This window comes from Mustela erminea, chromosome 17 (assembly GCF_009829155.1).
Source record: "Mustela erminea isolate mMusErm1 chromosome 17, mMusErm1.Pri, whole genome shotgun sequence".
Lineage (NCBI taxonomy): Eukaryota > Metazoa > Chordata > Mammalia > Carnivora > Mustelidae > Mustela > Mustela erminea.
This window is the reverse complement of record NC_045630.1, coordinates 47945704-48017792: the sequence shown is the minus strand read 5'-3', so window position 1 is coordinate 48017792 and position 72089 is coordinate 47945704. Positions and strand designations below refer to the sequence as shown.

Here is a 72089-nt window from a genome sequence, read left to right as displayed (position 1 = left end):
TAGACTTTCCACAGTCTTTAGATTAAGTGTTATGTTTAACAACTCCAATATACACAATACAAAAAGAGAAATTACAGAACATTCAAACAGATATCTCCATTTAAGGGAAAAAAAGGCAAGGTTTTCACAAAGATGACACCAAGTGTGAAGCAGGAAACTCCTGGCAGTCCTGAAGCTGAAGCTAAAGCAAAGAATTTGAAGACCAAGAAAGTAGTATTTAGAGCCAGACTAAGAAGGAAAAGGAGGGAAAGAAGGAGAAGAAGACAAGGAGAGGAAGAAGATGAAGAAGAAGAAGGAGGAGGAGGAGAAGGAGGAGGAGGAAGGGTTAGGTCAGGAGAAGGTAGGGGAAAGAAGATGCACACATCACCCACTTTCTAGAAGCCCAAGACACTACTACTCCAATGGCAGCCCAAATATCCTGGGAAGAGCATCCCTCAGGAAAAGCAAGCTTGACCACTATGCCATTGTCAAGTTCTTTCTGACCTCTGAGTCACTCTGAAGAAGATAGAAGACAACACCTTTGTGTTGTCCACATACTGTGGATGTCAACACCAAGAAGCACTAATTCCAGCAAGCTGTGAAGATACTCTATGGCATTGTTGTGGCCAAAGTCAGCACCCTGATCAGTCCGATGCTTTGAGGAAGGCATATGTTCCACTAGCTCCTGAATACGATGTTTTTGATGTCACCAACAAAGCTGTGAAATGTGTAAGCCTGATGATTCACAGGCCTGTACCCCTGGGGCAAATAATATATGTTAATTTTAAAAAAATTGAGATCATCTAAACTGAGCCTAGCTGATTAATTCTAAATATAAACTTGTGCATCATTTAAAAAAAAAAGAAAAAGAAAAATACAGAGTGGTCAAAACTTCAGAGCATATACCACATTGTGCTAGAGTAAAATACAAGGGTCTTCCAGCTATGAAGTAATGTTGGTGAGTTCACCAATAATTTATCTACACTTTTCATTCTTTCTGAGTGAGTACTTTCTGTCATGCCCCTGTTCCATGTTTTCTAAAAGGAGTATACAAGAGAACTTTATTTCAGCTCTATGGTATTAAGAATGAGCCCCCCCCCACACACTCCGCCCCCCACTAACAAGAACTGGGTTGTATTTAGAGATGGAGAAATTTTAGATTCTTGTTTGCTAGTCCTCTTTGTCAATATTTTATTTAAATCTTACTAGCTACATAGAATTAATTTCAAATAATTCAAAACTAGTAACTTCAATGATAATAATTGTCTAATCTATTTTGAATATAGGTTTTTTCCTTTCAATTATCAACAGACATGCTCTTTCCACAGTGAATAAAGAGTAAATTAGTTTTGTTTCCCTAACTGAGTCTGAGAATGGAAACGTAACATTTTAAGATGAGGGCTATGTTGTAGTAAAATGAACAGAGTGTCAGTTTAACATACACGAATACGGGAATTCTCATTGTCCTATGCCCACTTTGATGCAGTCCATTCATGACTTTATGGTTTGCCATTTATGATGACACATTCTGAAATTCAATTTCTATATGATTAAGGACTTGGGCATTGAGCATATTATAAAAACTACTGCCATTAATAGAATGGATATCTAGGTAACAGAATGTGATGGTAACGTCTATTCAGGTATGGCTAGATCCAGGAGCTTGAGTAAATTCATTAGAGCCCTACTTCCTTATTTTAAAGTTGTCTTTGACATGTCTTGCATTAGATGTGATTATAGACTTTTTCCAATTGTAGAAAAAGATATGCTATCAGCTTTACATTCCTCTACATATAGAACTTTTGATCTAAAATAGAAACTGGGGCACCTGGGTGGCACAGCTGGTTAAGTGTCTGACTTTTGGTGTAGGTTCAGGTCATAGTCTTGCAATTGTGAGATCAGCCCCACACTGGGGTCTGCTTCATGTGGGGTCTGCTTCAGATTCTCTCTCACTTGTCCTCTGCTGCTGTTTCTCCCTGCTTGTACAAGTGTGTACATGTGTGCACACTCTCTCTCTCTTTAAAATGATAAATAAATTCTTTAAAAAAGGAATTCTCTTTCACAATGTCTGTAAATTAATTCCAAGGAAGATTTGGGTGATCTTTGCTTGTGTACCATGTTTACTTCTGTAGAAAGGATTGGAAGTAACATAAATTTATGATCTGTCCAAGCTGCAGATTTTTGCCTATAGGAAAACCTTGGAAAAGGGAAGGGACAACTAACTAACTTCCTTCCTTCCTTCCTTCCTTCCTTTTTTTTTTTTTTTTTTTTTTGTATTTCAGCTTTATTTAGGGATAAAATTGGCATATAAAATTGTAAGATATTTTAAGTATACATTGTGGTATATGATATACATTGTGGTATACACTGTGAAAAAGATGCCCTCCATCTAGTTAATTACATCTACTACCTCACATGTTTATCTTTTTTGAGTGTGTGTATAAAAACGTTTAAGTAACAAGAAATAAATCAAGCAATCACTGCAACAAGGGAGAATACCAAAGTCTTCAGTCTATAAAACTAGGGGTCAAAGTCTGAAAGTCAAGGACAGTGGAAACAGACTTAAAAAGACTGAGCATGATCAGAACTTTAAAAATCAAAGATCCTGCTGTCTATCTGTAGAGAGCATAGTTGCCTGAATAAGTTTGTTGCCAAGAGCTCTTTATTTAGCTAAGTAAGTATGTCACACTGAGTATGACCTCTATTTTTTGAAATCTGAAGACACCTGTTAACAGTATCTTTGTTACACGTTGGTTTCACTATTTTAACTATTTTTCTTTCTTTTTAACTTTTACCGGTTTTGCTATGATACTAGTTGTCTATGTATATTAGTTTCCTACAGTGGGTTTAACAAATTACCACAAATCTTGTGACTGAAATCAATAAAAATTTATTCTTACAATTCTTGGGGTCATAAGTCTGAAAGGAGTCTAATGGAGCTGAAATCAAGGTGTTGATGGCGCTGTGCTCCTTCTGGAAGATCTAAGGGAGCGTCTGTTTCCTTGATTACCAATTTATAGAGATCATCAGCATTCCTTGGGTTTCTGGCTCTTTTTTCTCTTTTCAAAAGACTCATTCCAGATCTATTTCTATTGTCATGTCTCCTTTTTCTGATTCTGACCTTCATATCTTCCTCTTATAAGAACCCTTATAATTATATTGGACCCTTCTGGATAATGCAGGATAATTTTCACATCTCAAAATTTATTAATCCAAGCACTTCTGCAAAGTCTCTCTTGTCAAATAAGTTGACATAGTTGTAGATTCTGGAGATTAGAATGTGAAAATATTTAGTGGGTATGAGTCAACCTACCACACCTACCATATGGATGTTTAAATCAGTGTTTTAAACAAATCTGGAAATTGTTAACCATTATTTTCAGCAAGGGTTCTATGTCTTTTTATCTCCCCTTTTGCAATCGTAATTTCACAAGTGTTGGAATATTTGATATGTTTTAACAGATTTGTGAGATTTAGTTCATTTTCTTTCAATCTTTATGTCTTTTTTTCTCCAGACTAGATACTTGCTCTACAGAAAAGTGTCCTGTTGCTTTCTTCTGCAATCTCAGATTTCCTGTTGATTTTTCCTGGTGAAGTTTTCACTTCCATCACCATATTTTTATCTCTAGAATTTCTATATGGCTGTTTCTCATAGTTTCCATTTTATGTTAACTTTCTCTAGTTGCTGACTTGATGATAGTATAATTTCCTCTCCTTCTTTGGACAACTTTATATTTTTCTTGAGGATTCTTCTCTGCTAAATCAATTGTCTGATCCCACTCAGAAGCAATCTCCGCTCCCTGTTTTTATTACTCAGTATGGTTTCCAATTCCTGTGTATCCACATGCCTATTTTTTTGAGTTAAAACTGGCATTACAAATAAACTGTTGTTTGGCTTGGGTTATAATTTGCTCTTCTGAGGGTTATTAGTATTTATCTCAGTAGGTAATTGTTTTGTCCTTGTTGAAATGAGCAGCTATTGGTACCTCTTCTCAGATTTTGTTCCTGCTTATCCTCACAACCTGGGAACTAGGATTCTGAAGTATTGATATGCCTTAAGATGAATTAAAACAACCAAATATTAGTTGATCGGATTTTTTTCATCTGAGAGGGAATATTCCTTCATGACACCAGAGATTAAAATGTTAATAATCACACAATCTGCAGTTATCAGGACCATAGATTGAAGACAGCAAAATATATAGGCAAAATCAAGACTGGATGATAATCATAATAATTTGTGTTATTTTCTCATGAATTTGATTTCCTCTTGTTCTTTGTCATGCTTCTTTGCAGGCATAATACAATTTCCTAAACTATTGAATTGGAACTCCTGGACATTTGACATGCTTTGATTAATGAGTTATAAAAGGATTTGACAATTGTTTTGTCTGAGCAAAAATACTTAACATATTTTGTTGAATTGTGTACTCCTGCATTTCACCATAAAAATATGACCCACATAATCACTATTCCTTTAAACCGAGTTCCACAATAAGAAGACATGTACAGGTGAGTCTAACCAAGCCCAGAGAAGCCAGGAGAGACCAGAAGAAGAGCCCTAGTTGACCCACATCTCTTATGTAATATGGACAAAGGAAAAAATTGCTGTTGTAATCCACTGAGCTGTCAGTGATTTCTGTGACTATAGCAGAAAAATGACTAAAATAGCAATCTCTTGTGTCTTCTTAAGTGTTTGAAAAGAGTATATACTGCTTCCTACCTTAAGAGGTAAACAATAAGAATACTGTGAAATTAAATGTGTAAGTAAGAATTTGGATTAATGAAATGTTTTTTTGTTTGTTTGGGGTTTTTTTGTTTGTTTTTGAGTAATGGAATGTTTGAATGTTGATAAATCATCACAAAATTGAGGTAAAATTTAATTGAAGATTTTTTTTTAAGATTTTATTTATTTATTTGTCAGAGAGAGAGCGAGTGAGAACGAGCACAGGCAGACAGAGTGGAAGGCAGAGTCAGAGGGAGAAGCAGGTTCCCCGCGGAGCAAGGAGCCTGATATGGGACTCGATCCCAGGACGCCGGGATCATGACCTGAGCCGAAGGCAGCTGCTTAACCAACTGAGCCACCCAGGCGTCCCTAATTGAAGATTTTTATGTTATTATTGGTTTATAATTACATAATTTGGAGGAGAAGTATAATGGTTATCTACATATTTATTAAATTTTTATCACAGCTAACGATAGAGCTGGGTATTTGTAAAATAAATCTAATAAACCTATGAGAATTATCAGTCACCTGCTCTTGGTAACAATAACTTATACTCAAGATGTTTCTTAGATAGTGGAGTAGAACAAATAGTAAATTAGAAATAAGAATGGAGAGGTCGCTCCTGGGTGGCTCCGTCATTTGAGTGTCTCCCTTCAGCTCAGGTCATGATCCTGCAGTCCAGGGATTGAGTCCCATGGTGGGCTTCCTGTCCAGCGAAGAGCCTGCTCTCCCTTTCCCTCTGCCCCTCCCCTGCTTGTGCTCTCTCTCTCACTTACTCTATCTTAAATAAATAAAATAAAATCTTTAAAAAAGAAATAGAAGTGGGGTGCCTGGGTGGCTCATTGGGTTAAGCCTCTGCCTTCAGCTCAGGTCATGATTTTAGGGTCCTGGGATCAAGTCCCGCATCAGGCTCTCTGCTCAGTAGGGAGCCTGCCTCCCCCTCGCCCTCTGCCTGCCTTTCTGCCTACTTGTGATTTCTCTCTCTTTCTCTCTCTATCAAATAAATAAATAAAATCTTAAAAAAAAAAGAAGAAAAAAGAGAATCAGGAATGATGACATCTGAAGTAAAATGTTTAACTTAGGGCATTTCAAGCTAATCATTACTCAAGCAGTATTTTTTTCAACAACTTTTTTTGTTGTCGTTCAATACTTATGATACGGAGAAGTTCTGTGGCAGGCACAAACAATTGCATTATTTAAGGACGGAAACAAAAAGTGTACAGTACACAAAATGGATTCCCAGAGAAAACTCAGGACAAATAATTTCTAATCATGAATCACTGGCAAGTTCACCTATCTGATTATGGACATGTCTATTTCCCCCCAAATATTTTCTTTCAAAATATTATAAATCAGCAGAAATGGTGAAATGTAAATAATCACAACAAAAAATTATATATACCCTTCAACTTGATTCTGTAATTGTTAATTAAACATTAGTTGAGTTACACAATTAAAATTTGTGACAAAATTTGAATCACTGAACAAAGTGGTTATTATATATCATATAAAATTAAAAAGTACGTTTTTCTGGCATTTGTATAATAAAAAAGCCTATCTTATCTGATTCTCCCTGGGTATTTTCCACACTAATAGAGGAAAAAATGTCTTATGATCTATTTGTATGCAGTTCCACAGAAGATTTAATGTCAAATTCTCAAACACTGTGTACTTGGGGTGTTTTTCAGAGAGTCTCATTCTTTGAGGGGCTGTATCTGAAGTAATTTTACTTACGCTGTATTATCTCTATAAATGAAGAGAAAGCAAGTAGCAACAAGTATTGTACTTCCCTCTGTGGGGAGGCGAATAGAATAGTAAGAAAATAAATTGCTTTTGCTGTGCTATCTTTTGATGTACTGCTTAGCAGTAGGTGGTCCTCCTCTGATCATTGGTTGACTGCCTTTAGGAAAAGTTCATGGCAGTTCAGAGACACACTCCTAGGAATTTTATAATTGGAGCAGAATACACGGACTCTACAAAGAGTGATACCCTAAGGACAATCTGAGAAATAAAGACTATTTATTACAGGCTGAAAAAACAGAACAAAAAAAAACCTGAGATAACTTAAAGTGATCATCTTCTAATATATTTTTCCCTTGTACATTATATCATTGTGGGTAAATAAACTTAGATAGCAGTGTTTTGTGTTCAAGTTATTATGGTCTTCATCATATAACTGAATTATTATATATGGAAAGCTACAAAAACGTTTATTCATGGTTCCTGAATACCCATTAGGTACTGTTAAATAATATTATAATCTTTCTTTACTTTTACTCTAGGAGAATTAATCAGAAAATGATAAACACACACACACACACGTGTATATATATATATATATACATACACATACACATATACATACATACATATATATGTGTGTGTGTATAAAATATATGATAAACATTTTCACTCCTACATAATAAAATATTTATATGATATTTTTTTTTGCCAGACTCCTGCTAGGAATTTTAAATTCCTAGGCTATGTTATTTTTCTCACTTTAAAGCTCCTTTTCTAGTATGAGAAAATCAGAGCAGAAAGTATGGCTGACCAGCTAGAAATTTCCAAAGTCTGGTTTTAAACCTTATTAAGTCTGACTATAGGGACACTTGAGTGGCTCAGTCGATTAATCATCTGCCTTTCACACAGGTCATGATCCCAGGGTTTTCAGATCTAGTCTTGCATAGGCTTCTTGCTCAGCAGGAAGCCTGCTTCTCCCTCTGCCTGCGGCTCCCCCTGCTTGTACTCGCTCTGTCTTTTTCTCTCTCTCTCTGACAAATAAAAATATAAAATCTTAAAAAAAAAAAATCTGACTGTAAGACTCATATCATTGTTGTATTAACCCAATCATTAACAGGATATAATATTTTAATATGCATCATTAAACTGGGAATAGACACAAACACACACATATATTTGTAAATTATATTGTACTTCAAGTAAAAATAACTTCAAATTTTCATATTTTAAAAGAGTTTTGAATTGTTGATAATATAGTAAATATTAATAAATATCATATATATTATAGACAAAAAAATCTGTATTAACTGATTGTACTGCTCCTTGCTTTGTCTGAGAGGAAGCTCAGACCCACAATTATGACCTTATCCAACAACTGGAAAGTGAATTATGGTGTGTTCCTTGTGTGGTGTTGTTTGGCATAGGATTTAAACAAATAAACATATATTTTTAAAATTTTCATTAACTGTATTTCCCTTCTTATATACCATGTCTGTGTGACATCAGTTTATTTTTTTTTAATCTCATTTAAAAAAAAATACATAGTAGTACCTTTGGGACCTAGTGGTAGACATAGAGTTATTAAAATTGACACCAAAAGTATAATCTATAAAAGGAAAAACTGATACATTATACTTTCAAACATCTGCTCTGCAAAAGGACAGGATAAGAGAATGGAAAGAAAAACAGACTGAAAAAAAATATGTACAAACTACATGTCCAACAAAAGACTAGTGTCAGGAGTAAACAAGAAGTTGTCAAAAATCAAGAATAAAACAATCTAATTAACAAATGGGTAGAGAATAAGGGCTCTTTCCCCAAAGTTGGTATACTAATGGCAAATAAGCACATGAAAGATTATTAACATCATTAACCAGTAGGAACATGCAAATTAAAAATGAGTTATCACTAACACACCTATCACAATGGCTTAAAAAAATAGTGACAACACCAAACATTGATAAGAATGGATGGAAACTAGATTACTCATACGTTCTGGGTAGCAATGTAAAACTCATTCCTCTGAAAAACAGTTTAGGAGTTTTTAAAGAACAATTCAGCATGCAACTACCATGTAATCAGTCACTGTGCTCTTGGGCATTTATCCTAGAGAGATAAAAATATATGTCTATGGAAAAAATTGAATAGAAATGTTAATAGCTTTATTCATAAGAGTAAAAAACTGAAAACAACCCAGTAGTAGTATAGTAGATGAATAGTTAAACACACACTCCTAAAAGAGATGGCATTGAGATCATGGCAGCGGAAGGCATCCCTCTTTGTGCTCTCCCTCCCTACCCCTACCTTAACAACTAAAATTTGGCACCCATCCAGAAACAAAAGTGCTTCTGTGGGAGTTGTGGGATCCAGTACCATACACCAAAGGACCCAAGAGGATTCTTATCTACCTGTGCTTTGGGTAATAAGCAGACATATCTCCGTATGAGCTGTGAAACCAGCAAGACCATGCAAGGCAGCCTCAGCCTCTCTTGGCTGAAGTCAGGAAACATTGAGAGAGCATTGACTTGGGCAGACATCCACAAATGAGAGAGCTTTTGAAGAAGACCAAGTTTCCTGAGGAGAGATTCCAGCACTCTACTGAGGGTGGGGGGACACAAGTTTGTATGTACCGGAGAGAGTAAGAGAAACCTTGCCAGCACCACCCCTTCCTTAAGCAATCGATCATATATAGGATTATAGGTTAATATGCAAAATATTTATAGAACTCATACTATGAAACAACAAGGAAAAAATAATCTGACTTGAAAATAGGCAGAAGAGGGGCGCCTGGGTGGCTCAGTGGGTTAAACCTCTGCTTTCGGCTCAGATTGTGATTCCAGGATCCTGGGACAAAGCCCCATATTGGGCTCTCTGCTCAGCAGGGAGCCTGCTTCCCCCTCTCTCTGCCTTCTTGTGATCTCTTCTGTCAAATAAATAAATAAAATCTAAAAAAAAAAAAAAAAGAAAGAAAGAAAAGAAAAATAAAGAAGGAAAGAAAGAAAATAGGCCGAAGAACTAAATAGGCTTTTTTTTTTTCCCCAAAGAAAACCTCCAAATGGCCAACAGGTAGATGAAAAGATATTCAACATCACTAATCATCTGGGAAATGCAAATCAAAACCACTGTGAGATACCACCTCACATCTGTTAGAAGGTTCACCATCAAGAAGATGCACTGTTGGGAATCTAAAATGGTAAAGCCACTATAGAAAACAGTATAAAGCGTTCTTGAAAAATAAAAATTAGAACTACAATGTGATCCAGAATCCAGATCATTTAGAGACTAGATCTTAACTTTTACCACAAAAATGAAATTATGATTGTTTGAGGTGATAGAGGTATTAGCTAATGTTATGGTGGTAATTGTATTATAATCTATAAACCTGTCAAATCAACATGCTGTACAGCTTAAACACACATGTCAATTATATCTCAAAGGAAAACAAAAGGAGTATAAAGCACAAAACAATGTAGTATAGAAGGTCTGGAGTCTAACTACTTGAGTGTTCTTTGATAATCATTAGTTGTATCACCTGTAAAATAGGTTAACGATGGTACTTACTTCATAGGAGTTGCTGTAAGTATTATTACATATGCATATGAAATTCTTAGCATAAAAAGTAATCATAATATGGACCTAGTGAGTATTAGTTATTATGATTTACTTGTATCATTTTAGTTACTGAAATACATAAAATAACAAAGGAATAATAACAAACACATTTATTTACTGATGAAAATGGAATATATTTTACAAATACCATGTAATTGCCTAGGGACTATGATACTGAAGTGTTTATAGTGAGAGAAAGTTAAAAAGACTTAATTATCCACAGAAATGAATTGGGAACCAAGTCTTGAAAGAGATTATTTATATAAATTGAAAAAAAAGAGAGAATTATGAAACAATAAAAAAGGAAAAATCCGATCCTACAGCGATAGTGTACTACTACACACTAAGCACTAAAAGGTACAAACTATGGTCATATGCAACAACCTAGATGAAACTCTAGAGAATTTTGCTGAGTAAGAAATTCAATCCCCAAAAGTCACATCCTGTATTATTCCTTAAGTAACATTTTGAAATAAGAAAATTATAGAAACAGACATATTAGTGGTTGGCAGGGTTTAAAGAGGATAGCGGTCAGGTAAAAAGTCGGAAAATATTAAAATGCAATATGAAGGATCCTTGTGGTGATGGAAATGTTCTGTATTTTAACCACGTCAATGTCAGTATCTTGCTTGTGATATTGTTATATAGTTTTGCAAGAACTTATCATTGGGGGAAACTGAATAAAGAGTACATAGGATCTCTGTGTTATTTCTTACAATTAGCTATAAATCTACAGTTATCTCAAAGTTTTTTAAAAAGTAATTAATCAAAACTATATGAGCAAATCAAATTGAAAATAATTAAGCTATTACTTTAGCATCGTACAAAGCATAAGAGTTCCTAGTAATTATGAGTCCATGCATTATCTGTATATTATACCACACATTATATACCCTGCAAGAAGTAATATTGAGTTGTTCTCATTTATATGAACATTGAATTTTCATCAGTGAATATTTTCTCTACCCCCTGCCTAAACATGTTTATTACTTTTGAAATGATGGGATAAAGGGCTTGAAAAGGGTACATTGGAGAATATGAGTGAGCAGCCATACAACATAATTGATTACCTTGTTTTATATTTATATATCTACCTCTTTTAGTGATAGAAAACAAAGGAACTAGATGGCCACAGCAATGGTAGAATTAAGAATAAAATTGCAGGTGTCATGCTTTCTCTAAATTTAACAAACATATAGTCAAGCACAGTATTTAATGCAAATAAAGTAAAAGCACCTCAAAATGAGAGCTGGACAAAAAACAATCATTATTGTAAATACGAATTTATGATCTATAAATGGAAACATTTAGGAGAATGTATCTTTGGAAAATAACTTTCATGACTCGATTTATAGTTAAGTCCATGAATTGCTACTAAAAAATGTCAAATATTATATTCATAAACCATTTCTGTGATCTTAAAAAACACAATATTAATTTGTGGCTTAAATCAATCTTTGTATAGTCTTTCAAAAGTGGTTGTTTCAGGTAGGGAAATGATTTTATATTCTATCATACTGCATCATTTTTATATGTTTTCAGAGTTTTAAGATAGTTTTGCTTTAAAAATATACCTACAAGAATACTTATTTAGCGCTTTGATTCTCAGTTTAAAAACCAAGTAGCAAAAGAAAAGTAGAATTTCCTTTATTCATAGAGAAAATGCTATCTTATGTACAAAACAAAAGTATAAAACAAGATCATCTTGGAACTTTAGGTTTCCTGTTCTACACGTAAGGAGGTAGTAAGTCACCACTCCATACTAACAAGTAAAATGTCCAATGAACAGACTGAAAAAAAAAAAAAAAGAATTTTTCTAGGATTCATACGTAAGAGTGGTAAGGACACAAAACAAACTGCAGCATCCAAGATCGGAGAGACAGACAGAAGAATGCAGGGAGCTGGCTTACCAGAGCAGAGACTCAGGAGCAGATAGGAATCACCTCCAGAACCAAAGCCAGGAAAACCCATGCTGTAACTGAGGAAGTTTGGAGGCTCAATGTGGACAACTCTCTCTGAGATAAAAAACCTCCAGAGACCCGGTCACTAGAGGCCTGCCAAATCTGTGGGATTTATGCACAGGAGGTCCACTAGGTTCTCCCAGTTATATCTAGGAGAAGTCCCCTCAAGAATACCAGCAGGAGGAGGAAAAGGGGACCATTTTGGAAATATGTCAAACCACATTGTTCTTACTTAACCAGAGACTAGCTGGCCTGAGGTTTATCAGAACCTAACTGACTTGAGGAAAGTGTGGTAACCAACTGCAGCTCACTCAAGCCTTTTACCTGGGAAAAGGAAAATACCCAGTTCTAGTCAGCTCTATACATCCTGTCCCACCTATGGAAAAGAAAAATAAAACAAGAAACACTTGTGAAATTCACCATCTGAAGACAGAGACTCATTAAAAGCCTGAGAGTTAATCATAGGACTATTAAAAGCTTCCCCTCTCCCCATACCTCACCACTACATTACTTAAGGACCTATCTACATTGGTTCCTTTTACATGATGGTCTGTTATCACAGGAAAATGACAAGGTGCACCAAAAGAAAAAAAATACATTATGAAGAGACAGAGCAAGCATCAGAACCAGACATGGCAGGGATGTTGGAATTATTAGACCAAAACTTTAAAACAGATGTTACTAATATTCACAGGACTCTAATGAATAAAGTAGACAACATGCAAGAGCAGATAGTAATATAAGCAGAAAGATGGAAAGCCTAAGAAGAAATGAAAATCTCTGTCCTTTTTTTATCAAAAAAGTGAACCAAAACCTAAAATTTTATATATATGTATCTATATCGATATGTATATATATGTATATTGATATGTATATATATGTATATATCGATATAGATATATATGTATATATCTATATACATATATATTTATATATATTTATATATACATATATAAATATATGTATATATCGGTATAGATTATATATAGATAAAATAGAAGATATAGATAAAATAGAAGATAGATAAAAAGATAGGTTAAAAAGACAGTTACCTGCTAAAATTGGGGAGAGGGGGAAGAGGTAATCTCCAAGTTCCCTTCTGTTGTGAATATGTTAAGATTATTTTAGAAGCCTGGCATATATATAAGAAAATAATAAGATTTAAATTTTAAGAATTAAGTGGTATAAACAATGAAAACCTTTTGGGATGCTATGACACTGATTACTTATATTTCATAAAGTTATAATATATCCATAAAAAATTTAGTATTTTTCTGCTAGTGAAGATCCATCTAAATTTATATTACATATAAATATGATTTAATAAGTATTTAATGATTAATTATTTAATGATTTAAAAATAATTTAATGATTACTTTCTGCAGAATTATGATGTCTTATATATCACATAAATATATTTTTCTGATAGTGTTAATATTTAATTTAGAAACATTTGAATTTGAAAAGAATTTAATGTATCAATTTATGATAAAATATTATTCTTAATAGATAATAAACACTTTGTTAAGTATTTGGAATGCCACTTTTTAAAAATATTTTATTTATTTATTTGTGAGAGGGAGAGTGAGAGAATACGAGCAGGGGGAGGTGCAAAGGGAGAAGCAGACTCCCTACAGAGGGTGGGGGGAGCCCAATGCAGGGCTTGATCACTGGACTCCGAGATGCTGTCTTGAGCCTAAGGCAGGCACTTAACAGACTGAGTCACCCAGGTGTCCCTAGAATATCATATTAATTTTATCTAATAACATTAAACAGACAAATTAATGAAGGAAATAGACACATTGAAAACAACTATTATAAAATCAGATGTGGATAATATAATAAAAAAAGACACCTGATTCCACATCTGTGAATCATAGGAAGAGACACTTTTAAGGTGTTAGGAAGGATGAGTAGAATTTTAGCAAAAAACCAGGAGGAGACAACTTAGGCAAAGTAAATATTTAAGCAGAGACACTGAAGGGTCATTACATGTGTAAGTAGTAATCTAAGTTTTTCGTACAACCAGAGAATATGTCCTCTTGATTTAGTAATGGAACTAAAACAGCTGTCTACATTTTATATTCTGAGATGTCCAAAATGGCTTCCATGTCCATAAGAGGGTACTCCAGAAGATCCATTATGCCTAGAGGAGAAAACTTGTATTTATTTTTATTCACAAATAAAATAAATACTACTGATAAGTAATTAAAACAACATGTGAAGTTGTCTTGTATAAATACAATATTCCAAGGGAAACTGGGTATTCCACAATATCCAAAGGACTGGAAAGTTAATCCTCTCTTCATTTGTTAACTTCTCACACATTTCCTCAGTCTGCCTGTACTGAATTAAGTGGGTTTATATTTTAAATAATTTTTAGTAAAAGTAAATCTCCCTTCATTTTGGAGAAAATTGTAAAGCTTTCTTTAAAGAAATTATAGAAATCCTATGTAATTGTTTATAGATTAGAATGCTTGATATAATTGAAATATTGATTTTCTCATGTTTATATATATCCAATGATTTTCAATTAAATAAATTATTTTGGGTTATTTTGTCACAAACAAGTTTTTTTTTTTTTTTTTTTTTTTTATAACATTTCTTCTTCTTTTTTTTTTTTTAAAGATTTTATTTATTTATTTGACAGAGAGAGATCACAAGTAGGCAGAGAGGCAGGCAGAGAGAGAGAGAGGGAAGCAGGCTCTCTGCTGAGCAGGGAGCCCGATGCGGGACTCGATCCCAGGACCCTGAGATCATGACCTGAGCCGAAGGCAGCGGCTTAACCCACTGAGCCACCCAGGCGCCCACAAACAAGTTTTAATTATAATAAAATCAAAGACTCAAACTAGCCAAATTGATAATTCAAAAGAACAAAGGTAAGTGAAAGATTGTGCCTTATCAGATTTGAAAAATATAATGAAATCATACTCATTAAAATAGTTACATATTTTGGTAAATATTAAAAAAATAATAGAACAGAATATGAAACAGAGATTTGGATCTACACTTCAGTGAAAAGTTTTTTTTTATGATAAAGATTCCATTGCCAAGAAATGTGGAAAAGATGAACATTTCAAAAGATTTGTTTGAACAGATAAAGAAAAATATATTTTTCCATATAAAGAAAAAGTGAACCTTGATAATAGATAAAGAAAAAGTGAACCTTGATCAAACAGAATCCATAAAACATAATTTTAGGAGAGAATATAGGAAAGTATGAGTTCAAGATAGGAGAGTATTTCTTAAATGTCACATAAAGCATGAATATAATAAAGAAATACTTGACTTTATAAGGTACACTATAAATAATAGTTCACAATGATCAAAGACATGTAGAAGCAGGCAACAAATTTGGAGATACCATTTAGAGCACCAATGAAAAGAAAAAAGTTAAATATAAACTATATATATATAACTATATATTTATACATAATATAAACTATAAATAAACTATATATTTATCTATGTAAATATAAACTATATATACACTATATATAAACACACACACATTTGTTCCTGTATATATCTATTCTTCTGAATTAGTAAGAAAATATAAATAATCTACTAGAAAATAAGAGAAAAAGAACAAGAATTTCATATTATCTATCTATTTGTTTATTTATTTTGGTAATAACCAGGATTTTTAAAAAATGAAGCAAAGGCATTAGTTCAGGAAAACATCTTATTAATCATTAAGGAAATGCAAAGAAAAATTATTATGATGTGTTAATTACTATTTCACAAAAATATTGATATCTGATAATACTAAGTAGAACAAAGAGAACCCTCATATTTTTCTGGTGGTAATATAAACAACTGGAGCCCATTTGGACACAGTATTATTATCAAAACACTCATAACCCATAAATATTTTTCTGTTGGTCCACATTTGTACAGCCTAGAAAGTTGCTGATGGCTGGTTTCCATTTGATAAAACACTGCCCATGACATTAGGGTACACAAATACATTTAATACTATCCCTGCCCAAACTAAATCTACTACACTGAAAGTCTGTTCTCAGGTGAATATTTGATAAAGTCTTGCACTTGTTTAAGGCTGTGGGCTGTTATATCAAAAACACCATAGTCTGGACAGCTAATAAACAACAGAAATTTCTTTCTCACACTTTTGGAGACTTGCAGTCCAATATCAGGATGCCAACAGAGTCAGGTTCTGGTGAGTTCCTTTTGCTTTTGGGGTCACAGACAATATCTTCTAGTTGTAAATTCACATGGTAGAAATAAGGAGAAGATTCTTTCAGGACTGTTGTATGAGGTCACCAATGCCATTCATGAAGACTCCCCCACCATGACCCAATCCCATCCCAAAGATTCTACTTCCTAATACCACTACCTTGGAGGTTAGTATTTCAACATATGAAGTTTAAGGAAAACAACTATTCAGACTATAGCAAGTAGACATGTCCAAACCTAAACTGTAGTTTTATTTCTCTTTAATAGAAAATATATGAAACAAAAGGGTTATCTAGGAAAGGAAAGAAAATTAAATTATTATATATTTCTATATTGTAATAATGTTCAAAAGAAACAAGTCACAGAGACATATAAATACTATGATATTTATATAAATGATTATAGCACAGAACATGGCTTGATTCATTTATCATTTGTTATGAGTGATACTGTCATCCTTGATATTATCTTTTTTGCTCAGCTGCAACAACTTTTGTTAAAGATCTAAATCAGAGTACACGCTGATTTCAATATGCATTCCTGGAAAACTCAGTAAATATTAAGCTGAGTAAAAAAAAAAAAAAAGAAAAAAGAAAAGAAAAAAAGTGTATTTTCATGAGTTAAATGAAGTTAGGATTTAGGACAAGATCATTATATACAAACTTTTCACCTATGTGGAATCTATATTTATATGACTGTGCTGAACACTTCAGGGACTTTAGAATTCCTGGCCCCTACAAACACATTGTCAATAACGACTTCCTAATCATGGTAATGACAAAAGGTATCCTAACTCTTCCAGCATGATCTCAAGTGGTGTTAGCATCCTCATGGAGAGCCTCTGATCTAGTTACCAAACAAAATCTAGGTGATTTGGGTTTTTTAATGAACAGCATATGGCAACTAGTGAGGAGACTACAAAGAAATATAAATAGACAAGAAGAGACCTACGGACATTCTAAACATTAGAGATCTTTCCTCAGGGAATTCTTATTTTGGGGTTGCCATGGAAATAAGACTGAAGAAGATATTTTAAGGTTTGCAAGAAATGTGTGTAAATTTTCCTCTCTGAGACTAATTTGTTCTGGGCATTGCTTGATATCCATAGTTTGGTAGCTGAAATTTAGGCAGTAATATATTCTGAGACTCAGCCAGATCATGCCTGTCTACCCTATACTACCTTTGAGCCCTTCTGGAGCCAGGGTTAATGACAAGATGAGTGATACTTCTGGAAATACCTGGGTTTTCCAACCTCTAGGATCCAATAACACTGATGAATGTTTTCTAGGAAATTGCATCTACTTTAAATAACAGTGTCAAAAACTAAAAAAAAAAAATAACCATGAAAATTATAAAAATGAAGACTAAAACAAACAAACAAACATAAAGAACCCATTGCACCCTGAGGATGGCAGAATGGTAAGCTGGCAGGAACCAAAGCATTGGATGACTTATGCTTGACGAGCCTTGGATAGGTGACTTCTGAATTTTTAATTGAAAGTCTTGAACCTCTTCACTTTAAACTTTTATTATTTGACTTACTTTCTCACTCACAGCCAAACCTAATCCTAATTAATACAGAATTCCATATCTGGACATAGGATATTATAAATGACTATATTCTACATACAAAATGCTGCACTTAACTGAAAATCCATGGTATTCACTTTGTAGGTAAAAGGGACTTAAATATTGTAAACTGATGAATTGATCATTTTTATTGGATTGTAGAATAATATTTGATCAAACTTTTAGTTGTCCATACTGAGGTGCTATGGTCTGAATGTTGGCGGCCTCTACTCTATTTTTGTAAAATCCTAGAACAGTCAGTTTGTAAACAGAGATGAAAGGAACATATCTGCTCAGGGTGATCTCTGGTCTATGATCTGATCGTTGGTGTTTTAAAACCATCCATATTCCAGTTAGAAACAATAATAACCAGTAGCTCATAGTGGTATCATTAACAAAAAAAGGTGCCTTAGAAATTTTTTGAGACCTTTCCTAAGAGTTCTGTACTAGAAAGCTGGGGCCAGCAGAGCAGCAAAGATCATTTTAAGAGTACTTTTTGCTTTAGATGACCTCAAAAGAGCTACCTGTCCGGTGATGGTGACAGTAGGCATAACATGACCTCAGTAAGTAAAAGACCAACTCTTCAGTCTTTATGTCTGTACAATTATTTGTCTTGGCTGCTTATTTATAAAACTGCCTAAAAGAAAAAAAAAATTGAAGCCTGTTAATTTAGGGGGAATTTATTGCCACAGAGACAATAAATGGAACCTGAAATATTCTGTGATTGTTCAATCCCTGAAGAAACTCTTGAAATCTTGAAAATATACCAGCAGGATATAAGCTGTAAAGGCTTTGCAGCTATAAAGTCAGGCATACTGCTCAAAGCTCACCTCAAATACAGTCATGGACTTTCAGAGCCCTAGAGACCATCCCATAAAGCAGAGTCATGGTCCCTGGAAGACGTCCACTGAGGGATTTCTTCCCAGAAAAGAAGCAGGCTGTGCTAGATGGGCTAAACAAGGAATTTCTTCTGCTGACATAGAAAGGGAACTTTACTACTTCAGCTCAATAGGATCTGATAAAGTGTACAGACCGGTAACTGCTTTGTGTTTCTTAGATTCCTCTTTTCCAAACAGATCTTGCAAACATGGTTATTCTTTTACTCTGTGTTAGGGACAAATAATATGTCCTTTATTACACAGATCACAAGACCATAGGGTATTATACTTGATGACAGAGAAAGCTGAATATAATCCTGAGATCATGAACTTTAAGCTGAATGTGGTAATTAAAAGGAACTTTTCTTTGGGAAAGTGAGAGGTGGGATTTTTTGAGTGTCTAAATGGACTGTGGCAGAGAGAGCTAATGGTTCCACAATCTCTACTGTCTTCTAAAATCTAAGAATTCTATCTGAGCATGTTTCTTCCCCAAATTAAAGTCCACACCTTGGCTTTTTTAGCAGCTGGATATAGTCATGTGACAAAGTTCTGGCCAAGCAGATGTTACATCCATTTCTAGAAAGCATGTATTAAAAGGAGGGGAGATGCCCTACTCTTTTCTTTCTGCCTTCCTGAGGACTGGAATGTGGGCATGAAAACTGGAGCTGCCATCGTCATTTGAAGCAGGACAATCACTGCCATTGCTTAGTTATGACAGAGCAGAAAGGTCGACAGTTCTTGGTTCTTTGACATCTTGTGTATCCGCCATAACTGGCCACAGAAAAGTAATCTCTGGACATGAGAAAATTAAAATTTTAGAAAGAAAAAAAGAAAGAAAGAAAGAAAAAAGTTGATTTTCTGCAATATCCAACCAAACAGTGGAGTATATTTCTTCTGGTTTCTCATGATTCAAAAAGGCTCTGGGGGGAAAAAAAAAAAACAAAAAACAAAAACCCTAGAAATAATCAGCAGGAGACAGATACTTAAGCAATCTGACATCAGTTGATATTTATATATTTCAGTGCCATTTCCTTAGAGCATTTATTCAGGATCTATAAATGAGGTGTGACAGAACCCCTGTGGCTATTATTGATAAACAGTTTTGAAAGCTCATATTTTTATTTTCTTGTACTAAATTACCAAAAACAGTGACTATCACTAAAGTAATGTGTCATCCAAAATGGAAGCGTAGTATTGAGCTTAAGAGGATTTGTGTGTGTACTTATATTTTTTCTCACTTAAAAAAAAAAAAGTGTAGGGTGTCTTATCTATTAATTTTATATGATGAGTTCCCAAAACAGTCAGACTAGAAATATATACTAAGCGATGGTGTTTTCATTAAAATATTTATCTTCTTTCATGGGTAAATAAATAAAGCATAGAATAGTCTTTACTTTCCCTCTCTACTTTCAACTCTACCATATTTCTTCTTTTAGCCTGCCTGTGTATTTATTGTTTACTTTTTATTTTTTATTTTCCTAGTCATAGATTCTAACTCTAGCTTCAGGATGATAATGAATCTATGGCTCTATGAATAGTTCAAAAGGAACTGCCAATAGCAGTTATTATATTTAAAACCACCAGATGCAGTAAAATATGAAGTTTCATAAAAACCTCAAATGCTTCTCAACTTTTGATTTAGATAGCTCAACTTCAAGTATGATAGGGCAGAGCAGTTTAATGAGCAGCCTTTGGAACAAATATACTATATAATTCACTCTTTTGCTCACCCAGAAAATTCGTACTGCTGGTATTAAAAGTTCTTCTGGTTTCCAAATTAAATTATTTCTGAAAGTTCAAGTAAGTCTTTTCACAACTCAGAGGGTTTAAAATAATGATGAGAGGATGAAGAGCAGGACAAGAAAAATATAGGTGTACCACAGACTGGTCTTACTTCATTTATATCTGCATATATTGATCAGGTACATATTCCTAGTTTATTAAAAACGGTCCTTCCCTGGAAATTTTAGGTTGTCAAAAATGGATGTGATTTGTGATTTTTGAGATTTTCCTTGATGTCATTTGTAAGGATTATAGTCACGGGGTATAGAAGAAATTATGAAATATAATTTTTAATTCAGATACACTTAATATTAAAACTGAAGTCAGGGGCGCCTGGGTGGCTCAGGGGGTTAAAGCCTCTGCCTTTGGCTCAGATCATGATCTCAGGGTCCTGGGATCGAGTCCTGCATCAGGCTCTCTGCTCAGCAGGGAGCCTGCTTCCTCCTCTCTCTCCCCGCTTACCTCTTTGCCTACTTGTGATCTCTGTCAAATAAATAAATAAAATCTTAAAAAAAAATAACCTGAAGCCAAAAGTCACATAATTTTCAGTAGCAAATTCCTTGAAAGAATGGTGACCTTAACATTTTTAACACAAGTGATTTGATACATATAAATAAGCTACAGAATAATTTGCCTTAGAGTTACTCAGATATGAACATTAGCCACGGAAGGATAAAAATACCTCCTTGTTAGACTAATCATAATTTTTTTGTATCTTTACACCAGATTATTCAGCCTTGGTTAATTTTGTTAGTAATAAGTTCTTCTCCAAGTCTCTATGTGGATTTCGAAGTTGGTTTTGTTGCTGTTATGCAACATTTGTTTTTGAAACCATGATGCTTGTTATGTTATATATATTCCTTGTAGGAACTTATATTTATCAATTGTTTTAAATGGGAAATTTAATTTGAATTTACTCATTAACCTTATAATTTTTAACCCCGATAACTCTCGGAGCTTATAATAACTAAATTAACCAATAAAGTATTGTTCAGATTATCTTAGTGTTGGTAGAAATGCCTATGGCTCTTCCATCTAGTATCAATTTCAGTGAACATTTTTTAAGATTATCGTGATAGGAAATACATTTAAAAAATACCATACACAGGGCTCCTGGGTGGCTCAGTGGGTTAAAGCCTCTGCCTTCGGCTCAGGTCATGATCCCAGGATCCTGGGAACGAGCCCCACATCGGGCTCTCTGCTCCATGGGGAGCCTGCTTCCTTCTCTCTCTCTCTCTGCCTGCCTCTCTGCCTACTTGTGATCTCTGTCTGTCAAATAAATAAAAAATAAAATAAAATCTTAAAAAAAAAATACCATACAGACCTTCCATTTTTGCTTGAGAAAGAGAGGGATGGAATTCTGTGGAATTGCAGGCTCTCCTTGAAGGCATAGAGAAGAATCTCTTAAACTTTAGATCAACTCAGGGAGCAAAGCAAAATGAAGATTTCAGGCAGCAACCATACAAACTGATTTATTCCATGGGACTGAAATCTGTATTTGTCCAAACTCTCAGGTTCATCATCAGGTCCAATGAATTTGATGAATAATCTTTAAAATGCAAAATCATCTTTGGTTGTTGCTTCTCCCACCCCTTATCATTTTATCCTCTGTGGGCCAATACCACTCACGCTCTATAATCTCTAGGAGAAGAAAGATCACTCCACATACTTCACTACTCAAAGGTTATGTATGTATGCACTTGTGTTTGTTTTTCCTATTCTTTATTCCTTTCCTTCTACCTAATTATGCCTTTATTAACAAATACCCCCAGAATTGGATCTAACTTGATTGTGGCTAGAGAAAATCTCACTCTAATTTAAGGGCAAGAGTAGACCCCCAAAGGAAAGGTTTATTTGGAAGGGAAACTTTGTAAATATATATAGTATTTCATATCTTACTTAACTATTCCTACTCTGTTACTTGTACATGAAATCATCAAATTTATTTTTATAAAATAAACTGCCACAAGTTGGCATAAAACTCTTAAACCCATGTATTTTAATATGAATTCTTCAATACTGATATTTCATGTTTATCTGATGTTAAGTTCTTTAACTTTAGACCTTTGAATTAATTTTAAATCTCATGTTGACATTCTTATTTTTTTAAATCAAACTTTAATCCCTATCAAAAGAAAACCAATGCTTTTATAATAAATGTATTTAATTTTTTTTTAAGATTTTATTTATTTATTTGACAGAGAAAGATCACAGGTAGGCAGAGAGAGTGAGGGAAGCAGGCTCCCCGCTGAGCAGAGATCCCAATGTGGGACCCAATCCCAGGACCCTGAGATCATGACCTGAGCCGAAGGCAGCGGCTTAACACACTGAGCCACCCAGGTGCCCCAATGTATTTAATTTTTAAAGATATTTTTCTTTCTTCTTTTTTTCTATAATTTTGTCAACTTCTAATTCTCCATTTATAGTTTAAAAAGCAATTTCCCATCTCTTATTTTTTCCTTTTATTTGTATACATAGATTTTCTTTGTTCTTATTTTGCATTTTGGCTTTGGTTTTTAACAAAAGATGACAAGACACAAAACCAGAGTAGTGGTGGCGAGGGAAGTGGCTGACATCATGAACTGGAAAGTCTTTATTCGCTCAGGTTCCTCTTTTGCTTTTTCTTAGTTGTTTTCCAAGAAAATAATACATTTTTTTAAAAAAATCACTATGACTCTAGAGGCTCACTATTCATCTCAGCCAATGATATTTCTTCTTGGAATAGAACATACTATTTATTAATAAAGTTATTTTTTCAGATGTTTCTATCTGTCTAATCATTACAACTAGAGGAGTCAAACTCCATTCTCTTCAATAAGTACAGTGAAAGATTACAAAAGCTGACAAAATAGCTCCAAAAATGTTTTACATGTGAAGTATTTTAAAAACAATTCTTTTTGTTTTAAGATTTTATTTATTTATTTGACAAAGAGAGAGATCACAAGTAGGCAGAGAGGCAGGCAGAGGTGGGGGGAAGCAGGCTCCCCACTGAGCAGAGAGCCCAATGTGGGGCACGATCCCAGGACCCTGAAATCATGATCTGAGCCGAAGGCAGAGGCTTAACCCACTGAGCTACCAGGTGCCCTTTGAAAAACAATTCTACCAAACAAGCATATTGCTTGATATGATATTGATATGTAATCAAGCATATTGCTGATGTTATTTAAATTATTAGACATTTTGAGTGGGAAGAGAGACAATCGCGATAATTTCGGTGGTTCATTTTTTGTCCCTCTTTAGTAGCTTAGCAGAGAAATGGTTCAGTAGGTTTGAGTTGAATCAAGAGGTCAGGCTGATTCCCGGTGCTGAGACTAGAAGAATGCTCCTTGGATCAAGGACTTCCTTTGCTATGATTCTAAATGTTTCTCCTCCCACCAGTGTATACATGAAGATTATTCTGCAGAGTCTCTCTCAGCTGCGGTACTGGTCATGGTCCCTACAGATCATCTGTAGGGTAATGACAGTTTGGGAGTTTGTGTGTTCTACTGATTTATGGCTAGTAACATTTTCTGCAATAAAACCCATTTATATGAGTACTGGGTAGTGCTAGTGGATGTATGTATGCTCTGACACATATGTAAAAAAAGAAATAAGCAGGAGAACTTTTCTGAGACTGATCTGCTAAACACACCTCTCAAAGCACAAGTTATTACCCTCTCTCATGAGATGAGTCAGGATCTGAAATCAAAAGACATTAATTGCCAATCATTTTGATAGAATATGAGGTGGTAAAGCAGGTTTGGAGACTGAGGAACTAACATGCCATAGAGTGGCAACCCCTAGGCAAGGACCCCAACCCCTGATATATTAAAGAAGCAACTGGAGTTGCCTCAATCAAGGAGACTGAAAACCTGAGAGCCTGAGGTAGAATGCCATGTGTTCCTCAGAACCTAATAGCATATCTACTACTGCTCCTGACCCTATAAGACTTGCCCAATAAAAGCCGCGTGTGGAATATGTGCCGCATGATAATTCACCATGGTGTGCTTGACAAGATAGCTAAAAATTTATGGACTGACATGTTAGTTTAATCAGAGTTTGCAGCTGCTAAAAACTGAAATGGATGTCTGACAAGAAAAAGCTAATACAATAAAAAAATGATGCATTCATTCACAAAAATCCTATGAAACCAACAAACTAATGTTAATGACACATACTATATTTTAAGTATAATCACATTCTACAGATAAGAAAGTATTAGATGGAAGACTAGTATGTATTTTATGAGTCTATATAGGGAAGTGATTACATAAGGTTATGTACCAAAATATTAACACATGGCTACAGGCAGATTTCCATTTAATCTGTATTTTCTAACATTTTGCAATAAAAGATAGAATACTAGCAGAAATTGGTAGTGTACATCCTTAATAATAATTTCACTAATATTTGCTTTTTAGGGCATTCGCCTTCCTGGCTTGCCTAAGATCATTCCAATTTTAGCACTGAACGTCTCTAGAAACCACATCAGTGCCAAGCAAACCAGGTGGTTCATTACACTATGTATATAGGACAGTTAATAAACATCCCAGGTACTAGAAGCCACTTAATAAATATTTGCTGAGTGACTTATTGCTAAATTACTGCATTAGTCATCTCTGGAAACTAAGGTAACAAAACTGGAAGCGGAGCCGATAAACTCTAAGATAGAAATTACTGTAATATGTAACCCAGAATGCTATGTGCTCACAAGACCTCTTTCCTCCTTCTTTTCCCAGACACATAACCACATTATGTTTGCAAGGCTACTTTGTTGAGCTTGGGGTGATAAAATATGAATGTAAGTTATGTGCTCCATGCCAGGGCCTGATGCATAAAAAACCTTTGGTAAGCTCTGTCATGTTTAATTGCCTTATCTTTTGGCCAGATGCTGAGTATCTAGCCTTAGCAGAGGGCTCTGAAATTCTAGGTGTCAACAAAGCCCAAGTTGGAGAGGCTATGAGTCCCTGAATGACTGTGTAAAATGCCATAAGCAAATCAAGAACAACAGATTAGACTTTGCATGAGGGGAAAATGAACTTTAATTGATCTTAGTAGCACTGACATTTAAGGCTTGGTTAGTTCGGAATCTAAAGTTATATATATATACTTATAGAATCATTGGAACTTGTCATATTAAGAACAAATGAGTGTTCCTAATGATGACAGATAATCTATTTTTAATTGAAATATTTATGATTATGTGACCTATGAGAATAGTTTAAAAGTAGGCAGAGACAATATTTCCCTTTTCTGGTTTTGCTTCTCAAAAAGTACCAAAAATAATTGGTCCAATATTTTTATTTCTATGTGTCTGAGAAAGTGACCCTTGTAAACATATTCTTACTTAACAATGGGAAAATTAATTCAGCTCTATCGTCAAAGATACACTGTCCACAAGATATGAGTAGAACTGTTTATACCTGATCTATCCAATTAGATCAAAGTAGACAGACTGGACAATTTACACAATTTTTATCTAATAACAAATAGAAATTCATGGACTCTCAGCTCTTGAAATGTTTATAACATGGCCCATTTGAGAAGAGCAGCAACAGTATTAAGGTCATGACAAATTAAGTGAGACAATTTTAAATGTTTTAAGTGACCCACCTTGTTATATAACCTCTTCTAGGTGTGAATGACTCCTCTTTTTCTGTGTTGTTTGAATTTAATTTTAAGATTTGATTTCCATAAAGCCTAGCCATTTTGCCCTTTGTCAAGCTCTCTAGCCAAAAGGTTGTCTGCTTCATTTCCATTAATAAAAAGAACGTGTTTTTAAACTTTAACTAGATTACCTTAACGGCAAAAAATGAATATAACTGTGATCTGTTTTTCAAGTAGCTAGATTTCCAACTCAGAATGATTGATTGCTCAACAAATAAAAGCATTTTTAGGTGATTTCCATTTTTGTTAATTTTTCATTGTTTTTAATTATTGAAATTAAGGAAAATGTGTAAGTAGTGATTTTCAAATTTGGGTTCCAGTCAAATAATTTAATGAATCAAAATCTAACATAATGATAATATGAGTAATTTTACAAGTATAGTTATTTTTATAATTGTTATGTGAACACACATATTTTGTATTTGCCAGGAACAACTGAGTTGAGTTGTACTCTGTAAGGATAAGAAAAGCTTAAAAATTCAAGGTCAGGACTTTTCATGCAGGAAAACTTGATAAAATATATGCGTTCTTAACTATTTCCTCATTACAAATAGATTTAATCTTATACCACTTCCCTATTTGTAGGTACACATTATAAATATTTATTTTTAAATGATCTGCAAGTATATCATCAATATTGGTTCTCTTGGTGTTTCCAATGCACTTCTTTAACTTACCATACTTCATACGGGATCTCAGTTGAGGTAAATAATCTTTATAGTTGGATATGAGCATTTCTATCAGGTTGGTAGAGTGAGGATCGAGTCAGTACAATCAGGAGTTAGTTGAGCTGGGTTCATACTGCGTTGTGATTATCCTTACCTTCAGTGCAGCACGTGTTCCAGTGTCCTCCAATGGCTAACTGTGCTTCCTTGTGCTTAGGGTGGAGTCTGGGGTCCTCATGGTTTTCTCTCCATTTTGCTGCTTCCCCACTTGTGTTTCAGCAGTTCCTGCTCACCCGTACCCCCGATAGTCTGTCTCTTCATGCAGTTGGCCCACAAGGGGTAGATAATTGTCTTTATTATTTGATGGAGAGCTTGTGGTAAGGGCAGGGGCATTCCCTGTTATCATGGTACAGCTACAATCTTGAGGCTAAATTCTTCCCTGACATTATTTTTTTCCCCTTCCCCTTTGTTCAGCCCATGATAGGCAAACCCTTTATTGCAGTTCTGTTTGAAATCTAGAGATTCCTGCTCCTCCTACAGGAGCGGAAGACCCCTGCTTGGTTTAGGTATAGGACGTTTCACTTAAGATCCTTTGGGTCCCATCCCCAAAATAGGCATTTTATTTTCTTTCTTCCTCTGAAGTTTCAAAAGAAATTTAATTTTAGCCTGAGTGCCCCAGAATTGCCTATCTGTCCTACAGAAGTTGACCAGTTTTGTTTCTACTCATTTTATAGAAACAATGGATTTTTTTTTTTTCCCTCTCTCCTGGGTTCTGAAAGGCAATTTGCAGCTTCTTCCACCACAGCTTTAGAATTTTACTTCTTAGGAGAAAAGGTCATAGGTATATGAACAGGGTTTTGTGCTCCTTCCCTCACAACCACCAAGACCGGCTGAACATTTATGTCACGTAGGAAGGCTCTCTGTGGACTCCTGCACTAACCACCATTTTTTCCATGAGCACTTAGTAGAAACCCCTACTAAAGAAACTTGTGACAGTTTGGAATTCTCATCTTGTATTTCCTACTCCAGTTTTTGCCAACTCTCATGAAAACTCAACCTTGGCTTGAACATGGTCTTTAATATTTTGCTGATTTCCTCTAATTTGCTTTTAAGACAGCTGCCACTTTTTCCCTTGCTCTGGCAAAACTGAAATGTCCCTGCTGCTATTTCAAAAACTTCTCCCCCATTGCAAGTCAGGGTGTGGATCATCCTTTGAAGTCAGCTGTCAGCTCTCTGATGTGTTCAAGATAAATATATATAATTTGTTTTCTAATTTGTTTTCTTCCTTATGGTTGAGTTAGAAGCAACATTATTTACGATGTTCCATGCTCTTAATTTCTGGTTGCCTTTTGTTTTTTCCTATAATTTTAGTAACTTGATTATGATGTGTCTTCATGTGGGTTTGTTCATATTCCTTCTGCTTGAGGTAAGTTAAACTTATTGAAACTACAGGTGTCACAGTCAGAATAATGGGCTCCCAAGACATCCAAGTCCAAATCCAGAGAAACTGTTAACATGTTATGTTACATGGAAAAGGGGAATTAAGGTTGCAGATGGGACAAAGTTTGTTAATAATCTAACCTTAAAATAGGGAGATTATCATAGATAATCCAGGAGGGGCCAATATAATGTTAAATTAACTGTGAAATGGAGATTGGATTTGAGAATTCCCGAGCAGACAAAGCTATTTAAGCGCAAAAGGAAATCTTGCTTATTTCATGAACAGAAGCTTATTTTATGAAACTTTACTTACATTATTTCTTGTAAATGCCTCTGATAATCATAAAGAAAACTTGTCATTTTGATAAAAATGGCATAAAATAATCACTTTTAACCAATTCTCTGTCATATGGAAATCCCCACTGGAATAACCATCCATTGTAAAGATTACACAACTTCTTCATTTTCACTTTATAAGACATTCTGTAAACTCACGTCTCTAACCTTCATCAGTTTTTATCTTTTGAAAGCTCTTATTTTGAGAACTGTTCTTATATGCACAATAAACTCTTACTAGATATTATTTATTGATTTTTGTGGTTTAAAGTTTGTTATCTCCAAATTTTTTACAGTAATTACAAGGACTTTTTAAAGTGGCAGCTGAAAACAGGAGTCAGTGTCAGGGTGAGGCAGTGTGAAAAAGATTGGGCTGGCCACAGCTGGCATTGAAGATGGAATGGTACCAGCCAAGGAATGCAGGCAGACTCTCGAAGCTAGAAGAGGCAAGCAAAGTGATTTTCCCCTACAGCCTCCAGAAGGGAATGTGATACTTCCAACACTTTGATATTAGCCCAGACCCACTTCAGAATTCAGACCTCTAGAAATTTTAGATAACAAATTTGTGTCATTTTAAGCCACTAGGTTTGTGATAATTGCTACATTAGCAATGTGAACTTAATACTTTAATATTCATATTTAATATTCTAATCAAAAATATATTCATTTTTCTTCAAATAATGTATTTATTATTAACTCAAATATATTTTCCTCTCTCTCCACTCTCTCTTCTTGTTGGATTCCAGTTATGTGATGCCAGATCAATTGATGTTAACACACAGTTCATTAGTGTTCTACTCACTCTGTCCTTTTATTTTTTGTAGCTCATTACATCTGTGTGATTTATTTGGCTAGGTTCTTTTGCAGTCTCCTATAAGTAATCTTTTCTTCTGTGGTGTTTAATCTGCTGTTATCCCCATTTAGTATATTTTTCATTTCAGATACTGTATTCTGCAATACAAGTTTTATTATATTTTATTATCTTTTTAAATTTTTTTCCTTCTCATCACATTCATGTTTGCTTCTACTTTCTGTTTTCTTTTTTTAAGATTATTTATTTATTGGAGGAGAGGAGCAGAGGAGAGAGAGAGTCTTTTAAGCAGACTCTGCACACTGTGGGGCTCGATCTCACCACCTGGAGATCGCAACCTGAGCTGAAACCAAGAGTCAGACGCTTAACCGACTGGGCCACCCAGGTGCCCCCTTCTACTTTCTTAAACATATGAGCTATATTTATAATAGGTTTATTAATAGCTGTATCTGTCTTTTCTACTGTGTGGGTTTTTTTCTATGCCAGTTTCTGTTCATTGATTTTTATCCTGTTTATGAGTCTATTCTGTTGCTTCTTTGGATACCTGGTTATTTTTTATTGAATGCCACACATTGTGGATTTTACTCTGGTTGGTGCTGAATTTCTCTGGTTGGTGCTATATTTTTTTTTAAATGTCACTGGACTTTTTAAGGTATAGTTAGCTTATTTTTGATCTATTTGGTTCTTTAAAGATCAGTTTTAAGCTTTGTTAGAGCAGGTCCAGAGCAGCCTTTAGCTGAAGCCTAATTTTACACCAGTAGTAAAAAACAAACAAACAAACAAACAAAACAAACAAAAAAAACCACTCTGAACATTTGATAAGGTATCCCTTGTTTTAGGTTTTTCATTCTGGTTGACTGGAGCATGAACCAGTCACCAGTTTGTGTGAGCTCCAAGGATTATCCTGTTTATACACTTTCTGTGGTCTCTTCCCTGGCTGAGCTTAAATTCTTCTCACCCATGCATAATTCAGAACTCTGCTCAAGACTCAAGAGGACAATTACACAGATCTCCTGAGCTTCCTCTCTTTCTGTAGGATCCTCCTCTCCACTATTGTGGCTTCTAAATTCTAAGCTCCTAAGCATCTCATCAAAGAAGAAGCTCCCATCTAAGCTTCAATGAACTCCAATTCCTCAACTCAGAAAGTTTACTAAGCTCTGTTAGGAACCCCCTCTGTTTTATAACATGGAAATTCTCTCCAGTCAATAAGTTCGACCAAGGGAAAACTCACCTACTTCATTTCGCTTCTTTCATGGATCAATTTCCTGTTCTTCCTAATTTCTAACATTTGAAATGTTAATCATATATTTTATTGATTGTCTATTTAAAGGAGAAGAGATATGCCAGCCCAATTACCATGTGGTGGCCAGAAGCACAAATCCTCAACTGCAGAATGGTTTAATTTTCTTTCTTTATAGAGGAAAAAAAAGATAAAAGAATTATTTCCCTCTGTTTATCTAGGGAATATAAAGAATCTCAAATAGCCTAAATAGAATGAAATTAAGATAACAAATCTCTAAATGTTATAAGAAATCTTAATATGTTCCAAAACCACATAATGATTCCATGTATTTTTATAAAAGTCAAGATTAGAAACTGGAGAAATGCGCTATTCTAGTGTAACAGATATATGCTAATTTACTTTACAGAATACATTATATTAATAACCCCTGAGAGTATGTCTCTTTCTCAAGAACAGAAATGATGCACAGTGACACTAAAAAAAAGTATTGAATTATGAATGTCAAAAAGTTCACCTACTTTTCTAATAATTTAAGCCATGTATATGTAAATTGAGAAATCTTATTAATATTGATCATCATCTAAAAATACTATCTAAATCTAGTGAGATCTATCACCAAAGATATCACACAGTTTTAATAGCCATAACATGTGAGATAAAGCTATTATATCATAATATCTTTTATTACATTATAATAATAGCCAGAATGAGTAAAATAAACACCAGTCATAAAAACACTGTGTTCAAAAATATTCTCATTTATAATGTCATTTCTCTTAGTAGAAAATGGGACAAAACAACTATTTAAATAGTATCATTGATAAAGTTAATGATTACTAAGATAAAAAACTGAATTTTTGTTTTCCTAAGTTGTATTAGACACTTATTACAGAACAGTGACATAGGTAATAATTTTACTAAAACAATGTTACAGAAATGACACATTAGTTTTGTAAAGGTAACTTCTGCTTTTATCTGACTTGAATAATCAAAAGGTTTATTAAAAATTTCCTAAACTCAAAAAGAAAAAAATTCCTAAACTCAGAAATCAGCAGCATAGACAGAGAATATAATTGTCTATGAGACCTTCTTCTAGACTATTCATAAATAGTGTATAGGGGAAAAATCCTTAATTTATTTGAAACTTCATGAACCTACCAATTTCATTATGACTATAAATGAACCAAAATGCAAAGAAAATTAAATTAAGCCATTGAAATTTTAAAAGTCATACTACTTTCTAGTCATTGGACCTCAAGTATAGCTATCTAACACTTTTGTCATTAAAGGAATATAAAGCCATGATATCTAAAGGTAATAGCCAACAACTTGAATACTTTTCTCTCTCAGTGAAGGCTTCCAGTGCTTTAGCGGTGTCTAAACCTTTGTCAAATATCTACTGGTGCTATAAATGCAAACACTTATCTGAATAAGAAAAGGAAAAATATTATTCTTACCCTGGATCCTAATGATGAGCATGTTTTTTCTTCTCTTTTCTCTTCTCTTTCTCTTTTCATGAAAATCTGAATTTTCTAGTGACTTCTGAGCATATTCACTGAAGGCAAATTTTGTGTTTTCAGACTGCTTGAAATGAAGTTAGTAAAAGTATTTTGGAAATCCTGAGGGAGAAGATGTTGGGAAGTGAGGAGAAATTAATCCAAATGATAGATAATGTTCTCAAGCCCAAATATTCTTTCTTTTCTTTTTTAAAGGTTTTATTTATTTATTTGACAGAGATCACAAGTAGGCAGAGAGACAGAGAGTGAAAGAGGGAAGCCAGATCCTCGCTGAGCAGAGAGCCCAATGCAGGGCTCGATTGCAGGACCCTGAGACCATGACCTGAGCTGAGGCAGATGCTTAACCCACTGAGCCACCCAGGCGCCCCTCAAGCCCAAATATTCTTTCAAGGGTCAGATTTGTCAATTCTTTGCCAAGATATAATTTGTGAGAAATTCCTTTATGAATACTTTCCCTTCAGGAAAATGTTATCTTCCACTCTGGATAAAATTTGCATTTTTATGACATCATTTGAGAGAAGTTGGTAAAGAATTCAAAATAAAATATATCATTCTTGGTGGATCTTCATGGTGAGAACTTGAAATCTCCAGCTGACACCAGAAAGGATGTAAGCCCTGCAGGAAACCACATCAGGGAGCTTACAAGCAGATCATTCCAGCTCAGCTGAGTCCCCAGATGACTACAGTTAGCTAATAGACAGATTTCTACCTCGTAAGAGACTCTGAACCACAGTCAGCTAAACTGAACTTCAGAAACTGTGAGACTCTAAATGTTTGTTGTTTTAAGCTACTGAATTTTGGGATACCTTTTAATATATCAATGGATAATTAATAGAACTCATCATTAATTTATAAAGAAACTGAGGCAGAGAAGGATTAAGTAATTTGCCAAGGTTATTTAGGAGTCAATGACTACTTTAGATTCTCTTCCTTGCCTAAAATATCCATTTCCCCTACCACATTCTGCAGTAATCAAAACCCTAGTAAGTTGTGGTTCAGAGAAAAATGAGCCTTTCACAAACATAGACAGTGAATCTCAAATGATCTAAATCCACTAGCTATACTGATTGAAATTTAAGAGACTAAGATGTGGCAAAACACTGGCCAATGAAGAAAATTTGTTGAAGGGCATATGAGTAAGGTTTTCTCTGATAAAAAAGAGGTGCTAAGGTAGAAAAGCCTATTTCACTGCTCCTTAACATTATTATGTATGCATCTAGTAGCCAGAAATTATGACAGGCTAGAGACATGGAGAAGTAGTGGACTTCTTATGGACTGAATGAATATTTGTTATCCCCCAAATTAATATGTTGGAGCCCTTATCTTGAGTGTGTTGTTATTTGCACATTGGGTCTTTGGGAGATAATTCAGTTTAAACAAGGTCATGAGGGTCATGAGGAGCTCCCATGATGACATTTGTATCCTTGTAAGAAAAAGAAAAAAATTTCAGCTCCTTCTCTCCCTCCATTGATTTGTACTAAGAAAAAGTCAACTAGGGACATAGTGAGAAGGTAGACATTCAGAAGCCAGGAAGAGACCTCTCATCAGGAACTGAATCAGCTGGCATCTTGGACTTCCTAGTCTCCAGAATTGTGAGAAGTAAACGTATTTTTTTTAAAGCCACTCAGTCTATGGTGTTTTATTATGGTAGCCTGAGCTAAGACAAGACGTAATAAGAAACACAGAGGTAAAAAAAAAAAAAAGAATTTAGGATTTGCTGATATGGGTATGTTAACTGATCTAATCATAGAATAACTCTCCATCTATCACATAATTACTTGGCACAGTGGTTAAGCTATTTTTGTTTGTGTCTTTTATTACTCAGCTGAAAATATCTTCATGGATAAAAATGTTAGAATCAAGAGAAGAAATAACTACTAATTTGGCTACATTTTTCTTATTTAACCAATTGTCCTGTACTACAGCATTCTTCTGTTGTAGCAAACAATTGGCAATTTTCTACAAAATGCAGACATTACAGGCAAAAACAAATATATACAGGCATGATGTGTCATGGACTCATCAGCTAGCTTTGTAAAAATAGTCTGTCTAGTGTGGCTGGCCTGCCTGCTTGCCCTCCTGCTGGTGAGAAGCCAGGGAGCCTGGAACAAGCCGGAGGGCCCAAGCTGACTCAAGGGAAGGCTGGGGCCCCTCCAAGGGGTCTATGAATGGTGGCCCCAGCCCCCAGCCAATCTCCTGGGTGGCTGGATAAGCACAAGTGCAAGCACAAACGCTAGGGGTTGCAGGATGACCTGAGACAGACCAAATCATAGGGCCCCTTTCATGTCCATGCAGAATGGGCCATAATGGTCATCCTAGAGCCTCAATGCCTGGAGTTTCGGAGCCCTCCCTCTCCATATGCTTTCACACTTTTAATGTGAAAGGGTCAGATTTGCCATCAAAACAACAACCTCTACTTTTTTTCTTTTATATTTTGATAAACAATGAAGAAACTGGAGCTGTTCAACTTCATCTTGGGGAATTCTCATCACTGGTATATTTGGTGCTTGGAAACTCTTACTGTTTTCAATATACATCAACTGTTTTGTATACCTATTCTCAGTTACCATTTTGACAGGCAAACACTGTAATCACAAGTTACTAGAATAAGATCTCTGGATTATTTTTAAAAAATAAAATAGCTAATAAAACTAGAAACAAAATTTTCTGTTCTATAACCTATACTTGAGTAAGTCTATTATCTTTCCAATAGTTGACATCTGGTATATACAACTAATTCTGTTGGATTCTTTGTGTTTTTGTTCTTATTGATTGAAACTATTTTGTGGCCATTGAATTAGACATCATACATTTAAGTTTAGTTTTCTTTGTTGTTGTTGTTGTTTTTAACCTTACAAGGAATTTAATTAAATATTCAGATGTGTAGGTTGATGTCTTTTGTCAAATTTGGAAAAGAATGTCTTTGTGTTTCTTTTTCACAGGAGGTCAAGATCTTTTATCCACTTTTCTGAAATGTCAACTATAATTCTGATACGAGTTTAAATTCTGCTATTATTTTTGCCTGTTTGATTTTTCATGCTAAAACACATACCTCATTACCTAGCTATAAAGACAGATCTCTACATATATCTGGAGCCCTAGCAAGAGAAGACAGTCAAATGAGGTAGAAAAACGTTAGCTGTGCTAATAGCTGAAAACATCATCTGGGCACACATATATCACTGTATCATCTTAACATGTTTTAAAAAATGTCTGTTTTCATATAAATAAATATACTGATGAATTTTAATGAGAGCAGAGTGATCTCAATTTCTCTTATTAATTCTAGTCATAAGTCTTGTTTCAAAACTATAAATGTATTCCTCTTTGATGAACACGGCTCTACTTTTCTATTTTTTAATCTATTTTTAGTTTCAACAAATTTTATTTTATTTTATTTTTTACTCGATTTTGACTTTAAATATCTTTTCCTTCAAATTATGTCATAATTCACTACTATGGTAGTAAAATGCTTTCCTTCTGAACTAAATATTAGTGGTGGTTTCAACAACAAAAATATATATAGATGTATATATATATTATTTTTATATGTATATATAAAGGATATGTTATGGATATGTATAATATATACATAGGGATCCACAGTAGAAATTATTGTGCAACATCATGTTGCTTTCCTACCAGACAATTTAACTTCATTAAATATTTAGATATGGTTAAGTGAATGTTATGAAACTCTTATTAAGCCTTGACCAGTATGATGCAATAACTTAAAAATTCTAAACTTCTAGATAATAATATAATTAATAGGATGACTCTTTAAAATTGGTATAGTATTTTAATAAATAGTATTATTAGAAAAATGGGTCATATTGATTTAGAAATTGGAATTATTTCAAATTCTACAAGTATTTGTTTCATAAATGGCATATTTTGTCATTTTAAATGATAAGAATCAGTTTTGTACATGATTTATACACACCCATAATTAGACACACTAGTAGCAAAAGAAAAAAATGTAAAACAGGACTTCAGTTTACTTTATACATAGTATCATATAAAACTTACAACCAAAATATAATATGCTCTTGGAATTGGTAAACTATTTGTTATTTTTTCAAGAAAATAACATTACTTTTTATTGTTTTTTGACCTAACATACAAAATTTTTTATTGTATCTCTGATTGATAAAATTTAATGTTCCCATCCTATCCAGACTTTTGAGAAAGTGGTCTTCATCTGGAGAAAAAGTTTTTTAATTGTTTAAACTGTGTTTTCTTTACAATCATAGGTTCAATTCATCTTTATAAAGGTTTAAAATAGACACTTGACTCTTTCAGTTGGTTAAAAGAATTTAAAACTATTATTTTCTTTGAGTCATAAGAAATACTTTTTATAAATCTGCTGTCAAGTCATGGTAAAAATAAATTTTTCCAATTGGGCAAACATTTTGTTATTAGGCATGTAAGTTCATATAAAAATGATCAGTTATATTATTCAATAAATGGATGAAATTTGCTACAAAAAATTACCAAGGCAAGGTTTTCGATTTTTTTTCAGAAATCAACAAAGTAGAAGGTGAAATTAATTAAGTTTATCCATAGAACTTTTCTAGTTACATTTAAATATTTCGCTGCTCAGTAAATATTTTTGAACTGACCATTTCTGAACTGTCTATGAGACACAAAAAAACTCTTTCATAGAAACTCAGAGGGATATTTTTCTATTGCCTCCAAGAATTTATCCATTCTTTCCTTTATCTGATAAATAACTACTATTGCTTTATCTGACAAATATTTGTTGACTGCATACTGCTTCATGGCAAGCACTGTTACAGACAGTGGGTATACTATAATGATACACTGTAATCTTTTAGCTCCTGGAGTTTCCAATTTAATGGAGGAGAAATAAAATATACAAGTAAAATACAAATATCAAGTTCCAAGTGTAAGAAGTAAAATGAAACAGAGTAAGTTGATAATGACTGTCAGCGAAGGAAATTATAATTTACATCATATGGCAAGAACAAGTTTTTCATAAGTGACCATAGGGTGAAAAGAAGAAAAGGAAAGTGTATTGAGATATTTGGGAGAAGAGCATTACAAATGAAGTAACAGAAAGTGAAAATATGCTACAATATTAGATGAAAGGGTGAACCTTAGCAACCTGAGTGTAAAATGTAACCAGATAGTATATTTAGTATCTGGTGTATCACTTGGAAAGGACTGATACTGTGAAATTGATACTTTCATAAGAGCTCACCAGTGAGAGAATGAGAATGTGCAGACATGGAAAATGTTATGGGATCAGGTCCTGGTAGCGTGACCTAAGGGAAGAAAAATTACCTGCTTGGTCATCAAGCATGGTGAATAAAGCAAGTTGATAACTTAAAATGACCTACAGTACCTCGGCTTCCATTGCAACTTGCTGTGTGAAATAAGATTGTCTAGTAATTAAACTTCTGAATACCCTTCAATGCTAGAACAGCAAAACACTGCCTTAGATATATCCAAATCTCAAATGTACACTGGCAAAATTCACAGCCTGGGACCTTCACAGCATACCTGTTAAATGCCCTTTATTGGGGATGTTCCCAAAGCTGAGTACATTAACTACTAAAATATTCTTAAGTCTCATATTTGTACATATTTTAATTTAGTTTTATGCTCTCAAAGCAAATGTGCAAGTATCCACTCTCCTGTAAGGGCAATCTTATATTCTATTTAACCATTAGAGTGATTGGAATGCCCTCATGTTCAGAATATAAATGAAAATAACTCATGAAAAATGTGGGATATTTTCTCTCATAGCTTTATTTGTCATATTCCTGTCATTCCAGCACAACCGGTACTGAACTAATTGCCTCTTTAATGAATAAGGGGCTAACTTAATTCCCGGTGATTAAAGGATTTCAGCAGGACTTCAAAAACTTTATTAAGCAGGAAGTCACCATATTATTCTAGCCTAAACTTTTGATGAAAATTTGTAGGTTTTAAAATCTGGATTAAGAGTTAGAGGTTGCCCTTTTTTGTTTTTGGTTATTGGGTGCTATTTTTATTGACATTAAAATTTAAAGTCTGATATACCTTACTAATAAATTATCAGCCATCCCTCTGTTATCTGTTCATCATTTAGTTCTTGGCAAGAATATGTATACAGTATTATGTACTTTGGCATCTATTTTAAAAGAAGATACTAAACCTCTCCTTATCAATGGACATATTGTGAAGACAGAAATAGTCAGAGTATTCTCAGAGTGTTCATAGTTTCATTATATTGAAAAATGTCTATAGTATATAATCGGAAATCAACCTGATGCAAACATTGTAATCAGCCCCAGCCCCCCCTTTTTTTTCTGTCTTTGTCTCTCACATTTTGTAATCATGGTTAGCCCATTAAATAATACTGGCACAAGATCACAGAAATTACCTTCTAGCTTCAAGTTCAACATTTATTAGCGTTATTAGCTTAGATTTTTCCAAGTCTCTTCTATAAAATGAGGTGATGGTAACTAACATATAGAAATAAATGAGATTTTTCATTAGAAATCATTACATAGAATACGATAAATAAATGGTATTTCTCTTTTCACCTTAAACATTGAATAAGTATTCTATGAAATCTTTGCCTGTTGTAATTTAAATTTCTGTACCTGTACAGTATATCTTCCTAAATATCTCTTATAAAAACTCAAAAGAGATAAATCCCTCTCCTCTTCACAGGTTGCTTTCAGAACTCCAATCACCTCTTCCTAAAGTCTTATCTAGTGACATTGAAGGTACTGGTCTTTGGAAAGAAAACTGGGTTATTACAACTTGATTGGTGAGATATAGCCACTCACTTCACTTTTACCAGATTCCAATCTATCACTTGTTAGTCCTGTTAACAATGTGTATCCATTTATGGCTTGATTCAGTTTTAAAACTGAGGCTGTTTCTCAGAGTTCAAGGTGCCTTTAAAGTCAGCTTGATTCCCGGTACTATATATGTTTGCAAAAGAATCGCATTGTTTTCCAGTTTGGGGGATGTTGATAGGAGTCATATTTTCAATTAAAATATTAAATTAAAATATTTTAATCATTACCATTTCCATCTAATTAATAGCAAAAATTAATTAGCATAGTAAATCTATAAATTAAATATTTATTATTAAATGTGAAATATCTAAACAGTCTCATTGAAAATTAAATATAAGCCATAATTTCAGTAAAAAATAACTTTGCATTTTTTTTTTTTTGTATTCTTTCATTAAACACATTGGTAAAGTACCTCAAAACCACGGCTATTGAATTTGGTAAACTTTTTTCCAAAATCAATGCTTTGTGAAGCAGTTAGTTATTTGTTGATCTTGTTCTATGAAACATTAAATTAATTATCCCCTACATGTCAAAATAATGATATGATAAAGTAATTATTTTTAAATGATCTATTTTTTTGAGTGGGAGAGTGCGCAAGCAGGGGAGAGGCAGAGGAATCGGGAGAGAATCTCAAGCAGATGCCCGACTGAGTATGGAGCCGGAAGTCTGCCTCTGTCTCACAACCCAGAGATCATGACCAGAGCCAAAATCGAGTCTGATGTTAACCGACTGAGCCACTCAGGTGCCCCAAAATTATTATTGATTTCATACTAAAAATATGCAAACTGTTGTTTAAAAAAAGCTGGGGACCTTATACAATATACATCATGCAGTGTAAGAATTTGCAGTCAAGCAACTTTAGAGAGCTTCTACTTCCACTTTGAATTCCTGACCCCCTGTAGAGCTGAGCTGATCAGGCTACTGAAAAGTACAGCCTCATTCAACTCTTCTGAACAGGTAGATTTTTCCAAAATTTAGGCACAAATCCTCAAATTACTGTTCAGAAATATGAAAAAGATAAGCTGGTTGTATGCCCAGGATGAAGAGAGGACAAATATTGAAAGTGGAGCTACCTCTACCGTGCATGAAAAAACCTGTATCTAAAAGCTCATTTGCTACCATATTAGTGATCATTTTTATTGGCTGCTAGGTTTATAGATGAATTTTATTTTACTTTTAGGCATTTTGGTATTCTCTAAACATTCCACAGTTAATGCTTATTACTTTTGTTACTAATTACAAACCCATCTCTCTGCTCTTTCCTCCCTCTCCCTCTTCTTTACATGCTCCTGCATTTCTCCTCCTTCTTGGTTCTTCACCCTTCTTGTCCCCTCTTCTTCTTCACCTCCTCCAACCCTCTCATGCTCTCTCTCTCTCTGCAGGAGAAATAGATGTTCCTTCTTAATTCACCTTTAGCTAATAGGCTTTTTTTTTTTTTTTTACTTTGTGGTACTTTGGAACTTTTCTTCAGCCTTGTACTAGAATCCCTTCTCTTGACTTACAGTAGAAACTGCAACATTTTTTTGACATTCCACAAAGTGATAGAAAAAAAAAAAGGACTCTTCAGTCACAATTAGCTCGTAAGCTAAACCATCTTTCACTTGAAGTTGCTAATTGACATTCAGATATATTGGACTTACCATCATCGAACTTGTTCTCAGTTCAGTTCTTCTTTGTCAGTTCAATTTACTCTCTAGTCTATAAATTTTCTGTTGAAACTTAACTTACTCTGTATGTACACTAGTGGGTCATGAGCGCCTTGAAAACAAAAATAATATCTATTTCACTGGGTATATACTTAGTGACTAAGTCAGGCACCACTGTAAAACACACACACACACACATACACACACAGAAGAATTATTAAATAATAAAGAATATAGCAATAATTTCCTATACTTTTGTATGACAAATGAATAAATAAAAAACATGCATTCTATTACTTAAATCATCTTTACATATGAAAAATAATAATTTTTATTTTAACTGATAAGCTAAATACTGAAAAGACCATATATAAACCTTATTTCTTTTTTTGTCACATCTGAATTTCATGCAAAATTGCTATAAATGTACCCTGTTATATTAATAATGAAAGTTTCATACTTCACAGTGAGTTGTCCGTACAACTAAAGTCTTAAGAATGCATAGGTTCTTATTTTTTATCTGACAATAAAATTTTACACTTTTAATAAATATCTCAACATAGTCTTTGAGATTCTATTTTTTTTCCATCTAACTAGAGATGTGATGAGCCAAATAACAGCCTATGAGTTCAGAAAGGGCCTCTACTTTCTTCATATATGTAGTTAATATTCTGGTTCTCTTAATATTCTCTCATTTTTTGACAGGAAAAGAGCTTTCATAAAACAGAACTTAATTTAAAAAATTATAATTACACTTTTGCATAAAAATCATAAGCATTGGTTTTAAAAAGAGCTGCTATTAAAGAAAAGTGTTTAAACTACACAATCAATTTAACTTGATATTATTTGTTTAAACTCAATGATCATAAGTTATTTTACTGAACTTTTATTTTCTAAAATAATAATTTATTTTTTTCTTGTTTTTGATGAGTTAAACACATTTCCCAATAAGAATTCTGATAAAATCATGTTGAAAATAATATATACTAACAATTTTAAAAAAAGAGGAAAGAATAACATCTCTAATTTAATACTTATTTTCATATCTGTAAATGGTGTTTTTGTTTTAGATATTAATTCAAATTTTCATATTAAGATAAATAACTAATATGTGTCACTCTTATAATGCATTTCCTTTTTCTTTTTCTAAATGTACATAAGGGCATTTAATCTTTCATGTGGAAAATAAATTAGCCATTGCATCACTACTATGTCACTCGTTCTGTGACTTTTGTATCCTGTTAATTATTTATGTCATTTCTTTTGTCTATTAAATAAAAGTTTTCTTTTTGTATTATAAAATACCTTATAGGTTTATCTTCAGGATAAAGAAGTAACTTACATATTACCTATCAAATGTATTCAAAATAAATAACATAGATGCAAAATTTTCAATAAAATCTTAGGAAGCTGAATTTAATAGTACATCAAAAAGATTATGTACCAAGACCAAGTGGGATTTATCCCTGGAATAAAAGATTGATTTAACATATGCAAATCAGTCCCTGGAATATACCACAATAACCAAAAAAAAGGTCAAAATAGTATCTTATATTGCAGAAAATATAATAATATATAATAAATGCAGAAAAGGCATTTGAAATGTTCAGTGTAAATATCTGATGAAAACTCTCAACAAAATAGCTATAAAAGGAAACACCCCCAACACAATGAGACCACAGCTAAAAATACCTAACATCATAATCAGTGAAGAAAAAGGGAAAGTTTTCCTCTAAAATATTGTACAATGCAAGAATGTCCACCCTCCCCACTTCTATTTAACAGAGTACTGGAAGTACTAACACAAACAAGCAGATGAGAAAGAACAAAATAAGAAATAGAAGGCATTCAAATTGGAAAGGAAAAAGTACAAATATCTGTTTGATGGTGACATAATCCAATTATGTAGAAAACCCTACAGATGAAAAACAACAACAACAACAACAACTGTTGTAGCTTGGGACGCCTGGGTGGCTCAGTAGGTTAAAGCCTCTGCTTTCTGCTCAGATCATGATCCCAGGGTCCTGGGATGGAGCCCTGCATCGGGCTCTCTGCTCAGCGGGGAGTCGGCTTCCTCCTCTCTCTCTGCCTGTCTCTCAGCCTACTTGTGATCTCTGTCAAATAAATAAATAAAATCTTAAAAAGAAAAAACTGTTGTAACTAATAAACAAATTCAGTAAAGTTGCTGGATACAAAATCAACCTACAAAAATCAGTTGTATTTTTTTACATCAACAAAAGGAAATCAAGAAAGCAATTCTAACTGAACCAAGTACAGCAGGGTTTAAAATTAGTTGATTATAACCAGTTACATACTTCCTCATTCTTTCTTAACTCTCACTGCTTCATTTGACTAACCTTAAAAAATAAGAATAATCCATTCATGAAAGTATCAAAAAATAAATAGGAATAAACAACTTAAGTAGGTGAAAGATGTACATGGAAAACTATAAAATATTGATGAAAGAAATTGAAGAAGATACAAATGAATGGAAAGATGTCCCGTGTCCATGGACTTGAAGAATTAATATTGTTAAAATACCATACTACTCAAAGTGATAGATTCAACTTAATTCCTGTCAAAATTCCAATAGCATTTTTCACAGAAATGGTAAAGCCAACTCTGAAATGTATATGGGACCATGAAAGATCCAGGTAGCCAAAGAATCCTGAGAAAAAACAAAGCTAGAATAATTGTGCTTCCATTTGCTACTAATTTTATAACAATGTCTAAATGTGGATAACAATAAGCATGCTAATTGCAAGAAAGCTGAGTTAGATGTTAGGGCTGGGTTAATTTTAAAAGGAACCCTCTGCATATATCTCTTCCCTTGCCACTACTGTCTTGGTAGATCTCTTTTTAGTCATTTTCTCTTTTGACTTCTACTCTCTAAAATCTCTTTTTATTGGAGATAATTAGCTATGAGCAAATACAAGTTTTCTGCATTTTCTTTCAGTTTTTCCTAACTATAATGCATTTTAGAGAGGGTCATACTATATAGTTTGAGTGATATCTTTCCACATTTGGTAATATTAATATGACTTTTTGCAAAGCAAAATCCAGTCTTTCACACAATCTGTTCTAGAAAGAACTTCTGCCATGATTACCTTTTTCTTTTTTCAACACTACTGAATTTACTGAAAGTCTTAGAAACTTGAATGTCCTTTTATTGCTATCATTCCAATTTAGATATCAAGGCAGTCTTTTTTTTTTTTTAAACAAAGATATATTTATTTTAGAGAAAGAAAGCACATGTGAGTGGGAGGAAGGGCAGATGAAGACAAAAGAATCCCCGAGCAGACTCCCAGCAAGCTTGGAACTCAATGGAGGCCTTGATCCCAAGACCCCAAGACAAGGACCAAGCCCTGACCAAGATTTGGGTGCTCAACTGACTGAGTTGCCCTGGCACCCCTCAAGACAGTCTTACAAACCCTAATCTCATTTTCCACTGAGCAAGGCTTTTGCTGCCCTACCATACCTCCATCTGTCTATCTATCCAAATTGAGGTAAGTTATCTGGTTAAAAATAATGATACGCTATTCTTTTTTATTTTAAGATTTTTTTTAAAGATTTTATTTATTTATTTGACATAGAGAGATCACAGTAGGCAGAGAGGCAGGCAGAGAGAGAGAGGAGGAAGCAGGCTTTCTGCTGAGCAGAGAGCCCGATGCGGGACTCGATCCCAGGACCCTGAGATCATGACCTGAGCCGAAGGCAGCGGCTTAACCCACTGAGCCACCCAGGCGCCCCTATTTTAAGATTTTTAAAAATTTTATTTTTAAGCAATATCCACACCCAACATGGGGCTCTAGCTCACAACCTCATGATCTAGAATTGCAAATATTCATATTCAGCTTAGCTGAAGAAAAGTTTGAGTGTACAACCTACTGAGAGAGGAGATCATAATTCAGTGACATTAATTAATGTTTCCAGGAGGATTGTGAGCTATTTCAATCAATTACTCATTTAATTTAAATAATGCTATAATATCCATAAACGAGCTAATATTCAACTGAGTAGAAACATGTAAATACTGTTAGAATACCAAAAGGGTGTTGTTAAAAATCCCTCAAACAAGAGAGAAGTTTTACTTTTTAAGTGTAAAAAAACCACTTTGCCAATTTCAAAGACACAGTTTTAATACCCAGTGGACGCTTTGAGGGCATTACGTACTAGAAAAGAAAACAAAAACTTTCATTGGGAACAAATGTCAACAGAGAAACAATTTACTCTTGTGCTTATCTCAGTGGACAAATGTCAGCAGTTAGACACAATAAATCTGCTTATCTCAAAACACTCTGGCAGCTTTCTTAGGGAAATAATAATAGCATTTTGGGTAAAAAAAAAAAAAAAGTTTTATTATATAGAAATAGCCTGCACAGCATAGGACATTGAGTATCTGATTGATTTGAGGAAACTAATATTTGCTATTGTTACAATCAGTCACCTCCCCAGCAATACTCTGATTCTACATTGTCATTCTCTGCCTGCTTCATCCGTTTCTCTTCTAATTTTCATCTTCTCTTCACAAAAATTTGTTAAAATCTGTATTTCAACAGGGACGACCCAAGCCCCCATTCTCTGATCTGTTTTTTTCAAGCCACCATAGATTTATTTCAGTGTGAGGAAACAAATATGGGTTAAGTTCTTACTCGACAAGGTTGAATCAGAATTTTTTTTATAAGAGATAGATTTTTAAATTAATAATGAACACAAAACGTGTTACCATAATAACAATTTAATGTAATATACTCTTCCTTATCCATGTCATATGTGTCTGTCTGGGTCTGCTTGGCTGAACACAGCTTTGCCAAGTATGAAAACAGCTTGCTTCCCCTCACCAGTGGTTAGTGGTTTTCCTTAAAACTTTGTGAAGAGTTATAATGAAGTATAATGTGCATAGGAAAAAAAAGCCCATAATTTACAATTTTACAGTTTGAAGAAATATTAGAGTGAATATAGCCAGGTAAATACCACTACAAGATGAGTAACTGCACCATCTCTCTTAGAATTCCCATCTATTCTCTCCTATTAGTGTCCCATTCATCCTCCCCCAATTTAACTGCTGCCTTGACCTCAAAGTCCATTGTTCAGTTTTAATTTTTTTAACTTCATATAAATGGAAACATGTAATATATACTGTTTGTTTTTTACCCCTTTTTCTTTTTTTCACGCAGCATCATGTCTGTAAGTTTTATCCGGTTTATTGGACGTAGCTGAAGACTTCATTTTCCTTGTTGCCTGGGGTTGCTGGGTCGTAAAGTATGCCCACTTTGGGCAGAAATAGATACTACAAAATGTGGATCATCCTGTAGATCACAAGCATGTTTTATTTTTAGTCTTACCTCAGAAAGTCATGAATCTTAAAGTGGAGGTTTATAAAAACATTAGAAGGATATTCAAAAGATATGGATGTTCAGAAGAATAGCAGATATATATAGTAATTATCTTACCAAATTCTAATGTAAAAGAGTTATTTTTAATTTCAAGAATTAACAAAGGTCATGTAGTACTGAATTGTTTGTAACAAAAAAGCATCTACTTTGTATAGAAAAGAAGAGATACACACAAAAACATATATGCGCACACAAGTGTAAAAAGCATCTTTCATTTTATATACAATAATTCAAAGAATTTATTATAAACGCAATTTTACTTTTTAATACAAGATGGAGATAAAAAGATATTTGTAATCAAATGGAATTTTTATTTTACTTATTCACTACTCCCTTTATTAAACATAGAGTTTCCAAGGACTATCACATTTTAACTATAATCTGAAGGTATAATTATTGATATTGCTCATTTATTATTACTCACAAAATAACAATCTTTTTTCAGTCAAGGACATTCATGCACATTGACTTTTTTTTAAATATGAGATTTATAATCACATAAACTAATCTTCCCTTTTTCAGCAGTATCCATGTCAAAATCAAATAATTTTCTTCTGAGGAAAAAATTCTAAGAAGACTGATCACAGTTTGTATAATAAACGTAATGATGTTCTGTTAAAGATTTTCAGAGGCAGCTTGAGATTCTTGCACCTCTTTTCTCCTGGAACTTTTAGTCAAGAAAAACAGTAACAAAACCAGGACAACTCTTAGAGAAACCAGGTAAATTAAAGGCAGGTTGAAAAAGTGGATCTTGTAGCCTGTGTAACGCAGGAGAAAATAAACCAGGTGCGAAGTGTGACAAACGTCCCTTTGGGGCGCTTGGGTGGCTCAGTGGGTTAAGCCTCACGTTCGGCTCAGGTCATGATCTAGGGTCCTGGGATTGAGCCCCGCATCAGGCTCTCTGCTCAGCAGGGAGCCTGCTTCTCCCTCTCTCTCTGCCTGCCTCTCTACCTACTTGTAATCTCTATCTGTCAAATAAATAAATAAAATCTTTAAAAAAACAAACAAAAAAACAAAAAATAAAAAACACGTCCCTTCATGTGTTCAAGTTACACAGTAAAAGCATCCTGACTTTTCCTCTCAGGATTTTAAGAAAGCAACTTTTGAATGCTTCCAAAGACTACATCTACAAGAGAAACAGTAAGTTAGGTGGAATTTAAGGATTTGTGCAGATATGTATTCTCATTTCTCTTGGGTAAATACCCAGACGTGAGATAATCAAGTATATTATGTTCATCTTTATTAGAAACCACCAACCTAAGTGGTTACGTTTTGACTTTCTTATCAATTGCACAAGCTTACTAGCATCAGTTGTTTTAATGTCAACCTTTGCCGTGGTGTGTAAGAGTATGACATTGTTTCAATTTTCACTTCTCTAATGACTAATGATTTTGAGCAGCACTTTTCACCATCTTTTGGCCAACTGTAAATCTTCTTTGATGATGTGTAAGAGATGTAGGTATTCCTTATATATTCTGGATATAGGTCTTTAATCAAACATAAATGTGTAATTATTTCCTTTTCATTGTAAAAGTGTACTAGTATAAGGCCTTCCCCTTCTCAGAAATTTGTCTTTGTTGGGTTTGCTTCTGTTTTTGTTTTTTCTGTCCTCATACTTTATTGACCATTTCTGGGCCTATGCCAAACTAGGTGGGCATAATATTATAATATTTATAATGTATAATATTATAATATTTATAATTATTTAAAATATGTTAATTTAAATTTAAGCCTAAATTCCAGATCAATGAATACTTTTGTGTAAATATTACAAAATGGCTTTTTTAGATAACTGGTTTTGCGCTGTATTTGATTAAAATCCACACGCTGAGAATTTTAAATGGCATATATATCCATAGGATTATTCTCAGCTGCTTTGTTGCAAACCCAAATTTTTCTCTAGACATGCCTGAACCATGCTGCTGATTCATGGCCAGTAAAAGATTACATGTGCTGTAATAATTACATGTGCTAAAATAATTCTGTGGTAAGATTTGAAACATATCATGGGCCAGCCTATATCCAGTTTATAAGTACACACACACACACAAACATCCATATATAATATAAATTTCAGTCTTAGAATTTCTGTTATCTTTTAGTTGTGTGAGTTAACTTTTAGTTTTAGTTTTTGTGTTATTGAGTCAAATCATGTAGCCAAGCTTGGACAGTAAAACCAGATAGCATACAAAATACCCATTCTCAGATGAGACTGTAGCTTCTGAGACCAGCGTAACTGATATCTAGCTTGGTGCTTTATGGTCCATAGATAAAGAGTGTTCTGTGCCAATGAGGTGACAATTTGAAAGCTGTTTTTGAATGTCTCACTCTTGCCTGATAATTGCCTGTGCTTTTCTCCTCCTACTGAATAATATCCTTCACATTTATGTACACTCTGTAGAGCTTTATAAATCCTTCCAGTAATTCAAGAAAGCAAAATTATTGCACATGGCATAGCATATTACCATATTTTTGTGTATTTGGTGCATAATTATTTGTTGAACAAGACAATTCTAATTAAGGTTGGAATCCAATTGAAAATTGGGTTATACTTGATAACATATTCAGTCATATAGAGGAAATTATTAAATATGCTCTTTTATGTGATTTACCTTTTTTTCTGTATGTCAAATAATATTCTATGAAAAAAATCATAAGGGTATTTTAATCCTACATATTTTACTTTAGTTTTAGACACTGATTAATATCAATAATAGATATTCATAAAATATGAACAATAGTTAAATGATAGTCAATTAATTGTCAAATAAACTTTTTGATAATTTTCTAATAGAGGTTTTTAATTATAATAATAAAATTATCCAGAAATCAAATGTATAATGGCTTCCATCTTCACATGATTGCTTTTTCTCTCATTCCTTAATTTTCCTGAAATTTATTATGTTCACAAAGTAAATATTCTGAGCTAGTTACCATCCAGACAAAACAAAGGAAAGCACCGGTGAAGTTGGTTCCATTAAAAAGATATCTAATGTTTGGTGTCCCAAATTATCAGTCATTATCCACAGAATATAGTGGATGAGTGGTTGGTTTTTGGAGACCTGAAGATTTGTGCTTGAACCCATTCTCTGTATGTATATTGCCATGTATTTGATTGTGAATAAACTAATTGTAAGATTTTGCATCCTTCCCTTTCTTCCTAACTGAAATTTGTGAGAACTTATTAAAAATAATCATTTTTTTTATTGTTTTACTTTAGGGCATTGGTATCTGTTTTGCTATAACTAGACTCTTAGTGCCAACATAACTCACAAGTGGTCTTTCATTTTACTGGACAATTGATCCAAAACAATCCAACAGATACTATAGGGTAGAGGCTACTTGTATTTTCTTCTATTCACCAATATTTATCAGTAGTCTAGCACAGTGCCTGAAACAGAGTATTTATAGAGTATCTCTTGAACATATGGATGAAACTAGCATACCAAGACCACTCTTTTGGAGAGAATCTTAAAGAAAATGTTTCTGGATCTCCTAAGTTATTTTGGGCTTCTTTGAATATATTATAGAAACTTTCATGGATATAGATAATATAAATTGTCAATCTAATTTGCCTAAACTCTTTGAATTTTTTTTTTTATTAAATATTTACTTGTTTAGGGATGCCTGGGGTGGCTCAGTCAGTTAAGCCTCTGCCTTCAGCTCAGGTCATGATCCCCGGGTCCTGGGATTGAGTCCCACATGGGGCTCCCTGCTCAGCGGGGAGCCTGCTTCTTCCTCTCCCTCTGCTGCTCTCTCCTACTTGTTCTCTCTACCTCTCTGTCAAATAATAAATAAAATCTTTAAAAACAATATTTACTTGTTTATTTTAAAGAGAAAGAGTGAGCATGTGTGAGAGGGGATGAGGGAGAAAGAACCTCGAGCCAACTACACTGAGTGCGGAGCCTGATGTGGGACTTGATCTCTTGACCCAGAGATCAGGACCTGAGCCAAAACCAACAGTTGGACACTCAACCAACTGTGTCACCCAGGCAGCCCAATATTTTAATTTTAAAAATTATCGTACCATGAAATAAAGCTGATAATTTTAAGTTGACATTAACTTAATTATCTACTGTGTGCAGTAAACTGTGTCTTGCTTTACATAATTAGTTCACATTATAGTAAAATGACATTGTGATCTGGGTTGTGTCGTGCCCATTTTACAACAATGTAGAGTTGTTTATCAAAGTTTATACAGTTTAACTGTATAAACTTTAAACACTGATTTAAATTTAATTTTATATGACTTCAAATTGTTCAAAACCTCAGCCACTTTACTACTAGATTTCTTTAAACGCTTCTAAACATGAATCAACTTCTGAACTTTTATGTTTTGAATCTATACACACTCATTAATAGCTAGAAAAGAATATTTTTGCTGAAACTGCATTATCATTTTTAATATACAGTTAATGTCCCTTCAGTCTGTAAGTTTTTGTTGGTCTTACTTTTTGTGACACTGTTTTTAATTAAGAAAAAATATCTTCTGTACTAAAGTGACATGTGTAACAACAGTATTTAGTGATTTCTAAATCCTAGGAAGATGCATTTCTTTCTTTTTTTTTTTATCTTTTAAACCAGAACACAACACTTACAAGTATTGAAGTACAAAGTATATAATTATTTTGAAGCAATATTTAATAAGCATTTCTGGGGCACCCGGGTGGCTCAGTGGGTTAAAGCCTCTGCTTTCTGCTCAGGTCATGATCCCAGGGTCCTGGAATTGAGCCCTGCATCCAGTCTCTGCTCAGCAGGGAGCCTGCTTCCCGCACGCTCTCTCTCTCTGCCTGCCTCTCAGCCTACTTGTGATCTCTGTCCGTCAAATAAATAAATAAAATTAAAAAAAATTAGTAGGAGTTTCTCTTTACTGACCCAGACTATTTTATGGAACTCTCATTTCTGGGGAGAAAAAAAATAAATAATCTCATCTTGACTTAAATGAAACAGAACATTTGACATAGCACAGGTGCACTGCTGCCTCTATGAGGATGGCAACACACCAAACTACACATCAGAGAAGCTCATTCTAAACCAGGAAGCAAGCTGGTATTCCACTGGTATTTATAAGAGTGATGGGCAACTTGAATGAAGAACTTATGTAAAAGGTAAATCTCTGTATCATGTTTTCTGATTCTCTCTTGACTTAAAGAGACTGTATACCAATTTTATGTCATTTTTCTATTTGTCCTACTTAACCTCTTTGTCTCAGCTTATTAGTCTTTTTAAAATGATAATAACAAGGTGCCTCAGCGCAGTAGGTAGTGCATCAGTCTCATAGAATGATAATAACAGTGTTGTTCAGTGTCGTCAGAAACATATTAAGTGCCTCAATAGTAGCTGTGATGGTAATAGTAGTAGAAACAGGAGCGGCAGTAGGCTGTCGTGGGCTTGTTTAGCAGTAAGGGAGGGGAAACACTTTATATTCTATGCTCATGGAAGGACACTTAGAAATATTTGCAAAACAATGTTTGTGGTGTTGCCTGGGATGGATGTGGGGTTGGGGAAGGAAGGAACCCTTTCTCATCCAGTTCTGGTTTCTGGTTTCTCATCCAGTTCTATCTCATTACAGCACGGATCCTTTGGAAGCGAGGGACTTCCATGCATTAAAAATAAGTCTTCCCTTTAAAAATGTGTGTTGCATAAATAGTGTAAGAGGATGCATGGGACTTCTTTTGAACCGTTATGAGTAGGCTTGAGGTTCAACAGGTTTTCAAGAAGCTGTTTAAGTGCTGCATTAGAACCGAGGGACAGTGGTGCTTAGTGAAAGTGCGGGTGCAGGAGGATCACTCAGCTTTCTCAGAAACCAATCTGCTCAGACTGAACAGTCCACTTCCGAGCTAAAAAAAAAAAAAAAAAAAAGCAAACTACCCCATCCGAAGGAGAAGATATTGTTTTAACTTTATTTTTGATCATAATTTTACTGGTATTGTTCATTTTAAGCTGAAAACAAAACTATCCTGGGAACAATATCCTAGACCTTTGACTCTTGTAATAGGTGGAAAATAGATTGTGGTTTGTCTCTTCTTAAACAAGATTCATTAGATCGAATATTTAAGTGAGAGATAGAATAAAAATTAAGTAATTTTTAGTCTATAAATATAAAACTTTAAAAACTAAATATGTCATGGCTAAAAGATGAGTAGTATTATACTGGAATTAGGCACTATTATACTTGGGACTTACTCCCTGAAGACAGACTGCTATTAGTTCTGTTAAGAAAGAAAGAAAGAAAGGTATACAAGACATTTCTTTGAAAAATACTTGCATTCTTTCTGTTTGTCTTAAGAAATTTAAACTTAGTTTTCAATGGTATATACTTTTAGAAAAAGAATCTTAGTTTAGGTTGCAACTGTCCTGATGAAATCATGGTATTACCTTTTTTTGAAAGAAGTATTAAAGATCATGCAGACTGATTCACCCCCAGTGCTAGCTCTCCACTTCCCCCACATCTCCAAAAGGCTGCTGTGGTGTGTAGTTTCTATCTGACAACTATCATGATGCACTACTTTACATCATAGCATACTCCAGAATTATCCTTTTTAGGAAACACAACTAAGAAAGGAACAATGCAAGAATTATGGCTTTGTTAATAATTGACCACAACATATGTCAACTTCCATCACACCATCTTGATATAAAAAAACTACATGTATCTTTTCATTTACTCAGTTCTGTTTTATAATTTTTAAAATTATAAAATTTTTAAAAATTTTTAAAGAATTAATTTTAAAAGATTCTATTTATTTATTTGACAGACAGAGATCACAAGTAGGCAGAGGAAGGCAGAGAGAGAGGAGGAAGCAGGCTCCCTGCTGAGCAGAGGGCCCAATGCAGAGCTCCATCCCAGGACCCTGGAATCTTGACATGAGCTAAAGGCAGAGGCTTTAACCCACTGAGCCACCCAGTCTCCCAATTTTTAAATATATTTTTATAATTTTCCATATATATATATATATATAATGCTTTCTGATTAAATTTATTTCTGCATTTTTTAGGGTTCGTTTTTGCTTTTTTTTTTTAACTATATAAAAGTTTCTTATTTTCCTTTCTACTGGCAATAAGAACAAGCATTTCCTTTATTTTAAGTGTTCATAATATACTTTCACAATTCAGTGCAACAATCTTATATTCAGGAACGTTGAATATGTCAGTCTTGTCTGGATGTAGGGTAAAGGTGTTTGTATTTTGTATGGTGAAGGGGGTAGCACATGGAAAATAAATGTATTCACTCCACAAATAGATTATTTTAAGCAACTCTGAAATATAAGGTACTGTGCTAAAGAATAACAAGGATAAAAAGAAATAAAAAGTATGTTTATTCATTTTAGAGTAATTTGCTACTAAAAGATCAATTAAGAAATACACAAAGGAGTAAAAAAATAAGCTAAAAAATATGCTACAGACCACATGGCTAGAGCACCTACTTTATAATTTAAACTTTATGAAATTTGGGGGTTGAATCAACAACACAAAAATGTATTATGCACCTAACACATATTAGAATTTGAATACAGGTATCTCCCTGAGTCTGTCTGAGAAGACTGCTAAATAAGTACCACTAATCATAAACAGAAACACACACTAACTGGGTGACATAACAGCAGGGCCAGATTGTGAGTCTAGGTCACAATGAAATCAATTAGAAACTTTTATAGTAAAAATTAACCTTACATAGTAAATAGGAGTAAGCTATATAGAGAGAGTTTGAGAGGATATTATTTTACTTACCAATGCAATCATTTACCAATGAATCATTTAATCATTTACTAAGGTAATAGTAATTTTAATGACTCTTACATATATATGCTACACATATATGTTCATATCTAAAGTCTGCTAAATATTGATTCTGTGAATAGAGGAGGAAAGGGTAAATCGTGTATAAAACTGTGATTCCCTAGACTATGTCTTACTCATCTTCAATTATCCTAATCCTATCAAAGGACATTCTCATTATTTCTTGACTGAATACCTGAATTCACATGATATAGATATAGAAACAAGTTTATTAGGATGTTTTAGGGACAGAATATATAAAATTTAGTGAGATTACAAAGGAAGAATTAATTATTTCATTTGAAGAGTTCAAGAGAAGTAACAAATGAGTGGAATGTTGACAGATGAGTAGTTGCTGCCTAGTAAATAGAGTCATTTTGTAAATTAAGATCAACCCCAAAAGGCACCTGAGTCATTAAATTAGGTGCTCTGCAGAACTGTAGGTATTTTGATAAGGTCAGTTTGGAAAAATTGGGGGTAAAGTGAAAAAAGGCGCAACTGGCACTGGAAGCCTCCCAATCATGGAAGTCCGGGCATAATATATTAAGAAGTTTGGGTTTCATCCTGTAAAAAACTATAATCCATTGAAGATTTTTAAGCAATGGAGTAATATGGTAATCTTTCATCTTAGAAAAATCACTCTGTCATGGGAATTATGAATGGAGAAAAGCAAGTTAGGAGGCAGAGGAATGAGGTTGGAGAATGTGACAATGGTTGAGAAGAGAAAATGGGAGTCTGAACTAAGCCATTTACTGTGGAGTTAAAACTAAATACATGAACAAAAGGTGAAAAAATACAAAAGTTGGCACCTGTAGGAACAAGGATTAAAAACATAATTAAGGTAAAAGATAGTTCCCAGGTTTATTTCCTAAATGACTGAGATGGAGGAAATCTCTGTAGTCAAGAAAAGAAAAAGAAGAATAGTACAGAGATATATATGGCATTTTTTTCATGGAGCCATCAAGCACCAGGATACAGAGGACAAAACTTTTGAAGATGCAATGGGCAAAATAAATAATCTTTAAAACCACTCAAAAGAGATGAAATCTGAAGCATGGGAGAAAACAAGTGCAAAGATGAGGAGCGCATTAGAACAGGTAGAAAAGAGGACTTAGGAAAGAACACGGGGCATAGCAACACATAAAAGAAGCAAAGAAAGAAAGAACATCCTGTAAATGAGGCTGAAAATTAATAATAAGTGAGACACTAGGAGATAAGACAGAATATATTAGACCAAAAGCCAAACAAGGGTATCATTTCAGGAGTATAGATTTAAAAATCTCTCAAGGCATCTACGGACCAAACCAGAGGCAGTAATAACACCTATGATTAAGACATCTGAAAGTGAAATTCCACGTGCAGAGAATGCCTGAGGTCTCTCTCTCTCTCTCTCCTTTTTTTTTTTTTTTTTCAGGCTAGAATCCACTAACATCTCATTGATTTGCTAAATCCTTCTGAGATTAAATGGACCCCTTTGATCATTAAGAAAATAGCATAAAAGTAGAAAAGACTCCATCATTTCAGATGCCTAACAACATCTCATTAAGTAATGGGATTATCAGTTGCTTACAGAAAAGTAAGAACAATAGAATATGATTAAATGGCAAGATATGTTATACAAGTAAGTGCCGAAGAATTCCTGGGGCCTGAGAAGTCAATTTCAGATGAATCAGACTGAACAGAAACAAGAAGTGAATGCCATGATTTCTTTGGGAATAGTGTTCAGTGGAATTATTGGATAGATATCTGTTACTCATGGATAAAATAAGTGAGCTAAACAGAATACAATAGAAAAGAAGTACAGGAAAGTAAAGGAAAGAATCGTTCTGAGTAATGAAATGACTTGACTTTAAAATTATACCTAATTATACCTTCAACTTCTCATCCCAACTGAAATGAGTCACACCATGTATAAAAGGGAAACAAGCCTGCATTGATTCTTGAAACTGCACACATTTTGTGCAGCACACACAAACAAGGTTAAAAAATAATGCCAAGACTGACAATTTGCCCTCCTAATAAAGAATGATTCTCAGAAAATAATTGGAAAACCTTTGTACTCATTCCACTAATACACAGGTTTGACAGGTGTGGTAGGTGGTGAGAACAGCCAAAAGGTGAATGTGGGAACAAGATTTAAATTCTTCAATGCTATAAAGCAAACACACACCACTAATGGTCTGAAATCAGGTAAGGTTTGCCCAGTGACTTTCCTAAGGAGAAACTAGACAGAGGAGAGTAGAGAAGATGTTTCCTTTTTAAAAGAATAGGTGAATAAACCCACAAGAAAACTGGTTTTTCACATAATTAATACCTGGTAGGGAAAAAAGTTTTATAAGAAAGCTGTATGCTGAAACTGGCCATAGTACAGAGTTCTGCAGAAGATGAAAATAGTGTAATGAAGATAAATGCATCCAACATCTTCAGACTGCTGTGCCCTCCAATTTTTTCTCAGTATACTTAAGCCCTTGCCAGACAAACAAATGAAAATTAGCAAATCTCTTATCCAGAAACCATGGTGTTATTCTTAAGTCTTACTTTCTCAAAAACCCCAAAAGTTGCTATGGTTCCATGACCCAAATCCAAGACTCAGCCAACCAGCAACTTTAATGCAGACTTGATTTGATAAATTCTGTTTCACTCTTATGGTCTTACAATACATTAACCATAAATACAAAGAAAGTTTCTTTAAGCATAATAAGGATATTACTTGTCTGCTCAAAATTCAGTGATTCCCTGATGCTCAGGGTTAAGTCCAGAGAGCTTAACGTTATTTGCAAATCCTTCCTGAGTTTGCTGCTGAATATCAACACAGCCTCATTTTTAGTAAGTGTGTACTTTGAAGTTCATTGTCTAACCCTACACAGATCTCCTTATAGATCAGTAACAAAGCCACACGCTTGGCTCTCTTCCTGCCTTCGAACATCCTCTTTTTAATTCCTTGCACATTGTTCCTACTCTCAACATCCTAAGCTATATGAATTTCTACACTTTGAGGGTAATAGAGAAGTATTAGAGAATGAAAGCTTGTAGAACGGTCAGATCTGGTTTAAATTTCTACGTCTTTCATTTGCTAGATATGACACCTACCTATGTTTTCTTGTGACGATTGAAATACATTAAATTAGACATTGAAGGATTGCACCTGGCACAAAGCAAGCCTTCAAGAATATGGAGTCGTAGAAGTAATATGATCACTACTACTTGGTTTTGTGAGAAGAGTTGATACTTCTTGGAATGCAAAGCATAGTTTGACCCTAATAATGTATTTCATGTTGATTTGGAATATTTGATTTATTAGAGAAGTTGAAGAAATGTATATTAGCTGTTTATGGAAAATAATTTGTAAATTCACCAAGTGCCCAGTTTTCACAACATTCTTTAAAACATGGAAAAGTTGAAAAAAATATATCACTTATTATCAATCAGTTATAACCAGTCATTACTAAATCTGTGAGGACAAGGCTGATACAATCAGCTATGAAAGTCTACTTATCTCAGCTGAGAGAGGAACCATTGTGACTTTTTAAACCATTATCATCAGTATAAGTAAAGAAAATAAAAACACCATTGACTGGATAAAATAAGAGAAATGGCTTTTCTAAATCCATTAATAATAATATTTATATCAAGCTATCCTCTCTGCAAAGGAAAATTTTTATATAGTAGATTTTTTCTCTTGTTGATTGTCCCAGGTGAACTGTCTAGTTATGAAAAAAATAGAAATGTGTTTGTGTGGACCATAATGACAGCTTATTTCACAGAGAAGAAATAATGAGGAGACCAGACTGTCCAGTGCAGCTGGTCTAAATTGCTACCTCAAAAACTATCATTATTAAGTGATTATCAAATGGTTCACAATTTGCCCACCATCACCAATCAAGAGACATTTGCTCAAGCCACATTGCCTTAGACAAAAACTACAAAGTAATTATTTTCTTTTAAAAACGTACATCAATTTCACCACAATAAAAGTTATAAACGTGAAGGGGGTGACTTTTTTCCTAATGTAAAGTTGTTATTAGTCTGCAAATATAGATGAATATGATACAAGAAACCTCTCAAATCTTCAATATTAATAATGGCTAACCTGTACTGCTGTACACATGCACACACACACACACACACACACACACACACAGAAAGAAGAAAGCTAAATTGAAATACCAATTTACTGATAAGTACTTTTTCCAGAATGTTCTTACTTCTTTACATAAAGTAATTAATTCAAAGAGACAAAGGTAAAATAAATGAATAATTATCACATTTTACGATGGTTAAAATAGGATTGAGAACAAGCAAATTTAAAATATCTTGAATACAAAGACCTAGCCTAAGAAATAATTGTATTTTTGTTTGTTTAAATCAGTTATTTTCAGTAGACTGCATTGTTGTTCCTGATAGGCATTTAAACATTTCTGAGGAAGGGGCACCTGAATGGCTCAGTCAGTTAAGTATCTGACTCTTAATTTGGCTCGGGTCATAATCTCTGCCTCGTGTAATGGAGCCCTAAGTCAGGCTCAGGCTCAGGCTGGGCATGGAGTCTGCTTGTAATTCTCTCTCTCTCCCTCTGCCTCTGCCATCCCCCTCCTCACCTCCAGCTCTTACTTATGTAGTGTCTCTCTCTCTCTCTCTCTTTCTCCCCCCCCACCTCTCTCTCATTTCTGAGGAAAATACAAAAATCCTGGCAAAATGATTGTTGTAAACTACCAGCATTTAGTGGGCAGAAGGTCCAGATGCTAGACATTCTCCAGTGCATAAAACAATTCTACACAACAAAGAATTGATCCACATGATTTAGGAATGACCACCTCTACCTCTAAGATAGATCACATTCTAGGTCACAAAACAAACCTTATTAAATTCAGCAAATCAAAACTGCTCAAGCTATGCTCTTTGACAAAAAGAGAATTAAACATAAATAGCAGAAGGCTATCTGGCAGACCTAAAAATATTTAAAAGCAAGCCTACTGTATAACACCCTATTACATAATCCACAGATCAAAAAGGAAGTCTCAAGGGAAAACAGAAAGCGTTTTGATCAAAATGAAAGTGAAATACAAACATATCAAAATTGAGGAATATACTTAAAACAAGATTTGAGAAAATTATATGAATGCTTATTAGAGAAAATAAAGATCTCAGTAAATAGCGTGTCTACCTCAAGAAACTATAAAAAATAATAGAAAATTAAACCAAAGCAAACAGAAAGAAGGGATTAATAAATATAAGATCAGAAATTAATAAAATTGAGAATGAAGAAACACTACAGAAAATCCAAGAAATCAAAAACTTCTTGTTTGACTAAAAAAATCTATAAAATTGATTAAATGTCTAGTTAGTTTGATCAAGAAAAAAAGAGAGAAGACAAGTCACCCACATCAAGACTGAAATAGGAATTATCACTGAAGATTCTACGGATATTTAAGGGATAATGTAGGAATATTGCAGAGAACCCAACTGACAAAATTTGACAACTTAGATGAAATAGATCAATTCCTTGAAAAACACAAAATGAATCCTCACCCAAGAAGAAATAGATAACCTCAATTGTACTAAATTTGTAGTTAAAAGCTTCCTAGGGGGTTGGGGGGAGTTGGGGTTGAGTCAGGCCTAGGTAGTCTCCCTGGTGAATTATACCAAGCATTTAAAAAAGAATTAGTTCCAGTTCTTAAAAATGTCTTCCAGAAAATGTAAGAGAAAACAACAGTTCTCATCATACTTAATGAGGTCAGTATATCCTGACACATCAGAGATTATTTTTTTAAAAGATCAATATTATTCATAAAAATAAATGTAGAATTCTGAAGATAATACCAACAAATTGAAATACTTTATAAAAACAGTAACATATTAAGATAAAGAGGATTTTTACTAGGAATGCAAAAGCAAGTTCAACATTTAAAAAATCAATGCAACCCATCATATTAAGAGTAAAACAAGAAAAAAAACATAAAATTATGGCAATAGGAAGAAAAAAAGCATTTGACAAAATTCAACATTCGACTGATTTTTTAAAAATTCTCAACAAACATCGAGTAGAAGGGAACTTCTTCAATCTGACCAAAAAAAAAAAAAAAAAAAAAATACAAATATCTACAACTAACATCATACTTAATTTTGAAAGGCAATGCCTTTCTCCTACAATCCATACATAGGCAAGGACATCCTGCATAACTACTCCTTTCAAACATTTTCAAAGTCTTATACCTAATTTTATTCTTCTTCTTCTCATTATTATTATTACTCAAGAAACCCTCAAAATAATATTGTACAGAAGAAATACTTTTATAGTCTACAGGCAAATATCTAAAATTTGAATGACAGTCCTAACATCTATTCTATCTGAATCTTGCATTCTGCATCTGTAAAAAAGAGACTAATTAGCCGAAAGTATTGTTAAAAGAGAAGGAATGCTTTGTACATTCTAATAATGTGTTACAAAAAAGAAAAATGAAATTCTTTTCTTGTGAAAATTATAAGAACTCCCAAATTCAATGCAAATTTTTTTTCTGTCTATTGGAAAAGTTATGATAGAAAGGAAAATTAATTACAAGTTTTTTAACAAATATTGAATGTGCTGACTCCATTGGCAACTAAAATGAAGAAGAATTAAATTTTTCATAGTGGTGTGGTAAGAGATACATAAATTAAGAAGAAGAAAGGTAAAGCTTGAGGGAAAAAATTATCTTGAGTATGTCAGAAGTTTTAGCTTACTGTTTTTAGGTACAGAAGATATATAATACCCTGAGGCTCTCAAGTCTAAATATATGAAATAATGGTAAAGTAAATGAGTATTTGTGCTATTAACCTTTTTTCCCCCCAAAGTTGAACAAATAAATACACATTTTTGGGGAAGAACATCATCAATCATTCAAGTTTTAAGGATGATAATAAAAATAATTTCAATTAAATGTTGTTCAGTGTTTAGAGTTTTCTCTTTGCAAATAAAATTCTATCACTTTAATAAAATACTCAGATATTCTTACAGTCGTATTTTTGTAGTAATCTAGTTAAAACCTTAGGAGAAAATTGTTACATCATTCATCAATTTCACATTGCAAACTTTCAACAGAAATTGTCAGTTTTAATTTTACAGACTATATGCACTATTAAATCAGGAATTTTTCAAATATAGTGCTCTATCTCACATTGTTTTACATTACGTATATTTTTAAAAGGTGTTTTAAAAAGCATCGAATGTATTTGTCTTAGACCACAAGAAAATGTAAGACAAATTCAGGAGGAATCTACCAAATCAAGGAGCAGGTGAACGATACAGAGCAATATTCTTTTCTTAGAAACTGTTAAATTTGTGACAATCATTAAAACGATCATCAAAGTTTTGAGGTAAAGCTTAAAGCTCTGGTATTCCCCCTAAATAGTCAATCTAATAAAATATTCAATAATAAACTTTATTATATTCTATTATGTTGAAACGCAATTTGAATGGAGACACTTATTTAGCAATTACTAACATCATTAATGGCATAGTGTTATAGCTAGATTACATTATCAATTTGTTAGATACAAGAAAATACAAGCGATAATCAGTGAATTTTTTTATAACTACCCCAAATTCAAATTTTCTAAAGAAAACTCCAGTTGTTTTGTTTAGAAAAACATAATGTAAAAAACAATAGGGTGTCTGAGCTTGAGACTTCATTATTTTCTTAGTACAGCATGAGGTATTACAGATATCATTAACACATTTACTCTTGGGAGAAACCAGGAAGGAAATGGCACAAAATTCTCACTAATTTTAGGAGGTGAAAATTGTGACAATCTGAATAAATAAATAGTGTTAATTGCATTTTTAAACATTGGCATGCTGCATTTACTACCAAGAGAAAGGAGTGAGTTGAAGAAAAAAAAAACTTTAAAATACTTCTCATGCATAATTTATCCACTTCTTATGAATTATTTCCCAACAAAAGGAAAGTGACAACAAGATTAGAAGGAAGAGAAATTTGGAAAAAATATTGTTGAAACAATCCATAAACATGGAAAAACATTCTCCAATTTATTTGCAGTAAGCCAGCATAAAGGAAAATTCCAAGTATGCTGGATATTTACATTTACTGGATCCTGAGATAAAGCCAGCCCTTAGCATCTATAGGGTTGGTTAAGGTATAAAAATGAAGGCCTACATTAAAAAAAAGAAGAAGAAGAAGAAGAAGAAGGCCTACATACCATGTGTCTCGACACTTAAAACATATAGAGTCATTAAAACATTACATAAAATATGTTCTTTCCTCTCATCATGAAACTTATACTTTCATAACAACCTGGGAGACTAAGTTTGGGTTTAGAATTCTTGGACCCTCAGAATTCTGGACCAGAATTTGAGGCACAAAGAAAACCGCCAAGGGGTGATATTATATCCTTAACCCTTTATAGATTCCTCATCTATAAAGAACAGCAGGGCTGAAGAGGGACCAGAGAGAAATCCTTTAAATGATAGGGTACTGCCTAAAAAAATTTTTGAAAAAATTTTTTTAAAAAGGTGTTATTTATCTTAATAATTTATTAAAGAACCATGAGGTATAGAACTAATTATATTTCATAAAGGTTTGATACTGGACTCAAAAACAATGTATCTTTTATAGTTTTGGTAACATAGTTCTTGATTTATACACTTTAATCACTCTACCACCCTAGAAAAAACCCTAGAAATTTTTGATGGATTATTATCAAATTTGTTTGAAGTCTGTTATGAATGTCAGTATGTAGAAACAATGAGGATTAATATCTCAAGAAATTGGGATAAAAGAACAATTCAAAATAGAGTAGGTAAATCTAAATTAAAATAAACTAAGTAACATGAATGAAAGGGATAAACTGCGTGTCTAATCAGACTGCTGAAATAATGCCAAAGATACTAATGGAAAAGTTTAACACTTGACTCCAGTATTAAGGAAAAGTAAGGGAATATTTGTCCTTCATGAAATTCCTTGAAACACTCATTGAAACCATATACTCAGTTGGAGGCAAATGAGCGTCCTCCTGAGGTTGCTATGTATTGATTATTGATTCAAGAATGTTTCTAAATTTTAAAAACTGATTATTAATATTTTTTAGAAGTGTAATTATTATGCAATTATGACTTCAGCAGCACTGCAATGGTCCATACCCCTTAAAGTTCAACTCCACTAGCAAGATGTGTATGTTGGGAGGGCATAGACTCTTTAGCTTTGCTGTGTTAATGTAATCCTCACTTTCATTAGGTCTTGTCTCAAGATCAAACATAACTTGTTTGGGACAGTGACATTGGGAATGATATTTATGTATATGAGTATTCTATGATGCTCTTTGGCGCTGCTGCTGAGATGCTGCTCTGTTCCCTATTGCATAAAATTTCTGAAAATTTTACTGGCTAAGACCAGTGTGAGCTTGATTAACAACATGTAACTGAAACCCACTTCAGTGATCTCTGGCTACTCCCCTATTGCCTGGAAGAAGAACCTAAAAAGAGAATCGCAATTTTTAAAAGAAATGCAGCATCGTCAATGCTCCTGGTGGCAAAAAAGATGGTATCCATAGCAAAATGCCAGTATTGGCTATGGCGGGGCTGGGGAGTTATACAGGGGGCATGTGGGTGGCTCAGTTGGTTAAGCATTTGTCTTTGGCTCAGGTCAATCTCTGGGTCCTGGGATATAGCCCATGTGGGTCTCCCTGCTCAGCAGAGTCTGCTTCTCCTTCTCTTTCTGCCCCTCCCCCCATTTTCTCTCTTTCTCTCTCTCTCAAATGAATAAATTAAATATTTTTAAAGAATATTTATTTGGAAGAAATGGACTTTGTGCTTGCATTTCAGAAGTACTTAATTTATCTCGTGTATATTTTCTTTTTATTTTTGTAGAAAATCCTAAGTAACTCAAAAGACTACAACCCATGTGCATCAAATAAAGAAAATATATAGGTAGTAACAAAACATTGTTACATAGTTTAATTTGCAGCTGGTTTCTTTTCAGAATGTACATGAAATAATGACACATCTTATAATTGGCAGTGTTTTCGAGTTAATGAAATGTAATATATTCAACTCATAAGCACTACTTGAATACATTTCTCTTTGTAAAGTATGATGATTAGTAATGAGTTGATTATCAGTTCTTCCAGAAAAATTTAGGTAAAAATGTAACATGGTTGTATGAATATGCCATGAGTTTCAACATTGCATACTTTAAGTGTCTGTGTGATTTGTTTTGTCTCTTACCAGTTATGACACATTTTAGACTCACCGTATAGAGAAGCTTGAATCAGTCAGGTTCATGGAAATATTGACTAGACTTGTATACAAAAACAATAGGTATAGATAGATTTTAAGTCACCTTATTAAAAGATTAAAATCAATTTAAAGATGAATGCAAATTACCTCTCATAAGCATAATTTTACATTTTAAAATTCAATAAATAATGAAAATGTTATTAGTGAATGTCCGAAACTCTATTCCATATTGCTAAGACTATGTTACTTTAACATGAGGAGCATACTACCATTTTAGGACGTTTCTACTGCTTTACTAACTTAAATTTGTAAAACCATTTAAAAGTTTTTTGAGATCAAGCACATGTCTACCCCTTTAGCATCTCTATTAAATTAAATATAGTTTAATTGTCTGTGTAGGATGAAGAATATAAAAGATTTAGAACTAAATTATACACAAAACTAATTCTAGAATGATCAAAGCATATAAATTGTCCTTTCAATTCTTAGACATTTCTTGCTATAGGGTGGTTATGGTAGACTAATCTATTTTATATTGTTTTACTTGAAACACAGGATTAACCAATAGTCAATTGCATCATTGACGTAAATTTTGTGATCTATGTGGAAAATCACAGAAAAAATATTTTAGTTTGACTCATTGCCGCATACTATTGCCATGATCATATCAATTGGATCCCACAGGGATACTTGGACAGAAACAGAAGGTATGCCTACAACACTAATTAGATTTTAGTACTTTATCAAATTTCTTTCCATTTTGCCATATGCCAAACCAAGGAACTACATTGGAAAGTAATGGGAATAACCATACTCACACAGCAAACATATCAATGTAATGATATTACCTGATTTTCACTTGTTTTATATGTATATTTAAATTTATATTACACATTTGTATGAATATAAATACTTTGAATATCTAAAACACTTTCGTTTGCTTCTACCTACTGGAATAGTTCCTTTTTCTTTTAATCATGAATTGATCATGCAGTTCTATAATTGTCTCAGTAATTCTGGTACCAGTATTCATGCAGTAACAACAAAATCAGTTCGAGGTATGGCTGCGATGGTTTTGAAATATGCCTCCCCCAAATTCCTTGGCACGACCCCTTTGGGTTTATGATTGCTTCAATCAGTAGACTGTAGTGGAAGAGAGGTTATGTGAACTCTGAGGCCACTTGAGCAGTTTAGCTGGTGATTCCTATAAATATTCTTGATTTTTAAAAATTCTTCTTACAGTTAAGCAACATGGAAACTGTTCATTATGCATGTCGATTTTATGGTTTGTTAAACAATTCCACAGACATACTCAGAATAGGGCTAATTATTATCCACTGCGGAAACAAGATCTTTTTGAAAACTCTACTCAGCACTCTCTGAATTGAGTTTTGTTTAGTCACAGTGGTGGGAACAGGCCCTACTCCTGACCCTGTGTAGGCACTAGGAACTGTTCCCTCTAATCCTTCCAGATCATTCTTTCCCAGATTCCTCACTACATGACCTTGCTGACCAGTTGCCTCATAGGCTGCATATCTGGAGAGCAGTATCCTGAGATTTCTGGGGTTTTCTCTCTGCACAGCTGCCTCTTCTGTGATACACAGTTCTCCTATCTCTGGCCACCTTGGTCTCCCTAGAGTCTTAGTTCTGTCTCCTCAGCTTAGAGAAACCAGCTTTGGGCTTCTCTTAGACTGCACACTTCCTATCTGAAGTCCTGGAAACTGTTAAAATAATCATTAGGGCAAACGCAGGCCTAACCCCTTTTTCCTTTTCTCAGGTCTTGCTTGACTTACTACGGTGTCTGATGCTCAGCATGTAAAATACCATCATTTTATATGTTTCAGTGCTTTTTATTTATTTGCTTTTTTCAGGCAGGAAGATAAATCTCATCCCTGTTAGTCCACCTTGGCCAGAAGTAGCAGTCTCAGCAACATTGATTCGGTTCCTGCTGATACAATGAGAAGAAATAGAATTAGAACCAAATAATTTTACTAATAATTTAATACCTGTATTTTGGGTTAATTGGAACATAGTACATTAAAAGCATGAAGCAATAAATCCATGACCTCTCTTTGCTGTTAAAAAAGTCTATATAAAATACATACACATGGGGCGCCTGGGTGGCTCAGTGGGTTAAAAGCTCTGCCTTCAGCTCGGGTCATGATCCCAGAGTCCTGGAATTGAGCCCTATGTTTGGCTCTCTTCTCAGCAGGGAGCCTGTTTCCCTTCCTCTCTCTCTGCCTGCCTCTCTGCCTGCTTGTGATCTGTCTTTCAAATAAATAAAATTTTAAAAAAATAAAAAATAAAAATACATACACATACAATTTTCTTTCAAGGCAAAAATTACACGTTTAAAAACATTTGAAACTAACAGTAAAAAATCAAAAATGGAAATTCTAAGCTATGAAATGTCACTAATTATGCTTCTTGGAAGTCTTACTATTAACATTTTACTAAATGCATAGACATTTCATACAAAACAGTTTTGCATGTTTTCTGATGAAGACAATGACTACAGAATAGGGAAAAGATGATGATTATTTTAAAAAATATATGTGTAATATCAATGATTTAACACAGACTTTTTTGGAAATGAGTGGGTGATGTAGAGTAGAGGACATAGTCATCAGAAGTGAGAAACCTAAGAGACTGGTAAACCAGATGTGTGGAAAGATCCTCTTTCATGGATTTTTTTAAGTCACTGAAATGATGACATTATGAATGCTGGAGAGAGTGATAGTAAGCTAGACACTATGAATTAGAGGCCCTGGTTAGAATGAAGGTACCTGATTGCATTGAGATGGACTAGTACGGAATGTACTTCCAGAACATTTTTGTTTGTTTGTTTAAATTTATTTATTTTTATTTTTTTTATTAAGTTCAATTAGCCAACATATAGTACATCATTAGATTTTGATATAGTGTTCAATGATTCATTAGTTGTGCACAACCCCCAGTGTTCATCACATCATGTGCTCTCCCCAATACCCATTACACAGTTAACCCCTCCCCTCATGCCCTGAACCTTTTTATTTTTTAAAGGGGTACATCACAGGAAGTATCTGGAAGTGATAATTCAGAGCAAGAAAGATATCCACTCTTACCCAGAACTGAAAATGTAAAGAATATGGGAAAACTATATAAACCAATTAATAACAAAATCAAAGAAACACATCAACAATAATACAATAATAGTAGGGGACTTTAACACTCCCCTCACTGAAATGGACAGATCATCCAAGCAAAAGATCAGCAAGGAAATAAAGGCCTTAAACGACACACTGGACCAGATGGACATCACAGATATATTCAGAATATTTCATCCCAAAGCAACAGAATACACATTCTTCTCTAGTGCACATGGAACATTCTCCAGAATAGATCACATCCTCGGTCCTAAATCAGGACTCAACCGGTATCAAAAGATTGGGATCATTCCCTGCATATTTTCAGACCACAATGCTCTAAAGCTAGAACTCAACCACAAAAGGAAGTTTGGAAAGAACCCAAATACATGGAGACTAAACAGCATCCTTCTAAAGAATGAATGGGTCAACCGGGAAATTAAAGAAGAATTGAAAAAAATCATGGAAACAAATGATAATGAAAACACAACGGTTCAAAATCTGTGGGACACAACAAAGGCAGTCCTGAGAGGAAAATATATAGCGGTACAAGCCTTTCTCAAGAAACAAGAAAGGTCTCAGGTACACAACCTAACCCTACACTTAAAGGAGCTGGAGAAAGAACAAGAAAGAAACCCTAAACCCAGCAGGAGAAGAGAAATCATAAAGATCAGAGCAGAAATCAATGAAATAGAAACCAAAAAAACAATAGAACAAATCAACGAAACTAGGAGCTGGTTCTTTGAAAGAATTAATAAAATTGATAAACCCCTGGCCCGACTTATCAAAAAGAAAAGAGAAAGGACCCAAATAAATAAAATCATGAATGAAAGAGGAGAGATCACAACTAACACCAAAGAAATACAAACTATTATAAGAACATACTATGAGCAACTCTACGCCAATAAATTTGAAATAAAATTTGTTTTCTGAATGAGCCACAGGGATTCTTGATTGCCAAAGCGGGTGGGAGTCAGGGAATAGGACTAGTTTTATTTTTTTTTTTTTTATTTTTTATTTTTTTTAAAGATTTTATTTATTTATTTGACAGAGAGAGATCACAGTAGGAGAGAGGAAGGGAAGAGATCACAGAGAGAGAGGAAGGGAAGCAGGCCCCCTGCTGAGCAGAGAGCCCGATGTGGGACTCGATCCCAGGACCCTGAGATCATGACCTGAGCCGAAGGCAGCGGCTTAACCCACTGAGCCACCCAGGCACCCCATAGGACTAGTTTTAGAAAAAGCAAAATAGTCAGAGGGAAGGTTCTACAAAGTGATTGTTGTTAGACAATTTTGCTTCTGACAGACCTTCAATTTCAGAGGGGAGAGTGGGTGCATTTTCAGCACCCAGAGTGGGGGGTGATGTTGTGGCCAGAAGTCAGTGTGCGCCTAAATATCTAGACACAAGTGTCTGCGAGAGGAGAAGGATCGTATACTCTGTTGGAACTGGAAAGATGGATCCTGATGGTCTCATAGGAAGAGGTGGAAAATCCACTTAAAATTATTCATTTTCGGAGCAGGGGTCTGAGACAATATGTATTTGTTGATAAATAAAATGACCATTCCGTCATAAGAACTTGGTATCCATGGCAAACCCTTTGATCCTGTTGTCTGTGGGGATTGAGGTCTAAGTAACAGGCAAACTGGGGGCATTGTTGTTGTTGGATATTTAAAATTTAACATGAAAATGTCAGATTTTATTTTTTTGCAATCATTTCTTTCCTTTTTTCCCCCTATTTACTTCAAAAATATTTACAACTACATCACACACTTCATTATTTTAGAAGAATTTTGTAGTTATGTAGATACTAATTTGCAGACAAGTGATAATAGCTTGATCATAAGCAAAAACAAGGTCAATAAACAGATATTTATTAAACTCCTGCCAAGATGCTGGTAAGCTACATTAACTACATTAACATCACTGAGGAGCTTGTTAAAGCTCCAACACAGAGATTGTCATGTAACTGTTATGGGTTAAGGTCTCAAATTTGCATTTATACCAATCTCTCTAGGCAATTCTGGTGCAAGTGTTTAGGAGTCTGGATTTTGAAAAAAAAAAAAAAACCCTGCTCCAAAACACTGTAAGGCATATAGTAAAAGGAAACAAGACAGTGTGTGCAATGTTCCACAGTAAATTATCATCTTCCTTGAAGGGTAAAAGTTTTCTCAAAGAGTTAGATACCAACACATAACTGAAAAAAATCAGTCCCTATTATATTTGCAAACACATGGGAGATGAGCTGATGGGAGCCCCTGCTTACTCTTGTCTATGTATCTCAGTGTTTCTCCTATTCAGCCCTCAGAGTTTCCTATCACCAATAATCCACATGTTCTGTCTGGTCAACTAAAAAAAGAGGAAGAACTAGGAGGGATTGGAATCTTGGAGGAAATAAAAGAAATAAAAGACATAAGAAATAAATAAGAAATAAAAGAAATAATAAATAAAGAGAAATACAAAAAATAAAATAAACGAATAGAAAAACATGTATAAAATAACCCTATGTCCTTGGGACTTGTTTAAAAACTGGTTATTGCACTGTACATGTGTAACTGAGTTATTCCTCTCTTTCTAAACTGCTTCCTGTAACACAGGAAGGAACAACTTAGGCGTGATAAACACACTTTACATAGAACAGTTACAGAAAAACTGTAGGTCATATCAAAGTCAGTACAAGCCATTGAAACCATATTTTGTATGCGCCCCTCAAGGCATTTAGAAACTAATAAAGATCTCTTCACTCTCGAGTTTCTCTACATATTTATTTGTGAAATACTGCCAAAAGAAATCATACTGATTTGGTTTTATTGTCCTTGCAAATGTCCCCAGCTTAATATTTCAAAAGTCCTACAAGTTATTTCCTCAACCGCATAAAAATGTAGACCATAATATTGAATTATAAGAAAATGACATAGTGTAACATTTTAACAAAAATGAAGAATTACACGGTAACAAATAATGAATTTTTCATTTTTGACATGTTTAATCATCAACATACCATGCATGCTTTTGGATGTATAAATACATAGTTAAGATATTCTCAAAGAAACAAAAAAAAAGTCAACTAAAGTACTTTCTTTCATTCAACAAACTCTTTAAAGTGCCTACTCTGTCCTTTGACGGTTGTATAAGTAGTAATACTAGTGCCCGACTTTGAGTTTTTACTTTCAAGTCAGGGATTAGTAGACACAGGGTAAAAATATAAGTTATAAACTGCATGATAGAAATTAGCTATAGGGTATGACAAGACTTCAAAATGAAATCGATTCAATAACTTGGCACTCAGAGAAAGTTGAAATCAGAAGGGTAATTAGAAGTTTATTCTGGGGAAGAGGTGAGGGGAGCTGAGGGACTGAATTTCAGGAGAGGTGGCTTCCTACCAAAAAGCTGTAGATGCATGAAAGAATAAGGCATATTCTCATAAAGACGGGTTTAGTATGTTTGTATGTTTAGTATTTAATGTAAAAGATAAAGTAACCAAAAGAAAATAGGTGGTTAAGTATGGCCTAGATTTTGATTGACCTTGTGGACAATGAAATTTATAATTTCTCATAAAGTCTACAGTGAATCATTTCCAACCATCTTGTTATGTGGAGGTGGTTTTCCCCTTCTGCATGCTTTGTACCTCTCTAACCCACATCAGTGACTCTTTCACTGGTTTTTATAAGAAATTCACATATGTAAAAACTGTCTTATGTATTATAGATATTACTGAAATTTTGAGAAAAATAGGATGTTATCAGTTCACATATTTAGAAGAATTCTTTCAACTTTGCATCTCCTTTCATATCTCTTTCTCCCTCCCCAGATATGTTTCCTTCTGTCATACAAGTTAGTTTCCTTTTAAACTTGGTACAAGTCCTCCCAGAATCTAAAAACTTGTGGCTCAGTTGGTTAAGCATCTGTCTTCGGCTCAGGTCATGATCCCAGGGTACTGGGATCAAGCCCTGTTTTGGGCTGCATGCTCAGCAGGAAGTCTGCTTGTCCCTCTCCCTCTTCCTCTGTGCCCCCATTGCTCATGCTCTCTCTCTCTCAAAAACAAACAAACAAACAAATAAATAAATAAATAGAACTTGAAAACTAAGAGAGTTTCATTTAAAAAACAAAACAGAACAAAACAAAAAACCTTCCATGAAAACAGATATAGGGTCTCAGATTTGAGACTGTTCTTTACTGTTATCTAATTTCAAAGGCTTTACTGTTTCTTTACTTTTATCTAATTTCAAAAACTTTATTTCCATATTTATAATATAATATAATACCTACACCATAAAGTGATTGTAGAATTACTGATAAGATATATATAGTGTATATAGTGTCTGAGAGAGGGGGTACTCAGTAATAGAATAAAATATTTAAAATTTAATAAAACAATTTAATAAAAATTTTATTTAATCTAATTTTTAATTAAACATTAATTTAATAAAATTTAATTTAACACACACAGTATCTATTTTACTGTACACATTTTGGAGTAAAAAAAAAAATTAAGCCAAATAAGTAACCATACACATGCCCCAAGAAGAGCCATCCATTTCAAAATGCACTTTCTTAAATTAGATATATTGGTTTTCTAATCTACTGTTCCACATTCAAGCCAAGCAATATAATCAATACAGCTATATATTCAGGCTCCATTATTCTGTATAGATACAGTGACCATCTTTTTCCATATATTTCAGCTCTGTCGTGGTATTTAGCTGTCAATAAACTAGCAGATTAGAGCTATTGCTGCTACATAGAATTAGAGCCATTCTTTAGAGAGGCTAATTATTTTAATTCTAGGCTTCAGATTCGCCTGTCTAAAGTGAACCACTTGCTGTTGTGATTGCAGGTTCATTTCCATTCTGAAACAGTGGTCATCCATTTTCTGTTTCGCCCCTGGAGCAGAGCTGTTTGAGTGTATTTAGTTCAATTGACTTTCCTTGGGCTACAGGTGCCTGTTCCTGCCACAGCTGCGCTCCACCGCTTACAGACGGAGCTCTGCCTAAGCG

General features: G+C 33.9%; 1 long non-coding RNA gene across 2 annotated transcripts; it reads right to left on the bottom strand.

The window, feature by feature from the left end:
• Window positions 1–30710: 30710 nt before the first annotated feature.
• LOC116576006 lies at window positions 30711–62003 on the bottom strand. 2 transcript variants are annotated; one of them, XR_004280010.1, is made up of 3 exons: window positions 61938–62003; window positions 32046–32207; window positions 30711–30755 (listed from the first exon to the last, which is right to left on the bottom strand). It is a non-coding gene; the product is annotated as an uncharacterized LOC116576006 (long non-coding RNA). The 2 variants fall into 2 exon arrangements; XR_004280011.1 differs by lacking the exon at window positions 61938–62003 and adding an exon at window positions 37330–37393.
• Between the last annotated feature and the right edge of the window lie 10086 nt (window positions 62004–72089).